Raw genomic sequence first — 72,089 nt, forward strand, 5'->3', positions numbered from 1 at the left:
CATTAATTACAAGGATTTAATCTGAAGAAAATCAAAGTATCAAAGTCAATACATGAAGAAACGTCACGGAAGTTAGTCACTCATGAACCAGACAGTACATCGAGTGTCAACATTGAAGTGGTGGAATTGATTCATAATTGACAGTGATTTTCAGAAGATTTTCAGAAGAATGGTTGCTGCTCAAGATTAGTATTAATTCTCTATTAATTAATTAAGTCATATAATTTAATTAAGAAAATAAATTATATATGCAAAGATTAATTTATTGATTAATTGAATTAATTGATTAATTAATTCTGAATTAATATTAAGGTTTTTCAGAATTTTAATTGGATTAAAATCTGCATTAAATCAGCAAGACAATTGAAAATGAACTAGCATGACAATCAGGATTGTCATACCGATTGTCATGCCAGGCCATTTTCAATAGTCTCACCGAAAGTTACACTGGGAGGAGGATTGTCTTGCTAGTTCATTCTGATAGTCTTGCTAGTTCATTTGATTGTCATACCGAAAGTCTTGCTAGCTGTTGAGATTGTCTTGCTAGTTCAAAGGATAGTCTCACCGAAAGTCCTACCAGCTATGGGATTGTCATTCCAGTTCATTTCATTCGGCTGAATTGATTAAAAGAAGCAGAAGCATTCATTCACATTATCCAACACAGAACACAAAACAAGAACACAGAAAGCAAAAGCAGCCGCCTCTGAAACATTCCATTTTTCATCTGCTTAATTCAAGATCACATTTCTAGTTTGTAAAGTTAAATCCAAACTACTAGAATTATTTATCTTGTTCTTGTGTAACAATCTAGCAGATCAAAATCCCTAGAACTTAATCTCAAATTGCGTTTAGCATTTGAATCTTTTTATTACAAAAATAGAAAAAGTTCATGTCGAATTTATTCTAGATTTGTGATAATTAATTTGAGATTAATTCCTTGTAATCGATACAGTTTTTGTAACACCTTTCAAGTTTAATAATATTCTTATTTAACTTGAATTTTGTTTCACATTTTTTATTCCGCATTTAATTCGATTATTCGGTACTGTTTGTATTCAACCCCCCCTTCTACAAACACATTGGGACCTAACAATAAATGTTTTGGATTTTGAGAAATATGATTTTGTTACGAGTATTCCTGCCCAAGTGAATGGGGGAATACAATTATTTAGGATGTCGATTGAGTCGGCTCATTTTCAATAAAAAGGTTTTAAGATTGGAATGGTTACGGGTTACAATGTAGGTGATCGAGATATCGGTCCAGTTGTAATATCTTTCAAGGTGAATATATGCCTTTTGTGGCGCCCTATAGGTATCGTATGGCTGCGGGATACGGGTAGTACCTATATTTATGGTATGGTTGCGGGATACCGGTGCTGTTTCGTGACTGATCATCAGGAACAACATGAAATATAATTGGTTCCAATCTAAACTGCTGTTTCTAAATTGTTTTGATATTCATAGAATAAATGGTTTATCAACTGTTTATGTTTTGGATTAAAGGTGAAGTGCGGTTTTGATTCAGTTCCTGATTTATGCTGATACTTACTTTGTTGTTAATATCCAAGGTGGTATTAGTATAGATGATTTATGTTGACTTCAGTATGGGATGTTGTGAGCATCAAAGTTCGTATTGATATCTAGTTTGATATGACAACAAAATGAGTATAAATATGAAGAGTTCGGTTTTGAGTAAAGTTTATGATTCAATCCATAATCATTATTTCATGTTATTGTTGTTCACGATATTTCCGTAAACGTTGTTTTACGAGTTTTATTCTCGTCAAGATTCAAAGTATTGCTGAAGCATTTCGCTCAAAAATATAAGAATTGTTTTGAATACAATTAAGGAACCAATTCTGGGGTTCCTCAACTAAAATTTTATGATTCAGCAATTATGATTTTTAAAGGTTCTGCTCTATTGCAGACGTCGATTTTATATCAAAAAGACCCTATATATGTTATAATGAACTTGCTAAGCATTTCTTTCGCTCATACTTGTCTGTTTTCAAATTTAACCTCTAACGAGTATTAGCTTGCGCTGTTTAGCCGCGTAATTCGAGGAAGCAAAGAAGAAGCTCTTGGAAGGTGGTTGGTCCAGGGTTTGCGGGCTAATATAAATTCTGTTATGAAAAGTTGTTTATACTATATTATATTATAATTGTGTTATTTTATAGTTGTGCCTAGTGTACTTCTTTTCGAAGTTATAGTAGCGGGTTAGTATTAAATTGGATTTTGTTGAAAAGAGTTTTAAAAGGAAGTGAAAATTATTTATGTAATTTAGAATTCTTGTTTCTAGAACTGTAACCTTAAAAGATCTTGGATTAGTTTGGGGTCATAAATGATAAATAGATTCCGCTGGCATTTATAGTTTGATTTAACAGGTTAATTTGGATTGAGGTTTTATAGTGACGACCAAATCCTCTGACCCCGGATTTGGGGGCGTTACAACAACAACTGCAACATTATCATGTTAATTCTTATCTTTGACTGACCATTTTCTCCATTTTAATACCCTTAACAAATTTGTCTCTAGGTTAGGGGAAAAATGGTTCCAACCTTACATAAGGAGGACTAGCTGTCTTTACCCTATTGTAATCATAAACATGCTTTTTCTATAATTAATGCAAGTACTAAGAGATGCATTCATGTATTGAAATAAGCAAGCATTGAATTAAGAATACATGGCATTCATTCAGAAACATTACGCATAAGAATTAAGCAAGACATACATGATATGGAAAAAAAATTAACAAATAAATCACTAATTTTATCTAGTCCAATCCTGTTGATGTATCTCATCTAGCTGTCTCAATCCACATATCAACTAATACATCTTAACAAACAATTCATATAAAATGAATAAATCACATTGTAATAGGATACAGGAGATAAGTATAAACAAAGGTCTTAAGTGCTGGAAAATATATATCTCACTAAAGCAATAATTCATGTTCAACAAATATTCAAACACATATTTAAGATTATCTAAAGTAACATGAATAAGTTAAACATCAATCCTAGTTACCAAAAAAATATTCTAGTAAACTAGTTCTGCATTGTCTATGTGTGATGCTATCATGTTTGTGCGTGTGTTAAACATTTAAACTCTAATATCTTAACATGCATTGAATATTGGAAATAAAATATTGCAGTGGTTCAAGAAATTAAAACCTGAGATATGTGAGTTGGACCATCTTCAGAGATTGCTATGAAAACAAGATATTCATGATCTTCCTTCTTGTCATCTGATCCATCCCAAATCTTTACCTATACATTATAAGTTTTGATTGGTTGCTTCCTTAAGAAAATATTCCACCTTTGTTTTAACTCATCAACTGAGTCCCCACTCATCCTTGTTTGTCAATCTTCTTGTTTTGTTGTAGCAAAACCCCTGATAGTTACTTGACACGTATATGTTAGGTCATACAACACTGTAGAAGGGGGGTTGAATACAGTGTTTATACAATCAAATCGATTTAACACAAGTATGTAACAAAGATCAAGTATATTGAATAAACTCTGTTACAATATGAACTGTTGTTCTCTCTCAGTGATGAACAAATATCACTAAGAGCTGCTAGGTTATAATGTATAATCTTCTCGATAATGATAACACATCTAGTGTAAACCCTAAGTCTGTGTTTATATAGTACACAGTTACAAGATAACTTCTAATTGATATGGAATACAATTATGTCTCTTAAAATATATCAATCATATATCTTCTACAAGTCTTCCAGTCTTCTAACTCTTTCCATGCATATATTCTTTTGTTTTAGTCTCGATCTTCTACTGTAAATCAGCTTCCTTCCTTATCTGTAAGTCTTCCCGCATTTAAGTTCTGATATGACCTTAAGTTCTGATATTAAGTTTTGACTTCCAGTAAGTCCTTATTTCAGTAAGTCCTGATATGTCCTATTTGTTAAGATCTGAAAACTAAACATGAATCATATTAGACATGACATCTCAAATATATCTAACAATCTCCCCCAACTTGTAAATTATACAAAATATACAAGTTAATAGATATGATGATGTCAAAAACATTTAAGTACAAATGCAATAAGAGTTTTACTAGATAACTAACTAAAACTTATAGTCCTTGAAGCTTTTACCAATCTCACTAAGTCAATATGAATCCATAATGATTCTTGACAAAGCTTGATATCAGCTTTTCTTCTTTAATCCTCAGGACTTGAGAGAGTGTAGTCTTGACTTGCTTCATCTCTTCATTCTGACTTCCAATATAGTAGATTGTAGTCCTTAAAGCAGAGATATGGTTTCTTTCCAAACCATCATTCAGTCTTATTACCCTAGGATGAGAAGAATCTTTATTGTAGCATAGACATTTCCCTTTCGGAATCACTTCAAGCTTAGCAGAATTCTTCTTCATTGGAATCTCACGTCCATCATCTTCAACAATACTAGGAATGAATTCTATAACTCTTGAACCAGAAATTCTTGCTTTATCTCTGATGGTCTTCAATATGAAATTTGACCATCTCCTGGTAATATAAGACTTTACCTCTAAAAGGTAATGAAAGAATTGAAGTTCTTTCAGTGATTTATTTAGCACATATGATTCTAACATCTGATATGTCCTTCCATCTTCAAGAAATAGAATCAGATTTTCCTTGACATTGTTCTTGTCATGAGCATCCAGTACCACTTGAACAGAGATAACCTTATCAAGGTGTTTCTTGACAGAGGTCTGTCAGTCAATAGAAATGGATCTCTAGTAAGCACTTCAACTCCTGTTTTGATCTTAGCTTCATCAGAACCTAGCCCTGCTCTGTCTCTTGCTTCTCTGGCTTTCAATCCAATAGTCATGAAATCAGATAACAATTGGCTTTTCTTTGGATCTGATGGTTTGACATTTTTCTATAGAAGTTTCTTTTTGTCAGCTACTTTCATCTTGTCCAAATCAACTTGAGCATTGTCAGAGGTTGATGTCTTGATGACTTTATCTGAACTTGTTGTTTCTCTTATAGCTTGAAGTTCTTCACTCTGAACAACCTGAGCGTTGTCATAGGTTGTCTTTGATTCTGCAAAAATCTTCCTTCTTTTCAGAGTTTGAACATCTTCATCTTCAACAAGAGTGTCATCAGTAACTTAAACCATTTTGCACACTGGTTTTATCATAGTTTGAGGAATTTTCTTCTCTAGTGACTTGGTTGGTTCATCAACTTTTCCCTTTCCTTTGTCTTTGGGATCAATCTCAATCTGTGATCTTATTTTGGGCTTGAATGCCTCAGTACTTGACTTCTCCTTGATCGTAATGCCTTTTATCTTAGGCCTTGGAGGTTTCTTTGTAACAGAAGCTTTTGGCTTTAGATTTGTCTTTTCAGCTTTAAACCTAGCTTCTTCCTCCTTGAGATTTTCTAAATCCATTCCTGGATTATCCTTCGAAAATAATCTTCTAGCAATTTCCTCATAAAGTGTCTGAATCTTGGGATCCTTGTAGTAGACAATAGTCTGTTTTCCCTTGAGCTTTAGAGTTTGCATGAACTTTTGAAAATCTTGACTTCCACCTTATATTTGAACATCAGGCTTTGTCATCAGACTTTGCTCATCAGAACTTGATATCATATTTTGAGTTTCAGTAGTTACTATCAGATTTTGAGTTTGAGCAGCTTCTGAACTTGTCTTCTTTTGAATAGAAGATTTTATTGCATCAGTAATTAGTTTCCTTGAAGAAACCTTGCTTATGTGCTCTTTATTTTGAACTTGACCTCTACCCTGGCTAGGGTTTTCCTGGTCACCAGCTTCATCATCTTTCTTCTTCAGTATTTGATCATTAGAGCATTTGGACTTAACTATCTTCTCCCCCTTTTTGGCATCATCTGATAGTAGGAGTGAGAGAAGAAGTTCAACTGAAGATTGGATCTCATCCAATTGAGCCTGTTGAGAAGCTTGATTAGCCAGGACTTCAGAGATTTGGGCATGTTGCTTCTCTTGAGCTTTCTCAATTGCTTCTAATTTCTCAAGTGTAGGTCTGATAATCCTTGTCTTGTCAAGCTTGATCTGCATATCTAGCTTATTAGCTGATTCTTGTAGTTTATCAACCTTTGCTTGAGTTTCAGATTGTAGACCTTGAAGGCTTTTGGTAGTTAGATCTGTGATTTTAAGTTGAGTCTTGAAATCAGTACTAGTCATCAGCTCATCAGCCTTAGCAATGTGCTCTGTCAGAACTTTAGAGCTTGGAATGAAATCAGAATCATTCCACTTCTTGGTCCACTCTACTCATCTATGAGTTTCATCCCAAGGTACAGGAGCATCATGTTCAACAAATTTCTTGACCAATGCTTCCTTTCCAAGTACAGAAGCTGGAGTATGTACAGAAACACTGTATCCAGAGCTTGAAGAAGACTCATTATCCTCTGATAATACAACAGTGTGTGAGGCTATAGGAGTTTCTGATTCAACTTCATCTAAATTCTGATCTTTAGGTTCTTGATCCAGAATTGGTGTAGATGGTATCTCAGCATCAGCATTTAAGATTGGAGAAGGAGTTGGAGATGGCTGAGCTGCTGATGGAGGATGAGATGGTTGGACATCAGGATATATGGAAGAATATGTGGTTGAATCAGAATTTACTAAAAATTGTTTGACAGATTGTGGAATTTGGAGGGGTCTCAAAACAGTTTTCTTATTATCATCATATAATAAGTCAGTAAAGGCTCTCTTAGCAAGCTTAAATGGTTCAATTAACTCACTTGCTAATTGGGGTGCATCAGAGCAACATAAACTATAAATAAGCTGACAGAATCTAGCAAAGTAAACAGTATTTCTATCTTTTGTCATCCTATCCCCAATAAAGCCTAAAATAGCACTTGCATAATCAAAGTGAGTATGATTAATGAGCGCATACCCGATTTATTGACTGAGAATTAGGATTGCATCAAAATTAGAGCATTTGTTTGCAAAAGTCCTGGTGATGCAGTCAAAGAAGAAACTCTATTCCCTCCTTATGTTGGGTCTCTTCAACTATCCCAGCTTTGCCAAAGTTTTCTCATAGCTCAGACTGGCCATTAGCTGTTGAAGAGCTGGCTCCTCAACAGTTGAAAATGTGTAGTTTTCGGGTAGATGGAGTGCTTGTCGAACTGTGGCCAAAGTCACCACATGGGCATCCTCCTCTGTTGTGAAAATAAGACTAGGAGACCCATTTGCTCCACCATTATCATACATACCACTTCTCCAGAACTCCAGCACTTGAGTTCCTAAGATAGATTGAGGTTGGGTCACAGCATACCCAATCCCACTGTTAGCAAGGAAATCCTGGATGAAATGAAGATCTGTTGGGGCTTCATCCTTGCTGAGAATAGCTAAGTAATTGTTAGGAACAAAATTAGCTCCATTATAAATAATATCTTTTGGTGCCATTTCTGTTAAAAATCAAGTGAGAAAAAGAGTGTTTGCAAGGTGTTTGATAAAATGCCTGTATGAAAAAGAACTTCAGAGAATATTAGTAGGTGAAAGAAAATAAGAGAGATAAGAGAATAAGAGAAGTAGGTAAAAAATTGTAAAATCTTTTAACTTTCTTATTTATACAACCCATGTGAAGTATGGCAGACAGTTTACACCTGGAAATATGTGAACAGTCAATAGTTAAAGTAGGAGTTAGTGGGCACGGAAAATAAGTAATAATTACTATGCACATGCAGTTTTTCAAGACAAACACGTTTACCACTAACACAAATGATTATGACTGTTTTTATCTCACCTAATTATATTCTGATTAAATATGACTGTTTCAGTATTTAGCATAAATAAGTCAAGTATATAAATAATGTCACGTAAGCATCAGAGTTTCCATCAGGATTTACATCAGAATTTGACTAACATCAAAATTTAACGATCATCAGAACATGACTTCTGTACTCAAAAAGTAAATGTTTGTATCTGTGATTCTTCATACAAATATTGACTTGTGTCTTCAGAGTTTAATCATCAGAACTTCCATCAGAACTTGTCCTCAGAATTTATGCAAATGACACTTAACTGTTTGTCAAAAACAACTTAATCACCACAGTAATTTTCATCATTCATATGGAGTGAAAGTGTGTGCATCAAAATATCAGATAAAGATTAAAGTCTAATAAACTTCAGTACATCTTAGAAATAAGGCATAACTATTAAAAGGGCTTAAAATCTGTCATTAATAATGAAGTCTCCTGTAGAATAAATTTATGCAAAAATTCACCTCAACTGTTTGTGCTCATTTTATGCATCTTTTAGCATTCTTTTTCACAGTGGCTTCTCAGTGTAAGTGAGTCACAACTGTTATTAGAATTTATGCTATTATAAGAGTATTTCTCCAGTAATCAGAGAATGTGAAAAGTCACCAAGAAAAATTTATTTGCTTTTCTAATGCATATAACTTAATACCATCAATGCACTTGGGTCTTCCCTTCCACATATTTACTCTAGATCTCAAAGGAGTATCTGACTTCAATTTTCTTTTCTTTTCTGTTGATAAGTGAGGCTTATCAAGCATGTGGTTCATCGTTAAGATTTACTGACATCAGAATTTGACAGATAAGAAGCAAGAATCTAGTTTGTGACTTAGTAATAAGATACACAAAGTAAATTTGACTAAGCTCAAAATCAGAATTTGCTCGTGTTAATGAGTTTCCACATAGACAACTAATTTAAACATGGGATTTCTAGTATGTTAAAGACTACAAGGTCAACATCTAGCACAGTTATCCTCATTAGATTGAATAGTCACAAAATATTCAAAACACTATCAGAGTATATAGATCCATATCAGATAACAATCAACATTTAATGTATTACAATTTAAGCACAGACTACATGAAGATAAGAAAATCTGTAAACACTGATCATAAAGTCTGATGCATGAGAACAAAAACTAAGCAGATTTAGAGAAAGAACCTGAAACCATTCCAAGTTCATTTATCAGTCTTGTAAAAGTAGCTTCACATAGTGGTTTTATGAAGATATCTGCTAGTTGTTGATCTGTTGGAACAAAATGCAATTCCACTGTACCTTCCATCACATGTTCTCTTATGAAATGGTACATAATGTTGATGTGCTTTATCATTGAGTGTTGAACTGGACCTCTCATAGCAATAGAACTTTGATTATCACAGTAAATAAGTATTTTAAGAAATTCTAACCCATAATCCAGTAATTGATTCTTCATCCAAAAAATCTATGCACAACAGCCTCCTGCAGCAATATATTCTGCCTCTGGAGTTGATGTGGAAATTGATTTCTGTTTTTTGCTAAACCAAGAAATCAATCTGCCTCCAAGAAATTGGCAGCTTCCACTAGTGCTTTTCTTGTCTATTTTGCATTCAGGTAAAATCTGCATCTGAGTAACCTATCAGCTTAAAGTATGATTCTCTAGGATACCATATTCCTAGATCAGCTATACCCTTGAGGTACTTGAAAATTCTTTTCACAGCTATTAAATGAGGTTCTCTTGGATCAGCCTGAAATCTTGCACAGAGACAGGTAGCATACATGATATCAGGTCTACTAGCACTTAAATAGAGTAAAGATCTAATCATACCTCTGTAGTTAGTAATATCTACTGATGAACCAGTATCTTTATCTAACTTGGTTGTAGTGGCCATGGGAGTGGATGTAGTTGAACATTCTTGCATTCCAAATTTCTTCAGTAAATTTCTGGTGTACTTGGATTGATTGATAAAAGTACCTTCTTCATTTTGCTTGACTTGAAGTCCAAGAAAATATCTAAGTCCTCCCATCATACTCATTTGATATCTTGACTATATTAGCTTTTCTAACCTTTCATAGAGTTTGGCATTTGTAGAACCAAATATGATATCATCAACATATATCTGTACCAAAAGTAAGTCCTTGCCATGGTTGAGGTAGAATAGAGTTTTATCAATTGTACCTCTGTGAAATCCACTTTCCAGAAGAAATTGAGCTAAAATCTCATACCATGCTCTTGGAGCTTGCTTAAGGCCATAAAGTGCTGTGTCTAATCTGTAGACATGATTTGGAAATTTTGGATCTTTAAATCCTGGAGGTTGTTTACCAAATATCTCTTCTTCCAATTCTCTATTGAGAAAAGCACTTTTCACATCCATTTAAAAGACTTTAAACTTGTTGTAAGCAGCATAAGCCAAAAAGATTCTTATGGCTTCCAATCTAGCAACTGGTGCAAATGTTTCATCATAATCAATACCCTCCTGTTGACAGAAACCATTAGCAACCAGCCTTGCTTTGTTCCTTATAATTATGCCATCACTATCAGTTTTGTTTCTGAACACCCATTTTGTGCCAACTATAGATCTGTTCTTTGGTCTTCGCACTAGGGTCCAAACTTTATTTCTTTTAAATTCATTCAACTCTTCCTGCATTGCTTGCACCCAATCAGCATCTTGAAGAGCTTCCTCCACTTTCTTTGGTTCAGTCTGAGATAGAAAAGAGTGATAGAGGCATTCATTTGATGTTGTTGTTCTAGTTCTGACACCTGCTTCAGGATCTCCAATTATCCAGTCAGGTGTATGTGATTTAGTCCACTTCCTTGCAGATGGAAGTTGATCTCTAGAACTGGATCCTCCCCCATGATCCATGCTGTCTCCATCAGCATTTTTTGATGCTCCCCCTGTAGTTATGCTCTCTGAAACTTTAGAATTTAAGTTGGATTCTTCAGGATTTGAAGTATCAGAGTTTCCAGAATTATCAGAATTTGGCTCATTAGAACTTGATGAATCAGAACTTGAAGAGCCAGTGATAGGTTCTGATGCTTCTTGAGAGTCTTGAGTTGTGGTAGGATCTTCAATTTGCTCCCCCCGGACAGGTGCATTTTCCATTGGAGTAGTTACCACAGTGTCAATGACATCAGAATTTAACCAGTCAGAACTTACAAGATCAGGATTTAAGCCATCAGAATTTACAGAATCAGAAATTAAATCTTCATTTTCAAATCTCAGCTGATCATGATCATTGAAATCTTCAAGTCCAGTAATCTTCTTATCATCAAAAGAGACATTGATAGATTCCATGACAACCCTTGTTCCTAAATTGTAGACTCTGAAGGCTTTTGTGGAAAGTGGATATCCAACAAATATTCCTTCATCAGCTTTTAGATCAAATTTTGACAGTTGTTCAGGATGAGTCTTAAGAAAAAAACACTTACATCCAAATACATGAAAGTATTTCAGATTTGTCTTCTTTTTCTTTACCATCTCATATGATGTTTTTCCATATTTGTTGATCAGAGTTGAATTCTGAGTAAAACAAGCAGTTTGCACAGCTTCTGCCCAAAAGTAGGTTGGTAGCTTTGCTTCATAAAGCATAGTTCGTGCAACTTCAATGAGAGTCCTATTCTTTCTTTCTACAACTCCATTTTGCTGTGGAGTTCCAGGTGCAGAAAATTCCTGTTTGATTCCATGCTCTTTACAGAACTCTTCCATAATTGAATTCTTGAACTCAGTGTCATTATCACTTCTTATTATTTTAACAGAAGCTTTAACCAATTTATCTAGCTGTTTGACATAATCAGTTAGAGTAGATGCAGTTTCATTCTTCTTGTGCAAGAAATACACCCACGTGAACCTTGTGAACTCATCCACTATAACCATATCATATTTCTTCTTTGCAATAGACATGACATTGACTGGACCAAATAGATCAACATACAGTAGGTGATATGGCTCAAGAATTGAGGATTCAGTTTTGGTCTTGAATGAAGATTTTCTTTATTTTACCTTTTGACATGAATCACAAAGGCCATCAGGAGCAAATACTGATTTTGGCAGTCCTCTCACAAGATCTTTCCTTACTAGCTCATTTAAATTTGTTAAAATTTAAATAAGTGAGTCTTTTGTGCCAATTCCAGCTTTCTTTAATTGATGCTCTACTCAACAGACAGATTGTAGAACCATCAGAACTTGTTGAAAGTCTGGCTTCAAAAATGTTACCATGCCTGTAACCTTTCAGAACTACTTTGCATGTAGAATTGCTTACAACTTCACAGTGTTCTTCAAAGAAATCCACATGATAACCTCTATCACAAATTTGACTCACACTTAGCAGATTGTGTTTAAGTCCTGAGACAAGAGCTACTGTCTCAATGATGACATTTCCAAGATTGATATTGCCATATCCCAGAGTTTTTCCCATGTTGTCATCTCCATAAGTAAACTCCTGGGCCAGCTTTCTCCACAAAGTCTGATAGCAGGGCTTTATTTCCAGTCATATGTCATGAACATCCATTGTCCAAAACTAGGATGTTTTTCCTGTTGCCCTACAATCACAAAGAGCACTATTGGTTAGTTTTAAGCACCCAGACGGTAATATCCGGTATGTAAATATTGTATAAATTGTTTAAATGCAATAACATGCATGTAAGTTATTTTAAAAATATCTCTGTTTTAAAAATAATAATTGTTAAATTTTATCTGTGGTCCTGAAAGTGCCAGAATAATTGTTGAATAATTGTTACGTGCGAAAAATTCATTTATATGAATTTTATGATTTTTAGAAACATTTATAACATGTGTAAACGCTACATGTTTTTATTTTATTTTATACATCATGTGGCGTGCATTTTTTTATATTTTATATTTATTGTTGGGATTTATTATTATATTATTAAATATTTGGTTTAAATTAAATTTTTTTTATAATTTATTAAAATATTATTTTATTAAATATTCTCCGAAAATAATTATCTAGAGTCGTGTATTTTATTTAATTGATCTATATATGTCATTATTTCTACAAATGGGTATTTTTTTATATAAAGCCGAATTCGTGGTTTCGAGACACGTCTTGCAGCTACGTGTTGATTTTGCTGTTACGTGTTGATTTTCCAGCTGATTTAATCAATGATACACCTCACTGTTTCTATCCCTATCCCAGCATAATCACATATCTTACACCTTCCTTATTCAATACACCTAAAACACATACCCTGTTTCTTTTATTCTAAAACAAAACAACACACACACCCAACCGTATACACACGCGTAACAGAACAACCACACAGGCACCACCATCTCTCCTTGTTCTTCATCTATCTCTCATACCGCCTTCATCGCCACCAGCGATTCTTAAAGATTCAATCCTTTCTTTAGTGTTGAAGCCTAAAGCCCAAGCAAAGTTGTTCCATATTCCCCTATTTCAAGGTTAATTTCGAATCGTTTCTTTTCAATTCTAGCCGAATTAAATTCATTGTTTGGGAGGGTTGTGCTTGATTATTGGATTCTAAAATTTTTTGGTTGTGTTTCGCTGCTATCTTCGAGTCCGTGTATATAAATTTTATATCCGGTTGGAAAGGATTTGATTTTGGGTGAATTATGGATAAGTAGTGGTGTGATATGTACTATAAGCAAGTGAATTCGAGCTCGTTTTTGGTTTTGGTTTTGGTTTTTAACAACCGAGCTCGAATGCGGCCGCCGGAAGCCGCCCCTGCTAACTGATTTCTTTTGATTTCTCCGGCCAATTTAGTTGCTAATTGTTGTTGTAAGTAGTGATATACGATTGTATATGTTGTACTCGTTGATTTCATGATTAATTCTTTGGAAATTGTTATAGTTTATGATCAAGTTGAATATGTCCTGTTTCGTTTCTTTTTGTATGAATTTCTATTCTTGTTTTGTGTAATTCGATTATGTTGATTCGAGTTTAGAAAAATATCAGCGTGTGGTTACTATTTCTGTTTATTCGAATGGATTAAGGAGGCCATAGCCGCGTTTTTCTATAATTTTTCTTTTCTCTTTTCTCTTCCTTGAGTTTGGCTGTGTTATGTTGCTAGTTGCGCAAAGAAAAAGGGATGGCAGGAGGGGATTTTCTTTGGTTAATGTTGTTGTGGCTGCGTTGGTTTTGTTGGCAGGGGTGGTGTTTTAGTAGGGTATTGTTTAGTTTTGGCAACTGTCGTTAAGGTCAATGTTGGGTTTGAAGGGTGGTTTGCAGGAGAAATAAGGGAGGGTTGGCGTGTGATTTTGTTTCCAGGTTGTGTTGCTATTAGGTGTGGCTGTAATGTCCAGGGAGGAGAAGTGCGGGGCTGCAATGGAAATTGCTGGCTTCGCAGGAGGAAGACGCTGGCATGAGAATGGTTTTGATTTATCTGCTACGTGACTTATTTGCTTTCATTTTAGCTATTTAAATGCCATGCTTAGCTATAAACGAATGGGTAGATAGTATCGTTGAGACGTTTAGACACGTTAATTGAGTTGTGCCTGTTTTTTTTTCTAAAATAAATATTTTAGTTTATAGAATCCTGAGAGCCAGGCCCTTAGTAAAAGTCAGGCAGCCTAGTATTTCCTGTTCAGCGTGCGAAGGCAAGTTTTTGTACTATTCTAATTCCAGAATATTTAATTGTTTTATACATCAAAATGATTGATGTTGATTATGCAAGTTTTTATACGCTATTCTACTTCCAGAATAGTTATATGTTTAGAGAGCTGGATTAAACTGTTTTATAAAGTTTTGGAAGACATTGCTTGCATATAATCATTGGGATTATTGAAGTCGTGTTATTCTAGCAATTGTTCTGCTAGAATATAATTCATTTTCAGATAAATAATGAATAACTATTCTATCAATATTTACTCTGTATAGTGGATTTTGATTGCATATTTAGCGGATAACTAATCATTCTAGTTATTGCGCCATCAGTTGCTGAGATTACTCCGGACCGTGAGAAATGGGGAGTAGATTATGATAGGATATCGATTGATTCGATTCCTTTATGATAGAAAATTATTTTGATTGGAAGATGCGTAAGTGGCCCGGGCGGACGGTCCAGCATTTAGGGCGTTGTACTAACTGAAATATGTTGATACAATTTTGTCCTTTGGCCATAATGTGCCTTTTTATTAAAGTATATATATCGGTTATGGCCGGTATGTAGCTTTGTGGAGTACTCATTTATGGGATCTAAATTTTATGAATTATGATCCAGCTCTATCACAGTGGATGATCAACATGTGATAAGGCATCCGCCGGAAGATTGTGATTCCCAATCTAAAACTTATCGTTTACTGTTTTATAAGATTATTAATAGCTTCTATTTTGTTCAGATATCATTTATCATCTGTTGTTCTTTCTTTATCAGCATGATATTGTTGTTACCTTTTTGAGCATATATTTATACTGCTTGCTGAGCATTTCATAGCTCATACTTGTTTTATTATGTCGATCTTTCAGAGAGGACTTAAGATGCCTCATTTGTTGCACACTGCTAGGAAGAGGGTGCCTCTGGTGCATCCTCGGATCTTTAGGTTTCAAGTACCTCAGCAGCAGCAGGTAGGATTTGGAAGCTGGTACAGTTTGTACATTAGTGTGTAGTGTAATAATAGAAATAAAATGATTGTAAAACTTACTAGACTTTTGAAAATTAGTATAATTTCACGTAGAGGTTATCCTGATCAGGTTGTAGTTGTAATAACTAATGGTTTGTGTTAGTATCTATTTCATATTATAACCTGCGCTCGATCCTTATGCATGCAGGGGTCATAATTAGTATTTTCATTCCGCTGTGTATATTATTTCTTAATTTATCAGTTAGTAACCCCTAAATCTAGACCACGGATTTGGAGGGCGTAACAGGTTGGTATCAGAGCCACATGTTATGGTCACTGAAACAGATTTAGGTGTTGTTTTAAATTAAGTCATAGGAAGATCACTTGAGATAAGTATGTGTCTAACTCATATCGAGTTCAGTGCAGACTATCGAATATAGCATGTTGGTCATGAGTTTCCAGATGTATATCTATAAGCTGTGATGTGATCCCAGGAGGAGCTAGTAGAGGATGAAGGTTCAGTTGAAATGGGTTACTCCGGTTGACGAATAGAACCTCCATCTCCTTCGTCAGATTCAGATGAGTCAGTCCAGAGCGGACCCATAGCAGTTACTGAACAGAGAGTTGAAATGCTGGTGGACCCAGTAGTGGAGATGGTGCAGCAGGTAGTTTCAGGTCCGGAGGTAGTCAGGGTAGCCGAGAGGGCTGTGCTATCAGTACGTACTGAGATAGCAGTGAATGTATCTGAGGCGGGTGAGACCCGGGTTATGAGGGTCATGGAGGAGGCTCGCATGGCTGTTTCTCGAGAGATGGTTCATTCAGCGACCAGGCATACTAGGGCACCGAGTCCAGCAACCTCTATTGCTTCAGTTTCTTCCAGGACTCCCGCAGCAGTGGCCCCTAATGCGGTTCCCTTCCATGTATATGCAGCAGTGGGGAGAGAATGTGATTTCCTCAGGGTTCAGAATGTTGGAATGAGTCAGACAATCAAGGAGATGGCACAGACAATCGCTCAGAGAGGAGGTATTTCAGGTTCTGAGGTACAGTCAAGAGTTCGGGCAATTGAGCAGGTTGCTAGGGCTAGGTTGGCAGAGCTTCCGTCCACTAGTGAGTGGGACATGGAGGCCCGCAGAGTTACAAGGTTGGTGAGCTGGATTCTGTCAGAGCTACGCGTGGTACATGAGCCGCGTGGCTAGATGATGAGAGACGAGATGGTTTAGGAGGCGAGAGACCCAGTGCAGAGCGGGGGGTATATGTCTCCTGTTTTGTTGTGTATTGTGGCGAGAGCCAGTGAAATATGATGCAGTTTAGATGCGAGGAGAGTGCCAGTGGCAGCTGGATCAGATTGATGAAGTGAGGATATCTTTTGCAGTAGAGTATACTCCTTATTCTGTCACTCTTATTATCAGAATGTATGTTTTCTTTAGATTGTATTAGGTAAACTGAGCTATATTTTGAGTTGGATGTATCCGTACTTTTTATAGATATATATATATGTGTGTGGGGTTGTACAGCAGCTCAGTGGTCATATTAGCTTTATTTTATTTTCTGTTTTAATTATTTAGTATTAATTTCTTCCGTAGTATCTAAATTCATTAAATTCAGAGATAGTATATTTCAGTTTAAAATTTAGAAAATTGTTCAGATTTTGAATTTATATCCAGGTAACTATTTATTTGAGCACTTTATAGTAGTGACCATTATTTTTATTTTATTTTTTGTTTTGTTTTGTTTTTGTCATTCCTTACTAAATAATTATTCTCTAAGATTTTGAAGCAAATACAATATGCAGCATGTATTAAAAATGTTGGTAAATTTATAACGTGGATAAAAGGATTTTATGCATGAAAATTTTTTTAGTCATGTTATTAAATTGCTACATATTTATAGCCATGCTTAGCAGATTATAAAGTTTTCCTATTTTATTTTCAGAAAATGGGTCCTAAGAAGGGTAATAAATCAGGGGGAAACCGTACTGAGACTCATACTAACCCAGTAGTTGTTCAGATGCTGGGACTGATGCAGCAACAAGTGAACCAACTTGCACAACAACAGCTACAACAGCAACAGCAACAGCAGCAGCAACAACAACAACAACAACAACAACAACAACAATAACAACAACAACAACAACAAGCAGTTGTGCCTGTGATAACTTTTAAAAAATTTCAAGCAGTAAATCCACCTGAGTTCAAAGGGAGTGCTGATCCAGTTGAAGCGAATGCTTGGCTTAAAGAAATAGAAAAAGCATTTGAATTGATTGGAGTAAGAGATGAACAGAAAACCAAGTTTTCCAGCTATTTCCTCAAGGGGGAGGCAAACTACTGGTAGGAATCCAAAAAGTCGTTGGAAGAAGATCAGGTAGTAACCTGGGAAAAATTCACAGGGTTGTTTCTAGAAAAATATTTTCCAAGATGTATGAAGAACCAAATGGAGATTAAGTTTTTAAGTTTAACACAAGACAATTTGAGTGTTGTGGAATATGAGGCAAAGTTCACGGAATTAGCTAGATTTGTTCCCGACCAAGTTGACACGGATGAAAAAAGGGCAAAAAGATTTCAGCAGGGGTTGAAATATTGGATTCCGGATAAAGTGGCTATGTTTGAGATGACTTCTTATGTGGCAGTAGTCCAGAAAGTAATGGTCATCGAAAGTAGAAGTGACGCATCTCAAAAAGAAAGGGAGGCAAAGAAAAGGAAATTTAAATATTTGGGAGGAGGACCACAACAAAGCAACTTTCAGAACCGTTTCAATAAGAAGCCAGAAATTCAGCCAAACCAAAATGTAAACTTCAGGAAACCATCTAATGGAAATGGGAACCAAGTTAATCAGGCCAGGTACCAGAGTCAGCAAAGGTTCAATCCATCTTCCATACCTTATTGTAGATACTGTGGTGGAAGGCATGTTGGGAACTGTTCAACCAATGTGCTATGTTTCAAGTGTGGAAAGAAAGGACATTTCGCTAATAAGTGTCCAAGTTTGATTCAAAGCCAGAAACCAGGGGGCAATTGTTTTACATGTGGAAAACCAGGACATCACTCCAGAAATTGTCCTACATCAGGATTGGCCAATAATACACTCAGGATCACAGGTGCTCCATCTCAAAGGGTACCAAGGATTGAAGGACCTCCAGCTCAGCCCAAAGCCAGAACATTTAACATGTCAATGAAAGATGCAGTTCAGAGTTCGAAGGTAGTTGCAGGTACGCTTCCAGTAAACTCCATAAATGCTAAAGTTTTGATTGATTCTGGAGCTACCAGGTCATTTATTTCTACGGATTTTGTTGATAAACTACATTGTGAATTAGAACTGTTAGACAAAGCGCTAATGATAGAACTAGCTAATAAGAATCAAGTTGCAGTAGATCAAGTATGTCTGAAGTGTGACATTGAGATAGGGGACATCATTTTCAAGCTAGCTTAATACCCTTTAAGTTGGGAGAATCTGATGTTATCCTAGGAATGGATTGGTTGTCGAAGAATAATGCTCAAATCGACTGTAGAAATAGAAGAGTGAGACTTCAATCAGGGGATCAAAAGAAAAAAATGGTATTCAAGGGAAATAAAAAAGAGGAGAAATTCTTATCAATAGCTCAAGCCAAGAAATTGCTAAGCCAGAATTGTGGATCATTTTTAGCCAACGTAATAGATACCGAGAAGGAGATTCCAAATCTAGAAGTTGTTCCGATAGTTAATAAGTTTCCAAACGTATTCCCAGATGATTTACCAGGATTACCTCCCGACCGAGAAATTGAGTTTGCTATTGAATTGGCTCCGGGAACAGACCCAGTTTCCAAGGCTCCATACCAGATGGCCCCAATTGAAATGAAGGAATTGGTAGTTCAGCTACAGGGTCTTTTGGACAAAGGATTTATAAGACCAAGTGTATCCCCATGGGGTGCACCAGTATTGTTTGTCAAAAAGAAGGATGGGAGTATGCAGCTATGCATTGATTATCGCGAGTTAAATAAATTAACCATTAAGAACAAGTACCCATTGCCAAGGATAGATGATTTTTTTGACCAATTAAAAGATGCTATATGGTTTCTAAGATTGATTTAAGATCGGGATACCATCAACTGAAGATCAAGCCAGAGGATATTCCAAAAACAGCTTTCAGAACCCGATATAGACATTATGATTTTTTGGTAATGGCATTTGGGTTAACAAACGCACCAGCAGCTTTCATAGACCTGATGAATCGAGTGTTCAAGAAGTATCTAGATAAATTTGTGATCGTATTCATAGATGATATTTTGGTTTACTCCAAAACAGAGCTAGAGCATGTTGAACATATAAGGATAGTTTTGGAAATACTACGACAGCAGAAATTGTACGCAAAGTTTTCAAAGTGTGAGTTTTGGTTACGAGAAGTACAATTTATGGGGCATGTTATTAATAATGAAGGAGTAAAAGTAGACCAGTTAAAGATTGAAGCCGTGATCAATTGGGAAAGACCAAAGACTCCAACAGAGGTGAGAATCTTTATGGGATTAGCAGGTTACTATAGAAGATTTGTACAAAACTTCGCAAGGATAGCTACTCCACTGACAAAACTTACCAGGAAAAATGAGAAATTTGAATGGACAGAGAAGTGCGAGGAAAGTTTCCAAGAATTAAAGAACAGATTAGTATCAGCACCAGTACTGGTTTTACCAGATGATCAAGGGAACTTCGTAATTTATAGTGACGCTTCACATTAGGCTGTGTTTTGATGCAACATGATAAGGTAATAGCTTAGGAAACTGAAACCCCATGAACAGAAGTATCCAACCCATGACCTAGAGCTGGCAGCTATAGTCTTTGCATTAAAGATATGGAGACATTACCTCTATGGAGAAAAGTGTGAAATCTACTCGGACCACAAGAGTTTAAAGTATATCTTCACCCAAAAAGAACTAAATATGAGACAAAGAAGATGGTTGGAACTGATCAAAGATTACGATTGTGCAATCCACTATCATCCAGGCAAGGCAAATATGGTGGCAGATGCTTTGAGCAGAAAGGAAAGATTGAATATGGTCATTTCATCTGAGGAATTGATCAAGGAATTTAAGAAGCTTGAAATAGAGGTCAGTATTTCAAGTACATCTATAGATATGATATATACTATGTCCTTTCAACCAGAATTGTTAGAGAAGATAAGAAAATGTCAAAAGAAAACAATGAGCCATGAACAAGAAGAATTATCAGGAGAAGAATTAAGAAGCCAAAAAGATGACAAAGGGATCCTAAGGTTTTCTTCCAGGATATGGATACCTAATGTAGCTGAGCTAAAAGAGGAAATTCTTCGAGATGCTCACAACTCCAGGTATTCAATTCATCCAGGGAGTACGAAGATGTATAGAGATTTGAGAGAAAATTTTTGGTGGCCAAGTATGAAGAAAGAGATTGCAGAGTGGGTAAGTAAGTGTTACACTTGCCAAAAAGTTAAAGCGGAACATCAAAGACCCAGTGGTTTAATACAGTCATTGGACATTCCAAAATGGAAGTGGGAACATCTTGCAATGGACTTTGTGGTTGGGTTACCAAGAACCAAGGCAAATCATGACGCTATATGGGTTATCATTGACAGATTAACTAAATCAGCACATTTCCTTCCTATCAACGAGAGATTTTCATTGGATAAATTGGTTCAGTTATATCTAAAGGAAATCGTGGTTCGACATGGAGTACCAGTGTCTATAGTGTCAGATAGAGATCCTCGATTTAATTCAAGATTTTGGAAAAGCTTTCAGAACTATCTAGGGACAAAGTTAAATATGAGCACTGCATATTATCCGCAGACAGATGGTCAAAGTGAAAGGACAATCCAGACTATCGAGGACATGTTGAGAGTCTGTGCTTTGGATTTCAAAGGCACTTGGGACGAACATCTACCCTTGGTTGAATTTTCTTACAATAACAGTTACCATACAAGTATTGGAATGCCCCCGTACGAAGCTCTATATGGTAGAAGATGTAGATCTCCAATCTGTTGGGACAAAGTAGGTGAAAGGAAGATTTTAGGTCCCGAATTGATTCAACAGACAAAAGAAAAAGTGGATCTCATTAGGAAAAGGTTAGTGGCAGCTCAAGATCGACAACGTAAATATGCTGATCCTGCCAGAAAAGATGTGGAATTTAAAGTTGGAGAGGCCGTACTATTAAAGATTTCACCTTGGAAAGGCTTATCCAGATTTGGAAAGAAAGGAAAGTTGAGTCCTCGTTATATCGGACTTTTTGAGATTTTAAAGCGTGTGGGCAAGGTAGCTTATGAGTTAGCCTTACCACCCCATCTGCAGCACATTCATAATGTGTTCCACGTGTCGATGCTCAAGCGTTATTTTCCAGATTCAAGTCATGTAATAGAGTATGAACCTATAGAGGTTCAGCCAGATTTGTCTTTTATTGAGAGACCGGTTCAGATTTTAGACCGGCAAGAAAGAGTGCTTAGGAATAAGACTGTGTCTTTAGTGCGAATCCTGTGGAGAAATCCTAAAGTTGAAGAGTCAACTTGGGAGCTTGAAAGCGAAATGCTTGCCAAGTATCCTCACTTATTCTCTTAGGCTGATTCTGAGGACAGAATCCTGTTAAGGGGGGAAGGTTGTAATATCCGGTATGTAAATATTGTATAAATTGTTTAAATGCAATAACATGCGTGTAAGTTATTTTAAAAATATCTTTGTTTTAAAAATAATAATTGTTAAATTTAATCTGTGGTTCTGAAAGTGCCAGAATAATTGTTGAATAATTGTTACGTGCGAAAAATTCATTTATATGAATTTTATGATTTTTAGAAATATTTATAACATGTGTAAACGCTACGTGTTTTTTTTATTTTATACATCATGTTGCGTGCATTTTTTTATATTTTATATTTATTGTTGGGATTTATTATTATATTATTAAATATTTGGTTTAAATTAAAATAATTTTTTTTTATAATTTATTAAAATATTATTTTATTAAATATTCTCCGAAAATAATTATCTAGAGTCGTGTATTTTAATTAATTGATCTATATATGTCATTATTTCTGCAAATGGGTGTTTTTTTATATAAAGCTGAATTCGTGGTTTCGAGACACGTCTTGCAGCTACGTGTTGACTTTGCTGTTACGTGTTGATTTTCCAGCTGATTTAATCAGTGACACACCTTACTGTTTCTATCCCTATCCCAACATAATCACATATCTTGCACCTTCCTTATTCAATACACCTAAAACACATACCCTGTTTCTTTTATTCTAAAACAAAACCACACACACACACAACCGTATACACACGTGTAACAGAACACCCACACAGGCACCACCATCTCTCCCTGTTCTTCATCTATCACTCATACCGCCTTCATCGCCACCAGCGATTCTTAAAGATTCAATCCTTTCTTTAGTGTTGAAGCCTAAAGCCCAAGCAAAGCTGTTCCATATTCCCCTGTTTCAAGGTTAATTTCGAATCGTTTCTTTTCGATTCTAGCCGAATTAAATTCGTTGTTTGGGAGGGTTGTGCTTGATTATTGGATTCTAAATTTTTTTAGCTGTGTTTCGCTGCTATCCTCGAGTCCGTGTATATAAATTTTATAACCGGTTGGAAGGGGTTTGATTTTGGGTGAATTATGGATAAGTAGTGGTGTGATATGTACTATAAGCAAGTGAATTCGAGCTCGTTTTTTGTTTTGGTTTTGGTTTTTAACAACCGAGCTCGAATGCGGCCGCCGGAAGCCGCCCCTGCTAACTGATTTCTTTTGATTTCTCTGACCAATTTAGTTGCTAATTATTATTGTAAGTAGTGATATACGATTGTATATGTTGTACTCGTTGATTTTATGATTAATTCTTTGGAAATTGTTGTAGTTTATGATCAAGTGGAATATGTCCTGTTTCGTTTCTTTTTGTATGAATTTATATTCTTGTTTTGTGTAATTCGATTGTGTTGATTCGAGTTTAGAAAAATATCAGCGTGTGGTTACTATTTCTGTTTATTCGAATGGATTAAGGAGGCCATAACTGCGTTTTTCTATAATTTTTCTTTTCTCTTTTCTCTTCCTTGAGTTTGGCTGTGTTATGTTGCTGGTTGCGCAAGGAAAAAGGGATGGCAGGATGGGATTTTCTTTGGTTAATGTTGTTGTGGCTGCGTTGGTTTTGTTGGCAGGGGAGGTGTTTTAGTAGGGTATTGTTTAGTTTTGGCAACTGTTGTTAAGGTCAATATTGGGTTGGAAGGGTGGTTTGCAGGAGAAATAAGGGAGGGTTGGCGTGCGATTTTGTTTCCAGGTTGTGTTGCTATTAGGTGTGGCTGTAATGTCCAGGGAGGAGAAGTGCAGGGCTGCAATGGAAATTGCTGGCTTCGCAGGAGAAAGACGCTGGCATGAGAATGGTTTTGATTTATCTGCTACGTGACTTATCTGCTTTCAGTTTAGCTATTTAAATTCCATGCTTAGCTATAAACGAATGGGTAGATAGTATCGTTGAGACGTTTAGACACGTTAATTGAGTTGTGCCTGTTTTTTTTTCTAAAATCAATATTTTGGTTTATAGAATCCTGAGAGCCAGGCCCTTAGTAAAAGTCAGGCAGCCTAGTATTTCCTGTTCAGCGTACAAAGGCAAGTTTTTGTACTATTCTAGTTCCAGAATAGTTAATTGTTTTATACATCAAAATCATTGATGTTGATTATGCAAGTTTTTATACGCTATTCTACTTCCAGAATAGTTATATGTTTAGAGAGCTGGATTAAACTGTTTTATAAAGTTTTGGAAGACATTGCATGCATATAATCATTGGGATTATTGAAGTCGTATTATTCTAGCAATTGTTCTGCTAGAATATAATTCATATTCAGATAAATAATGAATAAATATTCTATCAATATTTACTCTATACAATGGAATTTGATTGCATATTTAGCGGATAACTAGTCATTCTAGTTATTGCGCCTTCAGTTGCTGAGATTACTCCGGACCATGAGAAATGGGGAGTAGATTATGATAGGATATCGATTGATTCGATTCCTTTATGACAGAAAATTATTTTGATTGGAAGATGCGTAAGTGGCCCGGGCGGACGGTCCAGCATTTAGGGCGTTGTACTAACTGAAATATGTTGATACAATTTTGTCCTTTGGCCACAATGGGCCTTTTTATTAAAGTATATATATCGGTTATGGCCGGTATGTAGCTTTGTGGAGTACTCATTTTTGGGATCTAAATTTTATAAATTAACCATTAAACATTTTAAGGAGACTCTTTCACGAGTACTTTACTAACTGCCTAATCCACCTTACATAATTGTTTCGTAATCCAATAAGTCTTTTAAGGGCCTTAAACAAGGTTTCAAAGTAAAGCGAGGGGTAATGGTGCGCTCGCGAAACGTCGTTACTTAAAACGGTCATTTCTCCTAAACCGTACATCGGATCTAAGCGAACCACATACCAAAACGAAGCTTACGATACGATCTAGCTAAACATGGTAAAGTTACAGTTTAAGCAGTGAGTGTTCTGATCCTTATTTTAATCACAAACAGTCTATATGCAAACGGACATTACGACGGCTATGTTTACGAGTTTTCCAAATTTTTCACTATGCCAAAACCTCACCAATTCATCAACCATCACCAATCCATCAATATTTCATCTATAAAACACTATCTCAGTCCACATTCTCAATATTCTTAACTCTTTCAACCACAATCAAGATCCATTAATTATGACCAAAGATTCGTTGACCCTAATTTATACAAATCAACCAAAACAACTAACAAACATGGGTCAAGCTTCTTATTTACTAATCTAAATTATACAAGCTTAAAACCATATTAACTCTACTGATGTATAAGGTTTCAAGAGATTCATACCTTCCTTGGATCTTCTTAACGAAAGCAAAGAGCTTGCATCGCCTCTAGGTACCTTGATCTAACATTAAACAACCTTACTCTTTTCAAAGAATTCAAGAACACAAACATGGTAACTATTCATCTAGCCATAAATCATGAAAAACGGGTATTGTAATCAAGGAGGTGAGGAGAGTGGTTATCCTATATCCGTAGAGCTTCTCGAGGGCTTTGATTTGACTGTCAGCATGCGCGAATCGGCCAAGGGAAACTCAAGATACAAGCATTTCTTTCTTCTCCGTTTTTTTGTCCCCTTTCTTCTCGGGTTTTCTCTTCAAAAAAGAAGAAATGATCTTTTGCTTTCCATTTTGCTTGGTTGACCTTGAGATTTATGCCAAAATTTACTTGGTTGTAAATTAACCAAGTGGTTACTTGATTAAATATCTCATCTTCACTTTCATAAAGTGCTTGCATCATCTTGATGACCTCATCCCCAAGCCACACGTCATATTCTTATGGTGTGATGATGTCACCTAGTTTCTACTCCACTTGATTAATCTCTCTTGCTTCTTTTACAAGCTTGTTTCTTGACCGTTTATTTGTTTTACGGTCTCGTTCCCGTTAATCGTTTGGGGGATCATATCCGGGATCTTATTACTTGGGCTTCCCTAAACCTTCCTTAATATTTTATATTCCCTTAATGATCCTCTCTTATAATCCTCGAATTTAAATCATTTTAATCATGTTGTTTATACTTAATTCTTTCGGTAACTGGTGGATTTTTGGGGAAAATCAAAGTGTCCGGATTCGAATTCTGACGACCTTTGCATACACTCATTTACTTTATGAAATACTAGTACGATATCAGAATTTCCATAATAGTACTCCTATATAGTGTGGTCTGATAATTTTCTTTAATCAACATCATCAGGAAAAGTTACTATTCATCAAGGTTTTAAAAATTTCAAAAATTAGGGTTATTACAATATATTATTAGGTTGAAATATTCATTTTAAATATATGCCACATAAGTTGTGTCAGAAAGCATTTTAGGGTTTTATGTCTGGTTAAATTGAATTTGACTTGATTCACGGAAAATGCCGCAAAAGAAATCCCAAGGGAGGATTACTATCTGATTTAGTAAACTTCCTAAATTTCTAATTTAATTATACACTTAATTACGTTTAAAAAAATAATCAAAACCTACGAAAAAAACCGGCTCCTCACGATCTTCCCCTTTTTGATATTTTGTTAAAACTTAAGTGTAAAATTAAATACGTGTGTGATAACACTTAGCTTCCCCTACGTGTATGCATCTATCTATATGCGGATTTTTAGATTTTAATAATCTACTCTACACTTCCCCTAGAATGACAAAAACTTTTTATTTTAGTGATCACATAAAAGTGCATTATATACACAATTATTTTGCAACAATTAAATTATACAAGGTTTAAAAGTTTATACCCAATGATAAGTATATGTACTTATCATATTTACCTTTTCCTTTTCCAATTTCTTGATAAGTGTAGAAACTTATCAATTTTCTTTTTCTTAAACCTTGATTCCATATCGAATTTCCAAATTCGATTATATTTTGCAAAATACTTATATGTTAGTGTGTATCATGTATAATTAAGTTTGATCACAAAAAAAAAAATTGAAATGAAGATTTTAGAAAAATGCCCTTTTTGTTCCTGTTAAATTCGAAAAAAACAAAATTACACTACATATATATATTCTCTTCCCATAATATCAAAAAGATAAGAAAAATGCAAGGGGAAAGGGCCTTTCGAATTTAAAAAGTTCGAACCAAAAAATGTTTAACAACCGGGGGGGGGGGGGGGGGTTATCAACATAACAAACCTGTTAGGCCCATTTACAGGCCAAAAGTAAATAATATGACAGGGGAGGGGGGAAAGACAATTCGATATATATAATAAATGGGAAGGGGAAATGCCATTTACTTTGGCACACATACACACCACAATTTTAAACTTTTATTTATAGTTTATCACTATAAAATATAAGTTCATGAACCGAATTTGCACAACCTGTCAATTGTTTGAAACAGTAGTAATACAAAACAAACTGTCTTGGACAAAAACTACAGCTACACAATTTATATTCTACTAATTCTAGGAGATAATAAAGCAATAAAAATAGACTAGCTGCAGAATGAATAAACTCAATCTGCCAGGTCTTGGCACCAGGAAGCTTTTACCAAAGTCACCTGAAACAAGATTTTGAACTCCCAATTAGATAATATGCAGTGATCAGGCATGATAGGTTCATGTCTTAAAACAAGCAATCTGTCAAATTAGCATGGAAAAAGTAGTGTGTCTAAAAATGCAACAAAAGAAACACTTCATTCATTCAAACTAACATTGATACATAAGGGTTACGGAGATGATAGCCAAAGATCATAAACTTGCCAAGTACATAATTCTAAATACTAGTATTGCTATATTGACCAATTACAACTGAAAATATTGGTCAAAATACATACTAATCAAGCAGTGATACTTAATCTTAAATCACAAACTAGAGAACATTACATGTAGTCCAGCTACTTAGGGAATCAGAAAAATAACCAACAACAAGCACATTAATCAAGCCATGCAGACCATGTATACAAATCTAAATCACCATTAAGTCCTTCTCTTTCCTAGGGCTTAGAAATCAGATATCCAGAACAACAATCTAGTCAAGATTCTCCATTCCTGAAGGTGCAGAAACAGAATCATTAACCAAGTCAGTTTCCATGTCAACACTACCAGCTCCCATCATGCCAGTGCCTCCAGATTGTGCAATCACAGGGGTCTCTATTTCTTCTACCAGGGGCAAGAGAGGGAGATCAATAAATCCAAATTGATTTGTGATCAACTGATTTATGCTATCCTCAATTCTACTAGCCCTAGATATAATGCCACTTAGTATATTAACTAGGACTCCAACCCTAGCTTCAATAAGGTCAAGTTTCATCACAAGATTCTTGAATGATTCTTGAAGAGTCTTGAAGGACTCTGCAAGCTCATTGTGACTTGCTTGCAGTTTTGCAAACTTGTCACCAAACATGTCCTGTGAGGAACCAACAGAAAGGACTATAGTAGGAGTGGGGTCCAAGTTAATAACATTTGGAGAAGGGGGAGGAAGGCCAGTCAAGGGAATAGCTACTCTATTTGTTTTCTCAGAAATGGTGCCTTCAACTGGAAAGTATGGCGGTGTGTTAACATTAAGCTTGAAGTGCTCAAAGACTTTAGTGAGAATGAGACCATAAAACATATAACCCTTTTTATTTCCATTGATCATTTGAAGCAAAATCATGTAAGCAACATTAAAGTGCACCTTATGTCCAGCAAGTTTGTACATAAGCTTTATTTCAGCATAATGCACAAGCTTGTTGTCTTGGGTGTTAGGATAGATATTACTTCTTATGATCAATGAGAGAGTTTTAAAAACAGGGGTAAAATGTTCATAGGACACTCCTATATCCTCATTAATCAAGTCACAAGGCACTCAGATAACAAAAGTCTTTGCTCATTTTTGTTAAAAATAAAATCTTTTGCTATGTCAACATATGCCAACTTGAGATGGCTAGTGCTAAGCTTCAAGGCTTTGCCTAACTCGTCATGATCAAGTAGAATGGGCTTCTTGTTGATCATGGTAGTTAGGTAAGCCAACTTCTTATCACCATGCTTCACCTCCATGTTTTTATAAAAATCAGACACCATGTTAGGAAAAATGTTTTTGTTTGAGTAAAATAAAAGAGGTTCCCAGTTAGCCTTCCTAAACATATTATAAAGTTCAGTGCTCTTATCCAAGTGGATAAGACTCCCAGGTTGCAACTTTGAGGATATGGTTTTGACAGTGGGAGGGTAGAAGGTTGACAAGGGGTATTTTTGTTTTCTAGGTTTCTTCCTATTTCTATTACCATAGGAAGAAGGCTCGGTAGTGGTGAACATTCCTAAGGATAGATTAGTGTTTATACCCTCACTATCTCCCATTGAAAGCAAATGGGAGTTGATGCCAAGAAATAATACACAAGATGACAGAAGCAATGAATACACCACAAGGAAGTAAATGAAGTTGCAAGGAATGAATGCAGCAAGTATTGCAATATATAGCCAAATAATTGATACAAGCAAACATACATAAAAAATTAAGTGATAATCACTTAAAAGACTAGAATGCAGTTAAGTACAGGAAAACTGTACAGTAACATGGTATGCACAGCGAAGAGCAGTTATCAAGATACACAAGTACAATGCCAGCCATACCATGACAGGAAAAATGTACCGATAAAGCATGAAAATAGTACATTACATATGCCAGCAAGTCCATTAAGCATATAAGTTAATCTAAATATGGTGAGTTCATTAAATGCAAAGATGGTAAGGCATCAAATGAAATGAAATAGAGCCTGAAATGATGACAAGTGCAAACAGCTATGAAGAGACACCATAGGAATACTGCAATTAAAGTATATATAGTTAATTCTCAACACACAAAAACACACAAGCCCTTATAAAGATTGGTAATATTTTATAAAAATAAGCTACCTATTCTCTTATAGAAACTAGTATAGCAGGCAGCATGCTCAAGGAGAATTTACAGACCAAGTACCAAACAGTTGCAGCAATATATACAAGCATGTCAAGGATTTTGAAGAAAGATTTTATCAATATTTGAAATCCAATATACAGGCAATCAAACAGAGCCAGATTTGCAAACATATGCAAGATGAGGCAAACATGATACATTATTTTAATTGAGATACTTGTATTAAGCCAAAAAAAATTGCAACAAATAGCAATCAAGATTTACTAAATCAGAACAAGAGTCAAGCACATTATAAAAAAAAATCCATTCAAGTAGTCATTTATACATCTAAAATAACAGAAGGAAAATGAACTGAACACATATGCATATGCTTTTACAGTGATCAGCTACCCTGGGTTCAGATCAGTGATTGATCAGGTCAATCAAAGCAGTCCATAGGCAGGTGATATTGGTGTGAATATTTGTGTCCTAAATGAGAAGAGATCAGTTAAGTTCAAAGACACACACACAAACATTATTTAACAAGGTCAGGTGAAAGAGTCAAGAAACCATAATCAAAGTAAGAGTAATTTGACACATATAAGTGGTAAAACAAGTGTAAATTATTCAACAACAAAAAGATAGCAAGTCTTATTCTTAAAAATAATGTAATGCAGATAATTGACCAGGTGAAGCAACATAGAATTCATTTTATCACACTGTTGTACTTAGGACCATGCTTTATTTCATACAGGTTTACTAACTGTAAGACTAATAAGAAATATTAACACTAAAATAGCTAGTACCAATCAGATATTAAGCAAGTAATAAAAGCAAACTAAGCAATTATCAGTCAAGGACTAGGAAAACTCATTTATGACTTAAAATACCAAACTGGTCAAACCTAAGGTCTCAACGGGATTATACAACTACTTTACATTACTAACTCACATAAAACCAACAAATACATTCAGTGAACTACAATAACTAATCTGCTAGGCTCATCCAGATAATTCGAATAAGAAATTGAATAGAACAGTGATCAATAACAAACATAACATAGCTACCTGACCAATTATTCGAATAAATACTATTCCTATTTACAAACCACTCAGGGTTTAGAACCCCTCACCTGAGACGTGGTCGTGTACCACACGGCCTTACCTGTATCATCCCTTCAAAGGGATGATAATCCAGCGGTAAGGTCGAATTAAGCCTAGACCGAGTTACTGGCCCCGAGTTACCGAGTTCACCCAGTGAGTTGAGCATCCGAGTTGATGAGCTTTGAGTCGCCATGGATTGTCTGGGCTTTATCACTGCTGGAGAAGACTGGAACCACCTTGAAACGCGGGGGTGAGTCGTCGGGGATGAAGAATCACCGTCGTCGAGCTGCGTTGAGTCGAGATGATGATAGAGTGGATCTCTTGAGTCTTGATTTGATGAAAGGAGGATTGAGTCATCATTTGTAGTCCAGAATCGATGATAACAATGAGTGAGACAATCGATTTACATGAGAGATTGAGAGAGAGAGAGAGAGAGAGAGAGAGAGAGAGAGAGAGAGAGAGAGAGAGAGAGAGAGATGAAGGCGATTTAGGGTTTTTGAGTCTAATCGATTTGGGAATGAAAAGTGAGAGTTCTGTATATGAAATGAAAGCCTGAAAAGAACAGAACTGGAATCCACAATTCAATTGAACAGAGAAGCAACATACAGACTTGAATTTTAGGGTTTGCTCGCCTTCGAATTGGGGAAAAGGAGAAACAGAGAAATTGTACGGCTGGGTAAAAAAAATCAGTTTTCTTAATTTCCAGCTTTTATATTTTAGAGATAAACAGCTGAGATTTATCAGACGAATGATCCAATGGCTGGAATTATTTTCCACAAATGTATTTTATAAATTCGATTTTAGGTAAATCAAATATATAAAATGGAAATAATTATTGTTAAAAATATAAATAAATTATATTTTCTCTTCCAATAATATTTCTGAAATTTGTATAATCAATATTTATCCAAGAATGAATAAATATGATTTTATCTCAAATTTTACAATATTAATTCACATAGTACAAATTAATTATTATATAATGAGTATTTATCAAGAAACATATTTATAAATATCCATTTGATAGACTTTAAAACCATTAAGGAAAGCGGATTTAACATCCATTTGATAGACTTTAAAACCTTTATGCGCCGCGAAGGCTAAAAACATACGAATTGATTCAATTCGTGCTACGGGAGCATAAGTTTCATCAAAATCTATTCCTTTCACTTGAGTATAGCCTTGAGCAACTAATCGTGCTTTATTTCTTACCACCGTTCCACTTTCATCTAATTTATTACGAAAGACCCATTTAGTTCCAATAATGGAAGTTTCGGGTGGTTGTGGAACTAGTTCCCAAACTTTATTAAGAGTGAATTGATTTAGCTCATCTTGCATAGCCGAAATCCAATCCTCATCCAATAAAGCTTCCATTACGGTTTTGGGTTCTATTTGTGATAGAAAGGCCAAGTTATTCACAATATTTTGAACTTGAGCTCGAGTTTGAACGCCTTTTGTTAAGTCACCTAAGATATTGTCAATAGGATGATCTTTAATCAATGGAATTTCCGGAGGCAATTCAACTTCGGTCTCTTTTAGTTCAAGAGGATTAGTTGGAATTTCATTTCCAAGTTTCAAATATCCCATTTGATGGATAACATCCTCAACGTCATTTGGATTTCCTTCATTTAAATCTTTATCCTCATCAACTAAATCTTTAAACTTTGAGGGAGGTTTAGATTCATCGAATGTTACATTCATCGATTCTTCCACCACTAAATTTTTAAGATTAAATACTCGATAAGCTTTGCTAGTTATTGAATATCCGAGAAATATACCCTCACTTGATTTAGGATCAAATTTCGTCAAATAATCTTTAGTATTCAATATATAGCATTTACTTCCAAAAACTTTGAAGTAATCAAACTTAGGAGTTTTATCAAAATAAAGTTCATAAGGAGTCTTCATTTTGATAGGTCGTAGTAATACTCGATTAAGAATATAGCAAGCTGTAAACATAGCTTCGGCCCAAAAATATTTTGGTCTCCGATACCCGTTAAGCATATTATTTGCCATTTCTTGCAACGTCCGATTCTTCCTTTCAACGACCCCGTTTGATTGAGGTGTATAAGGAGCGGAAAAGTTGTGAGTAATACCACATTCTTTACAAAACTCAACAAAACTAGAATTTTCAAATTTTTTGCCATGATCCGTACGAATATAGAAAATTGTATTATTCTGTTGATTTTGAAGACGTTTACGAAGAGCAAAGAATTTATCAAACGCATCACTATTTGCTTTTAGGGACTCGGTCCAAGTAAAGCGTGAGAAGTCATCGACTACCACAAGAATGTATAACCATCCTCCAAGGCTTTGTACCGGAACCGGACCTATAAGATCCATATGTAAAAGCTCCAAGGGTCTAGTAGTAGACACCATAAATTTAGCTTTATGAGATGCGCGAATTTGTTTACCAATTTCGCAAGCTTCACATATATGATCTTTTATGAAATTGATTTTCGGTAAACCACGTACATGTTCTTTTGAACATATAGTCTTAATGAGTTTCATGTTTACATGACCCAATCTACGGTGCCATAACCATGGATCCTCATTTGTGGAAACCAAACAAAAATTTTCATATTTGTTGATGTCACACGTATAGACATTTTTGTCTCGTGGACAATTTAGAGCTATTTTTCCATCCTTGTCATAAATAGAACAATGAGTGGGATGGAAAATTACTTTGCAACCATTATCACATAGTTGACTTATAGAAAGCAAGTTATACTTTAGTCCAGTGACTAATTGTACATTTGCAATTCTAAAATTGCATTTCCGATATCTCCAATGCCAATGATGTTGCCTTTACTGCTATCTCCAAAAGTTACGCTTCTGGCGGCTACCTTTCTAATGTTGTTTAACAATGACTTATTACCGATCATATGTCTAGAAAAACCACTATCAAGATACTACACATCTCGTTTAGCAGTAAAGCATACCTAAATAGAGGATTAGTTAAATCTTTTGGTACCCTTTTTGCTTAAGGGTCCAGGGGTTAGTACATCATAAGGTATATATGAATTAGCATATACAAAATTTGGCATGGGATAATCTAGCATATAATCATGTAAATTTCTAGATACTTGAGCCCTAATAGATATATGATAAGGATACTTCCTAGGCGTATATCTAGAATTTTCAGAATAAGCATGATTATTATTATTGCTACGGGAAAAGATAGTAATAATCGAATTTCTAGAGTTAGCATTGGCATTGTAATTCGATTTGCTATTTGTAACATGAGCATTAACATTACGAGGATAAGCATGATGACTCATATTAGCATGTTGACTCGAACTAGCATGATGACTCGTATTTCTAGACATATCAAAATTCACATTACGAGTACAACCATGATAGTTGGGATTTTGAGCCTTCAAACCATTTATAGGAGCTTTATCCTTCCTAGTTGAACTAGAACCAGGATATCCAGATTTTGCATTCATTGGTTGATAATGAATTTGTTCTTGACGATACTGAAATTTTGGTTGCCTCACATTAGAGTCAACTTTCTTTTGAGATGTATTATTTACGTCTCTTTTCTTAGAAGTTGATCCTTTAGGAACCCATTTATACTTCCCCTTAAGTTCACCCTCTTTAGCTTTGCAATATAAGTTAATGTGTCCACTAACATTGTAATACGTACATTTAGGGACGGGTGACTTAGGTGGAGTATTCTTCGGAGGTACAGGAATATCAATTTTCCTTTTAGATGGATTATTAATATTATAACCCAAACCTTCACGATTAAATGATTCCTTAGAATTAAATACCATCTTTTCTAAAATGGTTCTACTCTTTGTGAATTGCTTCAAAGTAGATTCAAGATCTTCCTTTTCTTTTAACAAGATATTAATCTTATTATTCAGAAAATTAGCTTGATCCAATATTTGAGACAAGAGCGTATTATTATCTACTTTAAGTTTTTGACTTTCCAACCTCAATGTTTTTACTTCCGTACTAAGTCCTTCACGAAGTTCAAATTCGGAATTAAACATCCGTCTCAGATTATCATGATGTTCTCTTAGAACGGTTAGCTCACATTGGTAGTCAAGAACTTTTTCTTTTAAGTCTTCATGACCTTCTTCCTCGATATCTCCCGTTAGAGATCATTCGAGGTCATTTATCCGATCGCTATGTGTTAAGTTTTCTCGAAGCAAAGTTTCGTTTCGAGCTTTCAACTTTAATAACTCATCATTGAGTTCACAATTGCAATGTTCTAAATGAGTCTTAAGATTTTCAAACTCTTCAGCTCGTAAAAGTAGATTGACATTTTCGACTTGTAAAGTTCGAATATAGTCATCCCTTTCATTCATATCGACTTTTAAACGATCGCTTAGAGTAAGAATTTCAGTAACATTTTCCATGTCTTTGACATGTACTTCGGTCAAACTAGTGACTTCTTTTTGAATTTCGAGACATAAATCTTGAAGGTTATCTTTCTCAGATTTAGTCTTGACGTAACTTCCATTTAATTCATCATAACCAATTTTCAAATGGTTAACTAAATTCCGAAGCTCAGAAATATCCATAACAAAGTGATCAACTATAGACAAACTAACGTTATTACTGGAGATTGATAATGTTTTAGAAGTTACCTCTTGAATAGAAGTAGAAGCTTTCGTAGGAGCTTTCTCGTCATCGAGAGCCATTAAGCAAAGATTAACAATTTCTTTGCTTTGTTCGGGAGTATCCTCGTCTTCGCTTAAGTCCCAACCACTTTCAGCGACAAGGACACGACCCTTAGATAACTTAGGACATTCCAGTTTAAAGTGCCCAGGTTGTTTGCACTCGAAACACACATTTTGCGTTTCTTCAGGAATTTCCTCTTTTGGCTTAGGAGGTGCATAATTACTCGAATAATTCAAGTTATTATTATTGTAAGCATTATTAGCATGAGGTTGCACTCCTTTGCCTTTAGCATAGCTCGTAGTCGGAAAGTTATTCTTATAGTTCGGTCTACCTTTCGAGTTAAATACCCGTTGTTGGTTTCCGGTCTTAAGAAAACCTTTACCGTACCTTTGAGCTTTGCTTTGTAATACACGACGAAGTTGTCTCGTTAGTAGAGCACTTTCTTGTTCATCGAGATTTTCCAACTCTTTGTTTAATTCGTCGTCGTTTTCATCTTCATCGATAAGTATTGCTTTTAAAGCCATACCTTTTCTTTTCTCTTCCACTTTAGGGAGAGGTTTGTCGGGAGCATTGTCTTCCTCATATGCACGAAGGTTTCCGAATAAACTATCGATGGAGTATGCATTTAAATTTTGCATTTCTTTAATAGTGGTAAATTTAACTTTCCAACTCGGAGGCAAAGCTTCTAAAACCCTTCGGTTTTTCTTGTTAGTAGAGTAAGCCTTTCCGAGTTGTGCAAGTTCATCAATAATACGAGTAAATCTTGTTTCCATATCGATGATGGTTTCACCCTCGAGAAGTGTAAAATTCTCGTAATCTTGAATTAAAGTATCCATTCGGGAATCTTTAATATCCAAGGTACCCTCGTAGGTGATAACCAATTTGTTCCACATTTCTTGTGTGGACTTGCAGTTATTAACATGTTTTTATTCTTTTTCTGCAAGTGCACTAGTTAGAACCATTTTCGCTTTCGCAGCAATGTTCATAACTTGTTCTTCGTCAAGTGTGTATTCACTTACTTTCTTCTCGATGAGAATATCATCAACGAGTTTAGTAGGAACTTCAACACCGTCTTCGATAGCCATCCAAATTTTGACTCATTGGGATTTAGCAAAAATTCTAAATCGTATTTTCCAAGTGGCAGAGTTTGTGTCGTCGAATAGGGGAGGTCTCGAACTAGAGAGACCTTCACCACAACCAATAGTACTCAGATACGCCATCAAAGATCTACTTTTTGTTGCGTAAATCGTCTTAAATTAAGGACAATAAACACAGTCAAAAGCACTGCTCTGATATTAATTATTAGGCCCGAAATAGGGGTTAATAAGCTAGAAGGGGGGGGGTTGAATAGCTTATAAACTTTTAAAATTTAGAGCTTGGTATTTTTGAAATTTTCTTTATCATTTAAAAAATTGTTACTTGAAAACAAGTAAATCGAGTGCGGAAAGTAAAGCGGTAAAGAAATAGAGTACGACACAAGGATTTTATCCTGGTTCGCGGTGGCTAACTCAGAAAAATTGGAGTCCACTCACCCCTAGTTCAGTCCTGAACTCCTCCCCGGATTCGAGATTTTCTCTAATACAAAGTTACTCCTTTATAGTAGGCGGAGAAGCCTTTACAACACTATGTATTTATCTTGGAACTTAACTACCCGCTAATCCCTCAAATTACAATAGCAAAACCTATTAGATTAATCTTGGAACATAACTCCCCGTTACTTCCTTGTAATCTAAGTAGAACCCTTGAAAGTTTATCTCGGAATGTAACTCCCCGTTACTTCCTCACAACTTACGCAATACCCTTTACGTAGACTTCGTATCTACACCCTTTGCCGATCTTGATCTTAGATCGGGTCTTGGATCTTTCCTCCTCTTCACGGTGCTTAAACACCCAACTCCCCGTCGGCGTGTCTAAGACTTGGGTCTTAGAGCGAGAATCACCTCACTTCACTTCACCTCACGTCACAGAATATAATACAAGTACTTACGACTTATATAATTCCTTTTGTAAGAAAGAAGGTTGGATTAGTATATAACGATACCAAATCCGAGAGATAATTCAATATCTTAAATAAAATGCAAAGTATAAAACGCAACGAGAGTGCTTAAACACTGGCACTAAATAAGATATTAAATATTAGGCCGAATATAATTCAAGGCCAAATATTAACCACTTGAATAAAAATTCAAGTATATCTCGCTTGTTATAAAAGCCTTGGGAGAAATATAACTATTAAGTTATAATGGCTTTTTAAACAAATAGAGTGTAACCACTTAATATTTAATGAGGAGACTTCGTTTATGTTGTATATTGACTTATACGAATATTTCTCGACTCAGAAAATAAAGTTGGTTTAACTTTAAGAATTAAACAAGTAAGGTTCGTTTTTAACTAATATATGTTTTATACGAGAGGACTTGAACTTGTAACTCAAAGTTGATTATAACTTCTAAATACAACAAGGAAGCTTTTGTTTATATCTCTAAATAATAATTTGAGATGTATACAAGTAGCTTACAACTTGGATTTTGAAGTTGATTTAACTTTTAGAATGCAACAAGGAAGCCTATGTGTATATCTCTTATAATTATAATGAGATTTATACAAATAGCTTACAACTCGGATTCAAAGTTAAATAATAAACTACTAAATATTCGACGAGAGATTTTCATTTATGCCTCTTTATAATTATAGCGAGACTTATACAAAAATTCTTTATCTTGGAATTTTATGTCACGCCCCAAACATTTACAAAAGACAATATACGAGTAATTATATTAGTTAACAAAAGGAATTAAATACATCTGATCTAAGATCTTTACAGTTTAGGGTTTGGAAAAGCCCAACACTATTAACTATTACAACCTGATTCCAATATCGAGTCCTCACACACAAAATCACTAACTACCTGAGCTCTAACATACGAATCGGCATCACAAGTCTTACGCGCTGTCTGCTTGAATCTAACAATATCTGCTAGCAGTAATATCAGGGTAAGCAAGTAGTGAGCCAAATGCTCAACAAGCGCTATAATATTCATAAACAAGAATAATACATTAACAATGGAATTGAAAGATTCAACAACATTATATCAAGAGATAAAATTTTAGGATGATGGTATCTTTTATTGTAATAAAACCATTCAAAACCATTTCCTTATCAAAAACCATTTTACGATGCTACGGATAATAGCCGGTGATCAGCCGCGAAGTAATCCCGAACCTCGCTGGGTTCTAGAACATTAATGGGATCCCTAGGCAACTTTTAAGCCTACAAATTAAGAACGGAAAGGACTTGCATCTCAGTCCAGATCCACTATCTAAAGAAAATATTTGTCCACCTTTAGGACTGGAAATCCAAATTTTAACTTTTTATTTTAAAAACTGATGCCAAGTGACGGTTAATTTCTTAAACAGTGAGCATCTTTATCAAGGGTTCTAGATCAACTTTGAAGCACAGGGAATAGGTCCACTAAATTTCAAGGCCATGGTCAACTAGACTATACTTTATCAAGGGAATTGCAAGGTTTTTTTTCACAAGTAATTTGACAAAGAGATTTAGCAGGGTTATCAGATAGTATGAAGGAACTAATTCAAACTAGGTTCAAGGTAATGGTTCCAGATAAGACATATGTATTGAAATATAAAGAAGGTGAGCATCAGTTCAAAGTATAACAGGGTATCATGTTTTAGGGGTAAGAATAGGGTTATCAAGCAATCATGAATGACTTTTAAGAGATAGCTGACTTTTAGGTATCAAGATAAGGTTAATGAGTATAACTTTCACAGGGTTCCACATCACAATTACTTGGTATATTAGCATGGTATGACTTTTGAATTACTTGCATAGAAATCTCCAAGCAAAGTTAAACTACTTGAAATAGATACTTGAGGGTTCATTGTAACGACCGAGAATTTTGCGTCATAATTAAGAAAGTAAAGTATGTGTTATGTGATGAGATTATATGATTAAGTGGTGATTATTTGTCTTATCTGTATACTAGAGTTAAGGAGCATGGATAAAAACGTTCCAATTTAAAGAGTCAGCTTAGGAGTCAAGTTGTGGTTTCGGGCCGTCAGGTAGAACGGAACCCGTCCTAATATGGAAATTAAATAATATAAAATGTGAATTATATGTGAAGTAAATGAATGAAGTATTTCGTCTTAAGAGACGTGTTGATTGGCAAAGGTAATGAGAAGCGTATTCGAAACGCTGAGCGTCGGGCCGTCAGGCTGAACGTGACCCGGTACGCGTAAAAAGGGAATAAAGATTAAAGAGGGATAGATTCTATGATCAGACCTGAGTCGTTATGTGACTATATGCATGTGATTGCTTGACTGTGTGCATGATTATATGTTCTGTGTTAATTTCTGTGAATTTTAATGGAATTATGTGATTTACATAAGGGTTTATTTCACCTTCGTGCATTTTTATAAAATCATCTGAGATGGATAAAAACATGGGATTTGTTCTATTATCTTCATAGAGGTCTTAGAGACTTTTTAAAAATGATAAGTGAATTTAATTGTGGGTCTTTGCATTTTTAAATTAATTTTATGTGGAAAAGGTATTTATTAAAGCGAGTTTGCGAAATTCATATAAAATCAACCGCTCGCTCAAATTCTTATTATGAGTAATGGATAAAAAGCTAATTTCGAGGCCTACACGTTAAAAATGTCATTTTCAATAATTCTCGACTTTTCGAGAGAGATATATTTTGTATTTGAATTTTATCGCATTTAAGTAAAAAGAAAAGGAATGAGTGAGTAAAAGGAAGTTGGTAAATTACTAGATTGCCCTTATTTCTAGGTGCTATATATAACCCACTTTCTTTTCTTTTCTTTCTTTTGTGCACTCATTCTCTCTTTTCTCTCTTCTCTCTTTCTTTTCTCTCGTCTCTCTCCTGAACACTCTCTCTCTCTTTCACTCCCTCTCGGCCCTCTCATCTCTCATCTCTCTCACTTGCATGCAACCCCCAAATCTTACTCAAACCCAAAGATATTGCTACCTTTAGCCTTTATTTTCGGTATACTTCTTGATTCCTATTTGCATGTAAGTATTTGCAAGGTTTTGTTGAAGTGATCACTATGGTTGTGTTTAAGAAAAAACCATTTCTTGAAGCATAACTATAAGAGTGATTTTAAGAGGTTGTGGAGGTCATAAACTCGAGAGGAGATCCGTCATGGACTCTCTCAAGTTCGACCACCACCGGGCATGATCCAAAGGAGAGCCGGTGGGTTTTCCAAGATGTGATTGTTGGATTTTAATGTTGCATGTTATGATTTCTTGAAAACTTGAAAAAAAGGGTTTTGCTTCTTTTGTTGAAAATTGAGTATGTGATTGGTAAAATGATTTCCTTGGTTGTAAAATGAATGTGTGCAAGTGATTGTTGCTTAGAAAATCAAATTTTATGATTTGCATGTGAGTTTTGCTTCGGCTTTATGCTAATAAAAAGGGAAACTGAATTTTGTGACTTGATCTTGGTATGAACTAAGCTTAATTAGTAGGAAATAGAGTTGCATGTTGATTTAAAAGAGGAGTTAGTGATGCATGTCAATGTTTGGTTCTTGGATTGTGAGTTTTTGAACTTTTGCCGAATAGAAAATGGGTTTAGAAGAGATTGATTTGTGATTAAGTGAATGCATGCATGTTGATTGAATAATTTGATTAAGGTTTGAGTCATTAGGTGATGTTTGGCTTTGTGCTTCGAAAATCTTGATGAAAATGAGAGCAATGACTAAGTTAAGGCTTAAAACAAGTTAAAAATGTGATATAGGACTTTGCATGTCAAGATTGATCTTTGTATGTGTGTTTTCTTGATAAACCCGAATGGGTTGAATCTTTAAAGTGGTTTGTTGTGAGTAGACTTGATTAAAGTAATGATGGATGGTGATTAGACTAATAAGGAATGAATTATTGTTGCATGCTAAGTTTAGGTTCGAATTTTTGAGTTAATAAGAAAGGAAATTGAATTTGGTTAGATAATCTTGGTAAACACTAAGTTTGTATGATTTAAAAGCAATTGTATGATAGTTTTAAAGGAGATCAATGAGTGCATGCTAGTAATTAGTCTTTGAGTTGAAAATTATGTTCTTGCCGAATGAAAACAAGATAAAAAGGGGATAACTTGGTGATTAAGTGTATGCATGTTGATTTGATGGATTGATTAAGTTGAAATCACTAAGTAGTGCATGGTTTGGTGACTTAATGAATGGAATGATTTAATAGGGGATTAAAACAAGAAAGAAATGTGGTATATAACCTTGCATGTCAAAATCTATTTTTGCATGTTCGATTCTTGATTGTGATAAGTGTTAAGGCCGAATAGGCCATAAGAAATAAAGGTCAAAATTTGATTTTGGTAATTGAAAGAATGATTGAGTGTTATATGTGAAAATCTTTGATTTTGCTTGATTGGATTGTTGTTTTGATTCGAATTAAGGAATAAAAGAAAAGGGAATTAAGTCGATTGATATAAGTGATAGTATGCACGTAAATGTTTGGTTGTGAATGTGTCTAGTACTCGTAAAAGAGTCGTGTTAGTTTGATTTGAGAAATAGCCTAGGTCAAGCGAAGTACGCTTTGATTTCTAGGTATATAAGGATATGAAAACTATGAGAAAGAATTGTGCTATGTGCTATGTGCTGTGTGCTTATTTGTATAAGCTATACTCGTATAGTTCGAGTCAAGAATATAATCGAGTTATCGTATAGAGTGATCATTCCGGGAACGAGAGTTGGGAATCTAATTAAGATTTCTGGTTTTATTGTAGATTCGGAGCGTGAGGGCATTCGGGCTAGGAAAGGGAAAAGTATACTAGGTGGCAGTAGTTCAACCCTCAGGAAAGCAATTTCAGGCAAGTAACTCTGATTACTTGTATAAATGATTGTAAAGGAAATGTTGTTCATACCATGTAGAGTATTGAACTGTTAAAGTATGAAACCCTTGCTTTATGAAACCCTGATATTGATTTGAAGTACCCTTTGTTCTTGATAACCTGTTATTGATAATCCTATTGATTTCACCCATTGATAATCGGCCTTTCTGTTTAAGTTTCCTATAATGCCATGATCATATTGAACCTTAAAATTATCTTGGATAACTCTGTTAATGATACCCTGTTTCTCTTGATCGCCCTAATGATCCCTAAGTTATTACTGATCCTTCAAATTTAGTACCTTATTATCTTTGATGCAGAATCCTTGAGAATTGTTCCTTGTGTATCTTTGATTCACTCCCTGAACTTTGTTTCTTTAAAATCTGAATTAAGAATGAGTTTCGACTTGAAAAAGTCCGAATGATTTCAAAGGCTTGGTAATGATAAAATGAATTTTAGAAAACCTATTATTTTCCAACTCAAGGTTTTCCAAATGAATTCCTGATGGATTGGATTGAGACGTAAGAGGCTAGTGGGACTAGTCCAGTCATGGTAAGAGGCTAGTGGGACTAGTCCAATTTAAGGCTGAAATTATGCCGAATGGTACCTTAAAGACCGGAATGGAGGTCGATATGGGCTGATCACCCGTATATAATGAAATGGAAAGATAAGTGATCCAATCAAGGGTTCTAAATGATTATTTAAGAAAAGGAACTGAAACTTTTATTCAGTAAATTGATTTTTGGAAATGAAAATGGTTTATACTGTTTTGAAAAGAGTTGATTATGTTATTGTGGAGCTTAAAGCTCAGAACCCTGATTCCTGAAATTGTTGATCATATGAATGATTCTATATCTTGAAATACTGTTGCTTTCCCCTACCGAAAGATCTATTTTGATCCTATAATGATTTGTGTTGAATGTCGGCTTTCATCCTGTTTCGAGCCTTGTTTCTTGAAAGCCCAACTATTCTTCGGATACCTTTCCTTATCTCAAAGAAAACAAAAAAATGAATATACGGAAATCTGCCACCTAGATTAGCTAAAATAGAATGCCCTAGTTTGTTCAAAGCATATTGAGAATTGTTATTGTAGAACTGCTATTTAGTTACTTGCTGAGTTTTATACTCATTGTTTTGTCTTAATCTAACCATGGCAGTTAAGCAAGAAGATGGTCAGGCTTAGGCGCACTGCTTGTAAGAGCGTACCTGGTGGTCCCTACCGTGTTGAGGGCTTCCAGTTGCCAGAGCAGGTAGTACAGGTTATGAGTGAGCTCGCGCCTAGTAAGAGGTGTTTAAAGATACAATGGGTTATCTGTCGGTTCCCAGCCGGAATCGATACTGATTATTTAATAATATTTTTGGGGTTTGTAAGTTATATTCGGTGATTGGTAGTTGTAATCTTGTCTCATACTTTATCCTGTTGATCCTGTTAGTAGTTAATCGGGGTTTATGCATATTTAATTAGTAGATTAGAGGTGTGTGAGTCCTCATTTCCTAACCCCGAGATTGAGGTCGTCACATTCATGGCATTTGCATATAATACGAAAGATAGAATTGAAACCATTTGGATCATATATATAAAGGTGAATTAGAATACTCGCATCATATATAAAATATGGGCTAACACTATCTTGCAGTATAAATAAAAAGGTAGGTTGAAACATTTGCCTTGAGAAAGGCTTGACTTGATTGGCAGGTGGGAGCAACTGGAGCTTCACTCGACTTTAATGGCAAGTTTACACTCGTCTCAAGAGCCTACACAAAATAATGATATCCTCATTATAATATATACTCACTAACTCAACCTAATTATAAACCGAAATTACGCACATTGGCACTTAGGCCTATATACACATAAACGCTTATAATTACCTTCTAAGAATAATAGTTCACATAGCCACTCATGTTCATATAGCACATTTAAGTACATAATAATATATCCATACACACTATATTGCATCACTAGGCTTGGATGATCTCACTCCACTTACTCAAGTCACTTAGTTATGCTAAACTAGCCAAAACTCTTAATATTATCCTCATGACTCGAAGTGCCTTTTCTAAACCATCAAGTTCTTATGGACCCTGAATTAGGCCTTACACTCTACGGACCTCATACTATCTTACAACTATGGTGGTCAACCTAGGCCTCACTTATAAGTGCCCTAAAACTAATGGTTAAGTGATTTTGCTCATTATAGTGATTTCAGGGTGACACCAATGGGTTTATGAGTACAATTGACACCCTTACACTTCAATTTTAGCTCTCAAATTCTACACTAGACTCTTCTAACCATAAGGCAACTCTCAAACTTGGTGTGGCTCAAGGGCCTAGCTTGGACCTGCCTGGGTTTAAGCTTAAAGTCCAATGTTCCCCTGTTTTCTGGACAGAAAAGTGTCCTTGTTTGCACTAACTTATGACACATGATTCTAACTTAATTCCTATGAACTATGGCTGGAAAACTCCTCTGATACTCCCTCTAACTAGGGCTAACCAAGGACTAGTGAGGGCTTACTCATGACATGGTCAAAACTCCTCATTTCCAAGTTACAACAAAAATGTCCCCTGCTGGACAGATTCTAAATTTTGGTGTGTGCACCTCACTAAGTGGTTTGGTTTCTCTAATTTGTGACTTCTAGACTCAATTATACCCCAAGTCTTAAGTCCCCGTGGCTTGGGCCTAACAATGCCTAAGACATTCCCATTCAAAATCAACACAAAACTCACATGCAAATCTGGAAAAAAATTTAGGATTCTATCCTAGCCTTTCCACCTAAACTCCCACTTTAAAACCATGAATTAAATCTCAACCAAGGCAAATTTACTACTACAAGACTCTAAACTAAGGCCTCAACCAATAATGGAGATCATCCATGCCCTATAGAACCAACATGCAAAATAAAACTTAACATGCAACTCAAGATGATCACTAAATCAAGTTCGACTAAACAAGAGGGTTATTAGCTAATAAATTTGACTTAAAATACTTAACTACTTCAAAAGATCATGCACACTACCTTTTAACAACTAAGATCAAGCATAATATCAAGGAAACAATTTGTTTTAACACATATAAGGTTGAATTTAACACAAACTAAGCATGCATGTACATTTTCGAAAAGAAGAGCATATATAACATGATTATAGTTGAAAATAATGCCCTATCTCTAACATGCAAAGTAGAATATGACTTTACAACTAAATATCAGTAGCATGCAAAGGTTTTAAAAGAGTTTTATTCATGGAAACACTTAGTTTATGCACATAAAAAGTATATCTCATAGAGAACTCTTTAATCCACATGAATTAAGAGTTTCTCTTTGGAGATCACTTAAAATCAAGACATGCAAGCATTAAACTTCATCTCCTAAGCATGGAACTTCTTGTAAAGTGTATATTATATGAATGGGTAATGGAATTACACTATAATGGCAAGGATTTGATGAAGAAAAATTGAAGGGAATGGGGGATGGGGCTTCGGCCGAATGAAGAAAAAGAGAGGGGGGGGAGTGAAAATTTGAGAGTAAAAATGATGAGCTTGAGTGAAGTGTGGTTTTGGGTTAACTCCTCTCTTTATGGTTCATAGTGCACTAATTCAATAGTGGAATTTCGAATGTACTAAAGTGCCCTTCTCCAATAACCAAGCAAAAGTACATGCAAGGGTAGTTTAGTCTTTTGGTGGATATAAGAAGGTTAGCGGGGTATGAATTGTCTCTTATGCCCTTTTAAATTGAATTGGAGGGTATTTGCATGCATGGGCAATTAAGTAATTTGTAATTTAAAAATCAACTAATTTATATAAAACAATTTTTATAAATAAAAATGCACCTCCATAAATCACAAAATAAATATCATAAAATAGCTTATGATTTTAGAAATTTAATGATATAAAAATTTTAAAGTTTATTGTTAAAAGATTTTTAAAATCGATTTTTCATATAAAATGAAGTACTTTTGATTATCATTTAAAGATACTAAATGATAAGATTTTCTTTTCAATTTTTTTTTATATAAACTAATACATTAAACACTTAGTTTATAGACACTCAGTCATATAGATCATCCACATTTATAATTCCATACAATTTTAATTTTAATTATAAACAGACAATTATATATATAGGGTTTAGAAATACCGGTCGTAACATCCTCTCCCCCTTTAAGGATTCTGTCCTCAGAATCTAGGAGAATAAGTGAGGATACCGGCTACACATATCTGACTCTAGTTCCCATGTTGACTCTTCAACCTTGGGATTTCTCCAAAGTACTCTTACCAACTTGACCAACTTATTTCCAAGACTCTTCTCTTGCCAATCGAGTATTTTGACAGGTTGCTCCATAAATGACAGGTTTGCCTGAATTTCTATAGGTTCATATTCTATCACATGGTTGGCATCAGGATTATACTTCTTAAGTAATGACACATGAAACACGTTATGCACATGCTGATACCGAGGAGGCAAAGCTAATTCATAGGCCACCTTCCCTACTTGACTCAAAACTTCAAAAGGACCAAAATATCTAAGTGCTAACTTCCCTTTCTTGCCAAATCGAGACAATCCTTTCCTGGATGATACTTTCAGCAATACGGCTTCACCTACTTGGAATCTGATATCCTTACGTGCCGGGTCTGAATACTTTCTTTGTATCTTGAGCAGCAAGTAATCTCTTCTGAAACAATTTGACTGTCTCATGCATTTGTTGTACTAATTCCGGGCCTAAAATATTTCTTTCTCCCACATCATCCCAGCGTGTTGGTGATCTGCATTTCCGTCCATATAAAGCTTCGTATGGTGGCATGCCAATACTGGTGTGATAGTTGTTGTTATAGGAGAATTCTACCAATGGCAGGTGGTCGTCCCAACTTCCCGCAAAATCAATCACACAGCTACGCAACATGTCTTCAATTATTTGAATTGTCCTCTCGCTTTGACCATCAGTCTGCGGATGATACACCGTACTCATATTCAACTTGGTGCCAAGAGTTTCTGAAATTGCTTCCAGAATCTCGAGTTAAATCGTGGATCTCTGTCCGAAACTATTGATACAGGCACGCCATGTCGTAATACGATTTCACGCACATATAAGTGGACCAATCTGTCCAATGAAGACCTCTCGTTAATCGGAAGAAAATGTGTCAACTTCGTAAGGCGATCAACTATAACCCATATAGCGTCATGTCCGGATTTCGTTCATGGTAATCCTACTATAAAGTCCATGGAAATGTTTTCCCACTTCCATTATGGAATCTTTAAAGACTGAATTAATCCACTTGGTCTTTGATGTTATGCCTTCACTTTCTGACAAGTATAGTACCTCACCACCCATTCTGTTACTTCTCGTTTCATATTTGGCCACCAAAAGTTCTGCTTCAAGTCCTGGTACATCTTGGTGCTTCCGGGATGGATTGAAAATCTAGAATTATGAGCTTCTTGCAATATCTCATTCTTCAATTCAGTCACATGAGGAATCTGAATTCTTGAAGAAAACCTTAATATACCTTATTCATCCCTTTGAGTACAAATCTCTTCTCCGGTCAGTTGATTATTCTCCTGTTTCATCACTTCTTCCTGACATTTCTTTATCTTTTCCAACAATGATGGCTGAAAAGTCATAGTACGACAAATCTCCTCATCTTTTCTGCAAACACACAGTTCTAATTCAAATCTCCTGATTTCTCCAGATAATTCCTTTGATACCGCTGCCATATTCAACCTCTCTTTCCTACTCAAAGAATCAGCTACCATATTTGCCTTTCCTGGATGATAATTTATCGAGCAATCATAGTCCTTAATTAATTCCAACCATCTCCTTTGCCTCATATTGAACTCCTTCTAAGTGAAAATATACTTCAAACTCGTGTGATCCGTGTAGATCTCACACCTTTCTCTGTAAAGGTAATGTCTCCGGATCTTAAGTGCAAATACTATATCTGCTAATTCCAAGTCATGTGTAGGATACTTCAATTCATGTGGTTTTAACTGTCTTGACGCATACGCAATCACCTTGTTGTGTTGCATTAGCACGCAACCCAGGCCCTTATGTGAAGCATCACTGAAAATCACAAAGTGTCATTGATCGTCTGGTAATACTAGTACCGGAGCTGTAAACAACCTCTATTTCAATTCTTGAAAACTATCTTTACATTCTGCATTCCATTCAAATTTCTAATTCTTCCTAGTCAACTTAGTCAATAGCGTGGCAATTTTCGAGAAATCTTTAACAAACCTTCTATAATATCCTGCCAATCCTAGAAAACTTCGCACTTCCGTAGGTGTCTTTGGTCTCTCCCAACTCATAATTGCCTCAATCTTTGCCGGATCCACTTTGACTCCTTCATTTCCAATAACATGTCCCAAAAATTGAACTTCCTTTAACCAGAACTCACACTTAGAAAACTTGGCATCAACTTCTCTTGTCGGAGTATCTCCAATGCTAACCATAGATGCTGCATATGTTCTTCTTCCGACTTTGAATATATAAGAATATCATCAATGAATACCACTACAAACTTGTCCAAATAATTTTAAATACCCGGTTCATCAGATCCATAAATGCTGCAGGAGCATTAGTCAACCCAAAAGGCATTACTAGGAATTTATAATGTCCGTATCTTGTTCTGAATGTTATCTTCGGGATGTCATCGTCTTTGATCTTTAATTGATGGTATCCTGATCTTAAATCAATCTTGGAAAAACACTTAGCTCCTTTCAGCTGATCAAATAAATCATCTATCCTTGGTAGCGGGTAACGGTTCTTAATCGTCATCTTATTCAACTCCCGATAGTCTATACATAACCTTATGCTTCCATCCTTCTTTTTTTACGAATAGAACAGGTGCTCCCCATGGTGACGTACTTGGCCGTATCACTCCTTTGTCCAATAATTCATGTAGTTGGCTCGCCAACTCTTTCATTTCTGTTGGTTCCATTATATAAGGTGCCTTCGAAACTGGTTCCGTGCCTGGAGCAAGGTTGATCTCAAACTCAATCTGTCGATCGGGCGGTAAACCTAGTAGTTCATCTGGAAACACATCTGGAAATTTGTTGACTACGGGGATATCTTCCATGCGGAGGCTCTCTCTTTCTAAATCCACTACATAGGCTAGGAACGATTCGCAACCTCTCCTAAGCAATTTCTTAGCTTGGACGATTGTAAGAAACAGTCGCTCTTGCCTCTGACCCTTAAATACCACTTTTTCTCCAATCTCTGTCTTTAAATATACATTCTTAGATTTACAATCTATCTGGGCGTTATTCTTCCCTAACCAATCCATGCCTAAGATTATGTCAAACTCCCCTAACTTGAAAAGTATCAAGTCTACTGAAAATTTATGCCCCGAAATATCAATCTCACACTTAGGACAAAATTGACTCACAGGAATCTTCTTTTGGTTCATAATTACCACATCTATTACCTCCTTTAGGGTCATTTTATCACATTTAAGTTTATCAATAAAAGTTTCTGATATAAAAGATCTAGTAGCTCCAGAATCAATCAATACCTTAGCTTCAACATTATTCATTAAACGTTTACCTGCTATCACTTCAGAATTCTGAACAGCGTCTTTCATCTTTAAATCAACTGTCCTTGATGTCGCTTGCAGAGTTGCGGTAGATGGTGGAGGTAATGCCAATACCTCAGCTGGCATGCTTGCACTAGTACTTGCCACGTTCATTAAAGCCTTGACTGGTCTGGTTGACTTGCATTCCCTAGCTATATGTCCAGTCTTTCCACACTTATAGAATGTAACTCCCAGCTTCGGTATCTTACACTCGTTAGCCAAGTGTCCCTTCTGATTGCATCTATAGCATGTCATGTTCAACTTATTACACACTCCTGGATGTCTTTTTCCACAATGTTTGCACTCTGGTCTCTGAAATCTATTTTCTCCAACTTTTCCTTGGCTTGACTGGTTGTCCCCCTTAGAATCTTGTCTCTTGTTTAAATTTCCCTTCTTCTGAAAATTTTCGCCTTTGTGGAATCCAATCCTTTTCACACTCCTGTCTTGTGAGCTTCTGGCTTCAGACTTCTCTCCATAAAATGGAACCTTTCTCTTCTTGTTATCCTTTTCTTTCCTTGACTTTATCCCATTACTCTCAATTAGAGCAGCCTTCTATACTACTCCAGCATAAGTATTAAGCTAAAACATAGCCACTCTATCTCTGATCCAAGGCTCTAATCCTTGTTGGAATCTTTTTGCTTTCTCTTCCTCAGTGTTGGTATACTTCATCACAAACCTTGACAGCTCCGTAAACTTCTTCTCGTACTCCAATACAAACATACTTCCTTGTTTCAATTCAAGAAATTTAAGCTCCATCTGATTCTGCATATACTTAGGGTAATACTTTTCCTGGAATAACCTCTTAAACCTTTCCCAAGAAACCGGTTGATTCGTCTCCATAGCTGTCACTGAATCCCACCAATAGATGACTTCCCCATTCAGAAAATAAGTAGCATATGGCGTCTTCTGATCTTCTCCTAACTGAACCAATTCAAAAGTTCTTTCCATTTCCCTAATCCATGTATTAGCTATTACCGAATCAGTGGTATCATGAAATACAGGTGGATTCACATTCTGAAAAGCTTTTAAAGTAATAATTTATCGAGGTGGTACTGGTGGATCAGGTGGTTAGTGTGGTTCATGGTTATCTTGGTTTTCGAATTGTTCTTGAAGAGTTAGTTGTTGTTGAGCTATACGTTTGTTTGCTGTTGTAAGGTTTCCAGAAGTCGAAGAATATTAGACTTCTTGTTATCCTTTTCTTTCCTTAACTGTATCCCATTACTCTCAATCAGAGTAGCCTTCTGTACTACTCCAGCATAAGTATCAAGCTCAAACATAGCCACTCTATCTCTGATTCAAGGCTCTAATCCTTGTTGGAATCTCTTTGCTTTCTCTTCCTCAGTGTTGGTATACTTCGTCATAAAGCTTGAAAGCTCCGTAAACTTCTTCTTGTACTCCAATACAAACATACTTTCTTGCATCAATTCAAGAAATTTAAGCTCCATCTGATTCTGCATATACTTAGTGTAATACTTTTCCTGGAATAACCTCTTAAACCTTTCCCGAGAAACCGGTTGATTTGTCTCCATAGCTTTCACTGAATCCCAACAATAGATGACTTCCCCTTTCAGATAATAAGTAGCATATGGCGTCTTCTGATCTTCTCCTAACTGAACCAATTCAAAAGCTCTTTCCATTTCCCTAATCCATGTATTAGCTATTACCAGATCAGTGGTATCATGAAATGCAGGTGGATTCACATTCTGAAAAGCTTTGAAAGTAACAATTTGTCGAGGTGGTACTGGTGGATCAGGTGGTTGGTGTGGTTCACGGTTATCTTAGTTTTCGAATTATTGTTGAAGAGTTAGTTGTTGAGCTATAGCATTTGTTTGCTGTTGTAAGGTTTCCAGAAGTCGAAGAATATTAGGATCTGTGGTAGAAGTTGTTGTCGGGTTCTTCTTTTTAGGTGGCATGATCTTGAAATAAAAGTTATATCAAAACAGGTATGAACAATATAGAAAATTTCATGGTTATGGTGTCACAAGTCATTATACTCATTCAATCGGGTTTCAAACTAAACAATAAGGGTGATGCATATAAAAGCATAAAAACAATTGAAAGCAAATAGAACGATAGTGCATAATTATTGAAATTAGGGTCAAGGTACATCAAGATTGGAATAGAGTCTGAATCTAGGGATAACATGCTTAATTAAAGGAAACAACAGGGAATTCTACAAAGTCCAACAATACAACGACATGGAAAGTAGATAATGGAAAGAACTAAGGCTCCACTCCATCAAAACGGGGTCCGGTAGTCTTCTCTTCACGAAGCGTCTTCACAATGCACTGGAGCTCATCCGCAATCATCTAGATAGTATACTGGATGGTACGATCTTGGTGCGATGGCATCTCATCAAGCTTAGTGATAACGTACTGAACCAAGGTCTCAAGTCTCGCAGTCATCTGCTCCTTAGGTTTTCCTTCATAGTTTCGGCTGTCCGGATACACATTCCTCAATCGCTCTAACATTTGATCGTACTTGCCCTGAAGCCTGTCGAACTCACGCCTTAACTCAGCATACACGGAGAAAGCAATTGTGTCAGACGGTTCAGAAGATGATGAGGAATGCGCCATTTGATGTTAAACAATGCATATATATATATAAGAGAATTAGTAGCGAACGACTCGAATATCCTATACCTACACTCTCGTATAATATTCTATAAACCTATATACATATATAACCTATTTGGGCTGTCCAGGGACTCTAAACTGTAGCTCTTGTAACGACTGGGAACTTTACGTTTATATTATATCATGATTATAATAAAATATGCGTATTAATGTGTCATTTATGTGTGATTATCTGATAAACCCTAACTGTTACATGATACGTGTATCCCATGTCATTTCTGTATTTTTAAGGTATTTTTCAGATATTTTATTATGCATTCATAGGTTTTATTTCAAACGTTTTACGACCCAAACGATGATTTTAAAGCCAGTATTTCAAATAAAATAATGGGCCTTATTTTTCATCAAATGGCTTTTACAATCGCCTTGTTCTGAACATCTAGATAATTTATAAATTTTATCGTTTTGCGAAAAATGACTTTTCCGGGCCCCATTGGGTGTCAAAAACCCCACAAAAATCACATTTTTATTTTTATAAAATTATAGGACTTTCATTTATATTATTTCTTTGCATTTTTGCATTATTCACAATTTTTGAGAATTTTTGGCATATATATTGCATATATAAAATATTAAAAATTAAATTTTAATACTCAAAAATTATAAAAATTAGGGCCCAATATTTTTATTTAATGTATAATTAGCACCTTAATTTTAATTAGGAGTATTATTTTTACTACTATAAATAGCCTAATTTTTATTTAATTAATTATAATTAATCATTAAAATCTGCAAAATTACCAAAAATCATCTGAAATCGGGTCGGGAAGAACAGGTTCGGGTCAGGAATTCAAGTCGTGATTTTGATCTGATTACAGCACCAAAACAAGTGATTCGAGTATCCAAATTGAAGGTTTTGATCTGTTCTTTCTGTTTCTTGCATCAATTTCACATTTTATTGCATCGTTTTTGATTTCTAGGGTTTATGTTCGAATTAGGGCTTTTTGATTCTGGGGTTATTTTGATGTTTTGATGATTGATATAGCTTTGTTAGATGATTTACAGTCGATTCATGGTGTTTAATTGAACAAACGATGCTTGGATAGTGATTCACGATTTCTAGGGTTTAGGTCGAATTTTCAAAACACAACTCGATGATTTCTGTGAATATTTGGTTCTTGTAATGTTAGGGCTTTGATTGTATATGTTCTTAGCTTCATTTTGCACTATATAACGTTTGATGTTATGTACAAATGAGTGATTTGGATTTTTGGACGGAGTTCTTGATGATTTTGATCGGAGAATGATATCCAGGGATGTTTCTGGTCGATTTTGTCCTGAAACAGATTGGGGAAGTAGTTTGGGATGTTTTGGGATCAAAAACGGAACCAAACGGTATCCATTTGGCCAGGAATTGGACTCGCCGGGGTCCGGTGAAGTCGCCGGATTCTGGGTTTAAACCCAGATTCCGGTAGTGTTCTTCACAGACCCGGAATCCAACCCGGTTGACCCGTTTCCAGAACCCGGTTTTGATCCACCTTGTCAGATGTCTGTTTTCTGACATATGTTTCTGGAAATTATTTTTACTTTTTATTTTTATTAATTTTAAAAATCAGTTTTATTTATTTTGTAAATTGATTAATTAATTATTTAATTAATTAATTTATATTATAAATAATTCTGAATTATTTTCTAAAAATCAGATTGAATTATTTTCTTAATTATTTATTATTTATTTATTACTTATTAATTATTTAAAAGTGATTAATTATTTTGATAATTAATCAAATAATTTTCAATAAATCATAATAAATTCATTTTAATTTCAAAAATTATAGAAAAATTATTTTTAATTTCTGATTTTCTTAAATAATGATTTAAAAATTATTTTTGGGTTTTAAAAATTAGTAATAATTATTTATAATGAATAATAAATGGAATTATCAGTATTTAATTAATAATAATTCAACCGTTAGTCCATTTTGCGTGAAACGAAAGCCTGTTAACTCAGAAAAATGAATCCTTTTCATTAAAAATAATATCAAAGCTTAATTTATTTTAGAAGTTAGTTGATTTTGTGACTTGTTTGATTATCAGTCGAGTTACGTGCCGAGACGAGTCCGAAAAATTCCGTAAAAATGGGAAACGAGTCAGATAACGATCAGTTGAGTGATCAGCGAGTCGATTTTGGTTCTAAAAAAAACTATTTTTAACTATAAAAATGATTATATGCTTATGTGCTTATGTGTATTACGTGGTTAATTGAGTCTTACTTGCTTATATGTAATACACGAGTCGGTCATAAGCGCATGGGTAGATGTTAGGATCGGTTTGAAGTCGATTCAAGATGCAAATGAAGTACGACGTGACTTAACCAGTCTATTTTGCCAACAGAAGCTATGCCAGCCAGGCCAGTTGAGTCGGTAATAGTCCAAGGTGATAGACAGAAGTGATTCAATTGCAGTAAGTCGCGCAGAAGGCAAGTTTTTCCCCTATTCTACTTTCAGAATAGTGATATTGATTTAAATGTTTATCACATTTACATTCTCTTAATTATTGTTCTTGATCACTAATATACAATCCCTATTCCTTTGTTCATATTTCATTTCAATTCTTGATTTCTCCGTTTCTTTGAATTCTTGATTCATATTATGTTGGTAACACATGGAGATTGATATATTCTAGTGTTTGGAATATATCAAAGCATACCGATTGTCCCGGTTGTTAAGCGATGGACTGGATAATGATATTTTGGGGTTGAGTGTGTGTTAATCCTGAGGACCGGGATGACTGGTGCCTCGACGTGGGCCGTAGTGCCTGGGTACCCGACTGGATCTATATATTGAGATATGGATCTGCATTATATTCTAACTGATCAGCAGAATATAGATGCGAACTTGTGTCCAGTTTAGTTTATTTGTACTCGCCAGTAATGGCCTTCTTTTAATTCTCGTGAGGTTATATCTTTGCAGATATACCTGGGATGACGAATTCATTTAAAATGCCTTAACATTGTTTATATTTTGTGGACTTGTTGAGCAATTTTTGGCTCACCCCTTTTGTTGTTATTCACCTTATTATTTTCAGTTAAGAAGGAATATGAAACCAATCAGGACTTGAGTGGTAAAGAAGGGGGTCAAGCCTCGGGATCCTCTCATACCCAAGGTGTTGATCCCAATCCAGGAAGAAAACTTTGAGTTGCCCGAGCAGGTGGAGTGTTGATAGATAGTATGTGTGTGTGTGTTTGAATAAAAGTTGAACTTAGTTTAAAATGAATTAGACAATGGTTTGTAATAAAGAGAGTTTGTGAGACTTTGAATGTTGGCTTGTTTTCATACTTCAACCTAAAAAGATCCTGGTTAGTGTTAAAGGGGTTTAATTTCATTTGTTTATTAATTGTTAATCAAATTGTACAGGTTTGGTGATTAGCTAGTAACCCCCAGACTTATACCCCGGGTCTTGAGGGCGTTACAGGTTTGGCATCAGAGCTGTAGGTTTGGTCCCTGAAAACAAGAACATTAGGATTAAGATAGGATAGGGAGATCACATAAGATAGGGATAGTCAAATTAGGAAGAATAGTGTTAGGATTTAGGTCAGATTAGAATAGGGAAATAATCTTAGGATTGTTAATGACCTTTTCTTTTCTTTGGTACATTATCAGATGGCATCTTCTGGTTATTCTGCATCTTTCGAGAGGACAGTCACTGGGCCAGCAGCACCAGCCATACCTCCAGTATCTGAGTATATGTTTCCTCCTCTACCACCTCCACCACCATTGCCATAGGAGCTGGTACCACCAGTACAGGGGATAGTGAATGACCCCATAGAGATGTTTGATCCATTTGAGTTCTTCGAGCCGATGGTTCCTTTACTTATTGAGCACTAGTTTATACTAGATATTGAGCGGGAGTTACCACCACCACCATTGTTACCTCCTATACCAGTACATGCCCCAGAGCCGGACATAGTTCAGATGATTCCAGTAGAGGGGATAGGAGAGCATGATGTGGATCTACAGTTAGGTTTACCCCAGCAGGGTGCAGGTATTCCGAGGGTTCCTTCTCAGGAGTCAGTAGGTCAGGTTGCTCAGCCGCATATGGTACCATACCATGAGTATAGAGTTATGAGGGATGATGTGGAGTATTGGCGGGCACAGTGTCAGGAGATTATGCATCTGTTTGATCAGAGGGATAGAGGACCATTAGCGGCCCTACAGCCGGATTATTATATGAGACAGTGATTACAGTCAGTGTTGATGAGTGCTACTTGGGAGCTGGATGATTTGACTCATGATGGACCTCCTTCTTTCGCAGAGTTCTACAGGGTTTTTCGCTTGGCACAGACTTTGGTCCAGGCACTTAGAGAGGAGCTTAGGCGTATTCCGCCTGGGTTCTGAGATGGTTTGAGACAGTGACTCCAGAGTACATATGTATATAGAGGCAGCATAGTATAACTTAGTAGTGTGTATGTGTGTATCAGTAGTTTAACTTGTAGTAGTAGTTTAACTTGTAGCGATAGTGTGACTTGTAGCCGTAGTGATGACCAGTAGCCTGAGACTTTTTGTATCAAACATTTACACCTGAAGCTGGTGTCACATATATATAAGATGAACTTTTTCAAATTCTTTTATTTAAATTTCAGTCTTTACAGTTTTACAACATTTACTTTCACTTTACAGTTTTTCATATTATAATTCCTGTTGAAAAAAAAGAAAAAAAAAGAACAATTATTTTATTTAACTGTTTACATTTCCAGTCTGTACATTCAGCAAATATTTTCTTTAAATAAACCATGTTATGAATACAGGATAAATTGTTTTCCATACATATTGTCAATTGTTTATTAAACTGTTAAATAAATATCACCTGTTTTATTATCAGAAGAAGATGGCACCAAAAAGAAAGACTAGGGCTGAGACCTCTAACAACAATTCTGAAGACCAGACTAATGAGACCATGAACCACATGTTCCATCTGATGCAACAACAGATGGTAATGATGCAGCAGTAGATGCAGCATCAACAACAGCAGATACAACAACAAATGTTACAACAACCACCTCGTCCTGAGCCTCAATTACCACAAGTATTACCTTTTGTTACTTTTAAGCAGTTTCAGTCAGTTAAACCTCCAGAGTTTGAAGGGACTACTGATCCTATTAAAGCTACCACCTGGTTAAAAGAAGTAGAGAAAGCGTTCGCACTAGTGAAGGTAGGTGAGGACCAGAAGACTGATTTTGCTAGTTACTTGTTGAAAGGAGAGGCGAATTATTGGTGGGAATCTAAAAAGGCCTTAGAGGGTGAAGAAGTTATTGCATGGGATAGGTTTAAAGAGTTATTTTTAGAAAAAAAAATTCCTCGCTATGTGAAGAATTAAATGCAGATTAAGTTTCTAGAACTGAAGCAGGGAAATATGTCCGTGGCAGAATATGAAGCCAAATTTACTGAGTTGGCTAAGTTTGTTCCAGAATAGGTTGACACTGAAGAAAAGTTAGTTCAAAGGTTTCAAGAAGGGTTACGACCATGGATTCGTGGCCAAGTTGCAGTTTTCGAATTAACGACGTATACCGCCGTAGTTCAGAAAGTTTTGATTATAGAAGGGGAAAGTGAAAGATCTCAGCAAGACAAGGGACAGGGAAGTTTCCAAGATCGCTCCAGCAGAAAGCCGGGATTCCAAGCCCAGGCAAATTTGAATTTTAAAAGGATAGGACAAGGTTCACAGAAGGCAGGTAATCGTTTCCAAACCTTTAGTCAGCAGGGAATGGTCAGAGTTCCAGTGCCGTACTGCAAGACATGTAATCGAAAGCATACTGGTGTATGTATCAAAAGGGATGTAACGTGTTATCGGTGTAAGCAGAAAGGGCATTATTTTAACGAATGTCCAACAGATAGAACAGCAGAGATGACTTGTTTCCAGTGTGAAAAGAAAGGGCATATCGCCAGAAATTGCAAAGGACCAGCTATGGCAGCCTGTGTTCCGAGAGTGTTAGCATTACCTCCGCCGCCGCCTAATCAACCCAAAGCAAGAACTTTTAACATGACCATGAAAGAAGCGGTGTAGAGTCCGAGTGTTATTGCAGGTACGCTTTTGGTGAATTTCGTAAGTTCAAAAGTATTAATTGATTCTGGAGCTACTCCTTCATTTGTTTCTGAAGAATTTCTTGATAAGTTACATTGTGAAATCGAATGGTTGGGCGAAATGTTAATTATAAAATTACCGAATGACGACCAAGTTCCGGTAGATCGAGTATGTCCTGCGTGTGATATAGAAATAGCCGGACATCATTTTTCGGTAGATTTAATTCCTTTTAAGCTAGGAGAATTCGATATTATCTTGGGAATGGATTGGTTAGCATGTCATAACGCTCAGATAGATTGCGCGAATAAGAGTGTCAAATTGCGAACTGCGGAAAATGTAACGGTAATATTCAAAGGCGAAAAACAGCAGAAGAAATTTCTTATTGTGATGCAGACTAAACGATTGCTTCGACAAGGATGTGAGGCGTACATAGCTTACGTGTTAGATATTGAAAGAGGAAGTCCTAGAATAGAAGACATTCCAGTTGTGTGCGAGTTGACTATAGGGAATTGAATAAACTCACTATCAAGAACAAATATCCCTTACCGAGAATCGACGATTTGTTCGATCAGCTAAAAGGAGCAGCATTATTTTCAAAGATAGATTTGCGATCAGGCTATCATCAATTGAAGATTAAAGCTGAAGATATTCCAAAGACTGCGTTTCATACAAGATATGGGCATTACGAGTTTTTGGTAATGGCATTCGGTCTGACAAACACGCCAGCAGCATTTATGGATTTGATGAACAGAGTTTTCAAGAAATATTTGGATAAATTCGTGATTGTATTCATTGATGACATCTTGATTTACTCCAAGTCAGAAGAAGAGCATGCAGAACACTTGAGAATAGCTTTGGAAATTCTGAGGAAAGAGCAACTATACGCAAAATTTTCGAAATATGAATTCTGGTTAAGAGAAGTACAATTTCTAGGGCATATTATCAGTAGAGAAGGCATCCAAGTCGATCCAGCGAAGATTGAAGCTGTGTTAAATTGGGAAAGACCAAGGACGCCGACAGAAGTTTGAAGTTTCTTGGGATTGGCAGAATATTATCGAAGGTTTGTCAAAGATTTTGCGAAAATAGCAACGCCGCTGACCAAGTTAACTCGAAAAAGTGAAAAGTTTGAATGGAGTGATAAGTGTGAAGAAAGTTTTCAAGAGCTGAAAAATCGATTAGTAACCGCACCAGTACTTGTATTTCCAGACGAGCTAGGAAATTTCGTTATTTTCAGCGACGCTTCGTATCGCGGGTTAGGATGTGTATTGATGCAGCACAGTAACGTCATCGCATATGCTTCGAGACAACTTAAACCTCATGAACAAAAATATCCCACTCATGATCTGGAATTGGCAGCGATCGTATTTGCGTTGAAGCTTTGGAGACATTATCTCTACGGTGACAAATGTGAAATTTACACAGATCATAAAAGTCTAAAGTGTATCTTTACGCAAAAGGAGCTGAACATGCGACAACATCGATGGCTGGAATTGATAAATGATTATGACGTCACGATCAGTTATCATCCAGGGAAAGCAAATGTTATAGCAGATGCGCTGAGCAGGAAAGAAAGATTGAATCGGTTAACTTCGTGTGAAGACTTAATCAAGGAATTCGACAAATTGGAAATTGAGATTCGTATTCCCAATGAATCTGCAGAAGCTATCTACACTATGACCTTCCAACCGAAATTGTTAGAAAAGATTCGCCGCTGTCAAAATGAAGTGATGAGTCAAGATGACGACCTGACGGGAGAAGAAATCACAACTCAGAAAGATAATGAAGGAATTTTACGCTTTGCGTCGAGAATCTGGATCCCTAAAGTAGCATAATTAAAAGAAGAAATAATGCGAGATGCGCACAATTTGAAGTATTCCATTCATCCAGGAAGTACAAAAATGTATCGTGATCTGAAAGAAAACTTCTGGTGGCCGAACATGAAGAAGGAAATAGCTGAATGGATAAGTAAGTGCTATACATGCCAGCGAGTTAAAGTGGAACATCAACGTCCGAGTGGATTATTGCAACCATTAGACATTCCAGAATAGAAATGGGAACATCTAGCGATGGATTTTGTGGTAGGACTACCAAGGACAAAGGCAAATCATGATGCGATATGGGTAATCATTGACAGACTCACGAAGTCGGCACATTTTCTACCAATCAATGAAAGATTTTCACTCGACAAGCTAGTGCACATATATCTCAAAGAAATTGTGATGCGACATGGAGTTCCAGTATCTATCGTGTCTGATCGAGATCCTCATTTCAACTCAAGATTTTGGAGACAATTTCAAGAATGTCTTGGAACTAAATTGAACATGAGTACCGCTTATCATCCGCAAACCGATGGGCAAAGTAAAAGAACTATCCAAACGATTGAAGACATGTTACGAGTTTGTGCGATCGATTTTGAAGGCAGCTGGGATGAACATTTACCTCTGGTGGAATTTTCTTATAATAACAGCTATCACGCCAGCATTGGAATGCCACCGTATGAAGCATTGTACGGGAGAAAATGCAGATCACCATTATATTGGGATGAAGTTGGAGAACGCAAAATTTTGGGTCCAGAACTAATTCAACAGACGAAAGAAAAGATTGAACTCATTCGAAAACGACTCGATGCAGCGCAAAACAGGCAACGCAAATATGCAGATCAAGCCAGGAAAGATATGGACTATCAAGAAGGAGAAAACGTACTACTCAAAATATCGCCATGGAAAGGATTAACCAGATTTAGCAATAAGGGTAAATTGAAACAACGATACGTTGGACCGTTTGAAATTTTGAAGAAAGTGGGAAAAGTTGCATACGAATTAACTTTACCGCCTCATATGCAACATATTCACAATGTGTTTCACGTGTCCATGCTTAAGCGATATAATCCTGATTCTAGGCATGTAATCGAGTATGAGCCGATAGAAATCCAACCTGATTTGTCTTTTATAGAACAGCCGGTAAGAATTTTAGATCGGTGAGAGAAAGTGTTGAGAAATAAGTCTGTATATTTAGTGCGAGTGTTATGGAGAAATCCTATGGTTGAAGAATCAACCTGGGAACTCGAAAGTGAAATGTTAGAGAAATACCCTCATTTGTTTTCATAGAAGATTCTGAGGACATAATCCTTTTAAGGGGGGAAGGATGTAACGACTGGGAACTTTATGTTTATATTATATCATGATTATAATAAAATATGTGTATTAATGTGTCATTTATGTATGATTATCTGATAAACCCTAACTGTTACGTGATACGTGTATCCCATGTCATTTCTGTATTTTTAAAGTATTTTTCAGAGATTTTATTATGCATTCATAGGTTTTATTTCAAACGTTTTACGACCCAAACGATGATTTTAAAGCCAGTATTTCAAATAAAACAATGGGCCTTGTTAGTCCCTTAACAATATAGCAAGAATTATAGAAGGGGGGTTGAATGGAATTCTTGAACCTTTTTCTTGAAATAAAAATGTTCAGCTCGATTATGGATATATTTGTTTTGATTAGCACAATGCGGAATGTAAACTTAAATGAATCAAAACATAAGTAATTAATAACAAGAGTCTTTAAAAAACATTCTGGTGGATTTAAACAATTCCACCAGAGATATATTTAATATATTGAGAGGACTCTGTGTGCAGAAATGCTCACAGTTGCTTACACAGATAGAACTGCTAAGAACACAGGAAATGCTAAAGATAGTGCTTACAAAGATTTCTCCGTTGTTGTTTCTTAGCTATCTCAGTTATTTTTCTATTTGCTACTCTCTTGATTTATATATTACCAAGATTACAAAGTCAAAAGAACTGAACAAATATAAAATCTAACAGTCTTGATCTTTGCTGCTTTTCATCCTCTATTACCCAGTTTATGGGCTTCCACAGTGTACTTGTATCCAACTCAACGGCTATGTGTCAGCTTTCACTGTTCAACTGATGTTTGAATCTTGATATGATCATCTGTCGACTTTCAGATCATCCATCGATGACTTAATTGATCATCCGTCGACTGCTATGTTAAACATCCGTTGATAGTCATTTGATCATCCGTCGAAGCTTTGTTAAGCATCCGTTGGTAGCTATTTTGGTCGTCCGTCGAAGCTTTGTTAATCATCCGTTGGTAGCTATTTTGGCACTTGACTTCATTTCACTTATACAGAATTACAAGACATTGCTTATGTACAGTTAATCAACCTATTCTGCATATCTAGTTAAAGTCAATATGACTTATATGCTACTCCAGATTCTATACAAAGGTGCATACAACACTGTGCTACAAACTTATTATTACATAAGCTACTCACTCGATGGATAATAAGTTAATCATCCGTCGGGACTATAATTCTTATCCCTCGAGTGCTACATTATTTCACTAAATAAAATCTACTTAGATGTTTTATTTAGGTAATCATCAAGTACACAACATATTCACAACAATCTCCCCCAATTTATGTCTACTGGAATTGTAGCCATAAATTAAGAGATACTTGATGATAACAAAACATCCTAAACATATATCTTTAAAGATAAGTAGATAAAACTGAAAGTGCTTCAATTTAAACAAAAATGTACAAGGTTTGGCTCACAGTCAGTTCAAGATGCTCCTCTAGTCTGAGCAGATTTTTCTAGATTCTTGAAGGTCTGGATCTTCTTCCAAGCTTTCTGTTGTTTTCTTCAATTTGATTCTGGAGCTGTCTGTGGAATTCTAATTCATCAGATTCTGAGAGATCTAACATTTTTTGCATTTCCAAGAGAGTCTCATTGCTAGAGATACTCAATTGGTCTTCTAATCTGAAGAATCTTCTCACACCCTTGTCATCCATGAATTCCATCAGCCAGTAGGGCCTTAGATGCACTATTCTCCCTGTGTATGGGATGATAAGAGTTTTGGGTAGTGCATATTTGGCTCTAACACTCTTTAGCTCTTCAATCTTCTTCAATACTAATCTTCTTGCAGTTACATTGAACCCAAATTTTTTCTTGAAGGATGAACAGACTTTGATCAACACAACTTGGCTTTCTTGAAGTATCCTGTGAAGAGGCCACTGAATCTCCCTTCCCCCTTTGTACTTGAACACCAACCTTTCAGGTAGGTTTCTGTATGCATCAATTGCCCTTACCTTATCCAGCTCCTCTAGATAAAGGTTTAGATCTGAGAATTCTTTGATGTCACACAAGTACAAGTAGTCTCCCCTGTTGACCTTGGGTTGAGCTTTGACTACTGACTTGGATTTGAGAGGTGACAGCTTCACTTTCTTGACTGCCCTTGATTTTGTCCTTCTTGGCTTAGTAAGAATTGGCAAGTTGAAGTCAGGAATTGGTAATTTATCCCACTCTATTGGCTCATCCTTTGGCACAATAGGCTCTCCATGTATGTTCCTGTAGGGGTCCACCACCCTTATGTCTTCAAACACCACAGAGGGCTTTGATGCTTGAGTTTCAGCTTGAGTGAATTCCTTTGGAAATTGATCTTCCAATTCCTTGTCAACAACATCCAACTTTCTTTTTGTTCTTTTAGCCAGTTCTTTCTTTCTTGGGGATTTCTTCTGTTTTTCAATCTTCTTCTCTGATTCAGTAGCTTGAGATGGTTGAGAGGGAATTTGTTGAGAAGAATTCACAGCCTGTAGCTTGGCCAAGATAGCAAACTGTTCTTTCTTTTGTTTAGACTTCTTTGCATCTAGAGCAGCTTGCCTCTTTTCCTGCTTCAATCTAGCTTTTTCTTCTTCCGTTGCATAAGCAAATTGTGGATGTCCAGCTACCACACAAATTTCCTTCCCATTTCTGAATATCTTTGCAATTCTCTTTCTTGAGGCTGAATCAGCTGGATCTTTGTAGAGGAGAATAGATCTTGACAGAAGCTTCTTTTCATCAGGCTTGGGTGTCTCATACACAGAATCCATAGGGTTCTTCAAAGATAACTTTGGATAGTTTGCCCTTGGTTTAAGAATTATCTCAGCCTTTGTAGTCTTAATGGAGGAAGATTGTCCTTTCTCCAAATAGTTCATGCTCATCTCATTCAAATTGATTGTCTTGACATGAGAGTGATGGATGGCTGACTGATCTGGTTCCTTGACTAATTGAAACTTTTTCTGTATTTCCTCATCAATATTTTTCCAGTTGATCAGAGTCAACTCTCCTTTATCAGCATCTTTCAAATTTGCTGCTGCTGCATTTATAAGATCTATACCATCTGCAACTGGTGGCTTGGAGATAGTAATTGAAGGTACAATTACTTTGCTGATTTGAACTAGAAGTTTCTCCCCCTCAGTTGGTCCTTTCTCCCCCTTACTTGATTCTCTCTCCCCCTTTTTGTTATCATCAAGTGGAGGAGTTAGGCCTTGTGCTTTAGCCAGTTGCATAAGAAGATTTGTCCGAGTCTGTTGATTTTGAAGAAGTAGAGCCACTGAATTCTCAATAACCTGAACTCTGTTCTCCAGCTTGGCTATCTTCTTGTCAGAATCTGATTCTCTCCTTAATCTTAGTAATAGATCATGCATGGTACCATATGGCATTATTGAATCCAGCTTCTCAGAGTTATATGTCTTTAAGTCAGCTATCTCCTTTTTCAATTCATCCACACTGAGATTCTGTCTTGAGTGTTGGATCTTCATTAAATGTAAAGAGTCTAGGTGAGCTTGAAGAACAGCCTTGGTACCAGCATCTGAAGCTTCCTGAAGGGCCTGCTGAATAGCTATTACTTGTTTTACCAAAGACACCTCAAATTGCCCTGGTGAAAATTCCTTTGCCCATGCCCATTTAGGTAAACTGAAAGCAGAACTTGGACCTTCAGCTCCCCCTAAGTTCATGCTTCCATCCAAAGAACCAGAGTCATCATCATCAGAATTTACTCCAAATTCTTCAGATGGCTCTCCAGCTTGAGAAGGCATTCTGTTCACAACAACTTTATCTCTTTGAAGAGATTCTGTGGTGTGCACTAAATTCAAAGTCTGCTCTGCCTCCACATTGCCCTAAGCAGCCAACAGTTGATAGGCTAAAACAGGGTGAGTAAAAGTGTCAGCATCCAAGGAAATGTTATCAATTACAGCTTTGTAATGTTGCTGAAATTGTCTTTCCTTTTCAGCATCATCCACAATCATTGACTCACTAGCAATGGCTGGTTCCATCCTTATTTCTCCAGTACCTGCCTTTCTCTCATATTCTCTCTTTTGTTGTATCAGGGTCTCACCCTGGCTCCCCACCCTCACACCCTCACCTTCACCTACTAAGGTGGGACTCCTCTCACTCACTTTTGCCAATCCTGAATGAATGGATTGCTGAGATTCACTCTTTTCCTCTCCTTTTGCCTGGGAGCAACCCAGCCTCTCACTCAATGCACTCTCCTCTCTCAGTCCTAAGAGTGATTGTATTACCACCAAATCTTCTGCACTTGAAATTATTGAAGTTTGAAGTTGTGCAGAGACACTCGACGGATAAGTGATATCCGTCGGGTGAGTGGTAAAGCTATCCGACGGATAACTGCTGTTAAGCTTATCCGTCGGGATACAATCACTACTCGACGGATGAGCAATATCCATCGAGAGAGTAGAAATGAATGAGGTGGGAAGAGAAACTATTGTTGACTCTGTGTTGATTGAAGTTATTTGAGGCACATATGTCACAATAGAATCAGAAAGAATTGGCAAGTGAGCCAACAAATCATCTAAAAGATAATGCTCACTTGCACTAGATTTTGGCTTCCCCAACAGAGTTAAAGAAGGGGAATCAGGAATTGAAGTGTTTATCATGTCCACTTCCAGTGAGTTAGTTGGTGAGTATTGTGTTTCTGTGGCTTCTATTATGAGAGATTTTGGCTGTGACTCCACATTTATTGGAGCCACATCAATCTGAATTTGAGAAGGTGCAGGGACCGTGTCTTTAGCACCAGTTTGCACTAAGTGTGTGCCCTGTTCATCCCCAGTTGTTTTGGATTTCTTCTTTCTAGTGTAGGTTTGGTGTGAGCTTGTGTCCCTAACCCTCTTGGTCTGTGCTCTTGGATGAGAGCTTTGTTCAATAGCCACATCCTTTTGGGAAGATGCAGCTAGAAGTGAGCTTTTGTCCTTTTTAAGCACTACAGTTTGTTGGGAAACTGCAGTGTGGCTAGGCTGGGATTCACTCAACTCTCCAACCTTATCCTTGGGGTTTCTTTGATGTTCACCCCTTCCCTCACCTATCTTACCCTCCTTCACACTCCCCTATTTGGTTTTGGTAGATTTTTGAACTGGTACCTTTTGAGAGATACCAGAGGGGTTTTCTTTGATTTGGATTTAGAAATTGCAGTTGTTTTGGCAGCTTTGGTAGGCAACTGTTTGGTCATTGTCACAGTTGCCATAGCTATGCCTGAAGTCAAAGAAATAGAAGAGATTGGAATAGTTGAGGGTCTGGATGAACTTACCTCACTTACCTGAGGTGTCATCATTACAGGAAAATAGAACATTGGCACATCCTTGTGATAGTTAGCTCTGTTCAAGTCTGCAATGATTCTTCTCTCTTGAACCTAACAAGCTAATTTGTTGTTTGGGTTCTCAAGTTCAATCTCTTGACAAAGATGGTTAGCCAAAAGCATAAAAAATCTAGCATAGTAAATATTCTTTCCTCTTTTGGCTAAGTCACCTAGTTTAAAACCTAACTCATACACAACAAGGTCACTGAAATTGTAATATTTGTCTGTAACTAGCATGTATAGCATGTTAAGCATGGAAATGTTCACAGAATCAAAATTACTGATTTTTCCAGAAAAGACTTTAGTTACTACATCACACAAGTAACTCCATTCCTTCCTAAGACCTAGTCTTCTAATTTCACTTAGTTTTGTAGTAGGAAGTGCATAATGAATGGAATTGAGCATATTGACAATATCAGTGTCAGTGTGTGGTGCAGTTACATTATCATCAGGAATCTTGAAACATGCTTTTATGACATCACTATTGATACGGAAATCATTACCTTTGATGGTTAGAGTGATGGTTTTGTCAGTAGAGTTATAGATTGCTGTTGTCCACATCTCCTCAACAACTTCACAATAAATTGTGGGTGATTCCAGCATGGCAAAACTTAACTTGCAGTTGTGCACGAAGTCCATCATCTTATGATAGTCTTCAGATTGCTGAATCCCCTTATTGACCAAGGCAGTGAAGTTGTTCTTCTCATAGATGAACCCAGTCGGTGACATGATCTTAACTACGGGTGCCATTGTTAGAGAAGAAAAGCTTGAAGAGAAAGAGGATTTTTGCTTAAGAGAGAATGAAGTAACACAGTTGAATTTGAGAATGATAAAAGAAAATGATTAGAATAAAATAAGCTTTTATACTTTACTCAAAATCAACTGATAAAAATAATAAAGAGAAGTAAATTACCCAATAGAACTTGTCTAAAATAGCCGTTTTAAAATAAACTGTAAAAATTCCACCCATTATCCGTCGTGTAATGCTTACAAACTGTAAGTATACTCGATGGATAATGTTCAGGGAATTAACGGTTAAGATTTAGACACTTCGACGGATGAGGATAAGTTGATATCCGTCGAGCTTTAAAATACTCCAGAAAAGTAATTGATTTTTATTTACAATTTGTATATCGACGGATGACTCAACTCGATGGATAATGGTCATCCGTCGAGATGCAAATTTTGACTTAGCCAAAATTTTCATCCAAGACTAAAAATTAGTTAAATTTCTGGCTACTTTTCAACTTGCAAAATAATTCAGATAAATTCAAGAGTAATTAAGCATACCTAACTCACTTACCAACCTAGAAAAGGTGGATTCATCCAGTGGCTTGGTAAAAATATCTGCAAGTTGCTTTTCACTTGGAACAAAATATAACTCTACAGTACCATTCATTACATGTTCCCTTATGAAATGGTACTTGATGTCTATATGCTTTGTCCTTGAATGTTGCACTGGGTTTTTAGTGATGGCAATTGCACTTGTGTTGTCACAGAAAATAGGAATCCTTTCAACTTGCAAACTATAGTCTAGCAATTGATTTTTCATCCATAAAATATGTGCACAGCAACTGCCAGCAGCAATATATTCAGCTTCAGCTGTAGAAGTAGAAACTGAATTTTGCTTTTTGCTGAACCAGGACACAAGCTTGTCTCCTAAAAATTGACAGGTTCCTCTTGGGCTTTTTCTATCAATTCTGCAACCTGCATAATCTGCATCTGAATAACCAGTTAGATCAAAGCCAGAATCTCTAGGATACCAAATGCCAAGTTTTGGTGTTCCTTTGAGATATCTGAAGATTCTCTTAATAGTTATCAAATGAGACTCTCTAGGATCAGCCTGAAATCTAGCACACAAACATGTAGCAAACATTATATCTGGCCTACTAGCTGTTAAGTATAGAAGTGAGCCAACCATGCCTCTATAACTTGAAATATCCATAGACTTTTCAGTAGTGTTTAGTTCAAGCTTAGTTGCAGTGGCCATGGGAGTTTTTGCAGATGTGCAATCCATTAGATCAAACTTCTTTAAAAGATCAAAAATATATTTAGTTTGACTAATGAATATTCCATCACTAACTTGCTTAACTTGTAAACCAAGAAAGTAAGTTAGTTCTCCCATCATACTCATTTCATACTTGCTTTGCATCAGTTTGGCAAACTTTTTACAAAGTTTCTCATCTGTAGAGCCAAAAATAATATCATCAACATAAATTTGAACAAGTATGCTAGAGCCATTCACATTTCTGAAAAATAAAGTTTTATCTACAGTACCTCTTGTGAAGTGATTTTCCTATAGGAACTTTGATAAAGTGTCATACCAGGCTCTAGGTGCTTGCTTCAGTCCTTAAAGTGCTTTCAGTAGATAATAGACATACTCTGGGAAATTTGGATCTTCAAAGCCAGGAGGTTGACTTACATACACTTCTTCCTCCAAATCTCCATTCAGAAAGGCACTTTTGACATCCATTTGATAGACCTTGAAATTTGCATGGGCTGCATAGGCTAAGAAGATTCTGATGGCTTCAAGTCTTGCAACAGGAGCAAATGTTTCATCAAAATCTATTCCTTCTTGCTGACAATAGCCTTTAGCAACCAATCTTGCTTTGTTCCTTACTACTATGCCATTTTCATCCATCTTGTTTCTGAATACCCATTTGGTGTCTATTAGAATCTTTCCTGTAGGCTTGGGTACCAGCTTCCATACTTTATTCCTTTCAAATTGGTTTAGCTCCTCCTGCATAGCTAAAATCCAATCAGGATCTAACAAGGCTTCTTCTACCTTCTTTGGTTCTTCCTTAGACAGGAAGCTACTGTATAGACATTCTTCTTGAGTTGCTCTCCTGGTTTGAACTCTGGAAGAAACATCACCAATAATCAGTTCAAAGGGGTGATCTTTTGTCCATTTTCTTGGTTGAGGTAGATTAGCCCTAGATGAAGAGACCTCAATGTTGTCTTGATGTGTGATTGAGTTTTGATTGCTAGAAACTCCCCCTGAGTTTGTGGATCTTTGATTTGAGATTGGGGTGCTTTCTATGGGTGATCTGCCTTGACTTCTTGCTCCTTTTGATAACCCGATGGATGGTGAATTTTGAGTACCGACGGATGAGGCAGGTTATCTTCCGACGGATAATACAGATTGCCTTCCGACGAATGAAGCGTTATGTAACTCGACGGATGTTGAGTTTTGTGCTTCATTTGTAGTAGATTTGTCTGCATTATCCTTAGACACTGTTTCTTGATCACTCTTATCATCACTTTCATCACTGACCATCTCAACATTGTCGAATTTGAGGCTCTCATGGTAATCTCCATCTATTAGTCCTTCAATCTTTTTATCATCAAACACAACATGTATAGATTCAACAACAATGTTGGTTCTTAGATTGTAGACTCTATATGCTTTACCAACAACATATCCAACAAAAATTTCTTCATCTGCTTTAGCATCAAACTTCCCATTTTGATCAGTTTGATTTCTCAGAATATAGCATTTACAGCCAAAGATATGAAGAAAGTTCAGAGTTGGCTTCTTGTTCTTGAATAATTGATAAGGTGTCATGCATCTTGCTTGATTAATCAGAGAGATGTTCTGAGTGTAGCATGCAGTGTTTACAGCTTCAGCCCAGAAGTATGTTGGTAGTTTTGATTCTTCAAGCATTGTCCTTGCAGCTTCAATAAGAGATCTATTCTTTCTTTCCACTACTCCATTCTGTTGTGGAGTCCTTGCTGTTGAAAACTCATGCAAGATTCCATTTTCCTCACAAAATGCTCTCATGACATAGTTCTTGAACTCAGTTCCATTATCACTCCTGATTCTTCTAACTTTAAAATCAGGATGATTGTTAACTTGCCTTATGTGATTGATTATGATTTCACTAGCCTCATCTTTGGACTTTAGGAAATATGTCCAAGAGAACTTTGAGAAATCATCTACAATTACTAGGAAAAATCTTTTCTTTGAGATTGACAATATATTGACTGGTCCAAACAAATCCATGTGAAGCAGTTGTAGAGGCTCTTCAATTGCTGAATCAAGTTTCTTCCTGAATGATGCTTTAATCTACTTCCCTTTTTGGCAGGCATCACACAGTCCATCCTTTGTAAACTCCACCATAGGAATGCCTCTAACTAGCTCTTTCTTTACCAGCTCATTCATGGTCTTGAAGTTCAAATGGGATAGCTTCTTGTGCCATAGCCAACTTTCATCTTGACTTGCTTTACTAAGAAGACAAGTTACAGATTCTGCTTTAGTTGAGTTGAAGTCAGCTAGATACACATTTCCTCTTCTCACACCAGTGAGAACCACTTTGTTGTTTTGATTATTAATCACAACACAGGTTTCTTTGTTGAAGGTTACTGAGTTGCCTTTATCACAAAGCTGGCTGATACTCAACAGATTGTGTTTGAGACCATCCACTAAGGCAACCTCTTCAATGATGACATTGTCCTTTAAAATCAAGCCATATCCCACAGTATAACCTTTGCTGTCATCTCCAAAAGTGATACTTGGGCCAGCTCTCTCTTCAAACTCTGTGAGCAGGGTAGAATCACCAGTCATGTGTCTTGAACAACCACTATCCAAGTACCAAAGATTCCTTCTGTTTCCCTGCACACATCAAAATCAAATCAAGTTGATTTTGGTACCCAAGTTTCCTTGGGTCCTGTCTTGTTAGCTTTCTTCTTCTGTTTCTTAGGTCTTAACTCATTTGACTTAGGAATTTCAGATTCTTCCTTAGTCATTTGGGTTGGGCCTTTGAAACCACTAGATGCAACAGAATTATCATGCATGTTATGGCTAACAGGAAATGGCATGCTTGGTGCAAACATGTTATTCCAGTAAGGCATGCTAAATGGCATTTGAGGCATATTGTATGCAGCATAATATGGATTAGGTGCAAATGGCATATTAGCAAACTGTGCATTCATGTTCTGTGTAGGCATAGCATTAACAGGCATGGGAGGCATGGCATTCATGTTAGAGAATTGAGGCTGAACAGACATAGGAGTAGGCATGGCAGATTTGCAATTAACAAACAAATGATTTACACTACCACATTTGACACAAATTTTTCTAGGAGCATATTTGTCAGGTGTGTAGTTATTATGTTTGTTAATCCCTACTTTACCATTCCTATTGTTTTTCCTTTTAGTCTCTGTTTTTACCTCTATCTTCTCAAGTCTGTCACTTAACTGTTTGACAGTCA

At 36.1% G+C, this 72,089-nt stretch overlaps 2 protein-coding genes and 1 long non-coding RNA gene across 3 annotated transcripts; 1 reads left to right on the plus strand and 2 right to left on the minus strand.

The window, feature by feature from the left end:
• Window positions 1-17,687: 17,687 nt before the first annotated feature.
• LOC141660772 (uncharacterized) lies at window positions 17,688-18,680 on the plus strand. Its single transcript, XM_074467759.1, has one exon. It carries the CDS (start codon window positions 17,688-17,690, stop codon window positions 18,678-18,680), a length of 993 nt encoding a protein of 330 aa, XP_074323860.1.
• An 8,360-nt stretch (window positions 18,681-27,040) lies between these two features.
• Window positions 27,041-31,465, minus strand: LOC141724912 (uncharacterized). The gene is made up of 2 exons (XR_012576929.1): window positions 30,737-31,465; window positions 27,041-27,295 (listed from the first exon to the last, which is right to left on the minus strand). It is a non-coding gene; the product is annotated as an uncharacterized LOC141724912 (long non-coding RNA).
• A 3,354-nt stretch (window positions 31,466-34,819) lies between these two features.
• Window positions 34,820-36,235, minus strand: LOC141660773 (uncharacterized). Its single transcript, XM_074467760.1, has one exon. The coding sequence runs from the start codon at window positions 36,233-36,235 to the stop codon at window positions 34,820-34,822; it is 1,416 nt and encodes a 471-aa protein (XP_074323861.1).
• Between the last annotated feature and the right edge of the window lie 35,854 nt (window positions 36,236-72,089).

The sequence above is a fragment of the Apium graveolens genome, chromosome 5 (genome assembly GCF_009905375.1).
Source record: "Apium graveolens cultivar Ventura chromosome 5, ASM990537v1, whole genome shotgun sequence".
Lineage (NCBI taxonomy): Eukaryota > Viridiplantae > Streptophyta > Magnoliopsida > Apiales > Apiaceae > Apium > Apium graveolens.

What these genes read in the sequence shown, in the direction of transcription:
- LOC141660772 (XM_074467759.1), top strand. Translation starts at nt 17,688, where the DNA reads ATGGAGATTAAGTTTTTAAGTTTAACACAAGACAATTTGAGTGTTGTG.
- LOC141660773 (XM_074467760.1), bottom strand. Translation starts at nt 36,235, where the DNA reads ATGTGGAACAAATTGGTTATCACCTACGAGGGTACCTTGGATATTAAA.